This window comes from Benincasa hispida, chromosome 3 (assembly GCF_009727055.1).
Source record: "Benincasa hispida cultivar B227 chromosome 3, ASM972705v1, whole genome shotgun sequence".
Taxonomy (NCBI): Eukaryota; Viridiplantae; Streptophyta; class Magnoliopsida; order Cucurbitales; family Cucurbitaceae; genus Benincasa; species Benincasa hispida.
The window spans coordinates 14941900-15013988 of NC_052351.1; the positions used below are offsets into that span (position 1 = coordinate 14941900).

At 32.0% G+C, this 72089-nt stretch overlaps 5 protein-coding genes across 9 annotated transcripts; 4 read left to right on the plus strand and 1 right to left on the minus strand.

Annotated features, from left to right (window-relative positions):
• Positions 1-14218: 14218 nt before the first annotated feature.
• Positions 14219-20671, plus strand: LOC120073461 (probable serine/threonine-protein kinase PBL7). The gene is made up of 6 exons (XM_039026310.1): positions 14219-15266; positions 17883-17954; positions 18026-18094; positions 18179-18241; positions 19408-19730; positions 20246-20671. Exons 1-6 carry the CDS (start codon positions 14882-14884, stop codon positions 20669-20671), a joined length of 1338 nt encoding a protein of 445 aa, XP_038882238.1. The 5' UTR covers positions 14219-14881.
• On the minus strand, positions 19723-24262 carry LOC120073238 (probable protein phosphatase 2C 60). 4 transcript variants are annotated; one of them, XR_005480705.1, is made up of 6 exons: positions 23706-24262; positions 22937-23420; positions 22445-22812; positions 21759-21995; positions 21167-21547; positions 19723-19740 (listed from the first exon to the last, which is right to left on the minus strand). XR_005480705.1 is itself a non-coding variant. In XM_039025962.1 (5 exons), exons 2-5 carry the CDS (start codon positions 23253-23255, stop codon positions 21278-21280), a joined length of 1194 nt encoding a protein of 397 aa, XP_038881890.1. In that variant the 5' UTR covers positions 23256-23420; positions 23706-24262; the 3' UTR covers positions 20816-21277. The 4 variants fall into 4 exon arrangements, 2 of the variants coding, with proteins under 2 accessions (XP_038881890.1, XP_038881891.1); XR_005480704.1 differs by lacking the exon at positions 19723-19740 and adding an exon at positions 20507-20642; XM_039025962.1 differs by lacking the exon at positions 19723-19740 and having other exon boundaries at positions 20816-21547.
• Positions 24263-43050: 18788 nt separating this feature from the next.
• Positions 43051-46310, plus strand: LOC120073210 (CSC1-like protein At4g35870). Its single transcript, XM_039025918.1, has one exon. It carries the CDS (start codon positions 43427-43429, stop codon positions 45842-45844), a length of 2418 nt encoding a protein of 805 aa, XP_038881846.1. The 5' UTR covers positions 43051-43426; the 3' UTR covers positions 45845-46310.
• Positions 46311-46729: 419 nt separating this feature from the next.
• On the plus strand, positions 46730-48200 carry LOC120073212. The gene is made up of 4 exons (XM_039025920.1): positions 46730-47253; positions 47408-47605; positions 47693-47744; positions 47835-48200. Exons 1-4 carry the CDS (start codon positions 47144-47146, stop codon positions 48021-48023), a joined length of 549 nt encoding a protein of 182 aa, XP_038881848.1. The 5' UTR covers positions 46730-47143; the 3' UTR covers positions 48024-48200.
• Positions 48201-49581: 1381 nt separating this feature from the next.
• LOC120073211 (aspartyl protease family protein 1) lies at positions 49582-52589 on the plus strand. Of its 2 annotated transcripts, none has more exons than XR_005480698.1 (10): positions 49582-49993; positions 50093-50228; positions 50617-50852; positions 50973-51197; positions 51281-51416; positions 51512-51585; positions 51673-51772; positions 51845-52002; positions 52101-52172; positions 52266-52335. XR_005480698.1 is itself a non-coding variant. In XM_039025919.1 (10 exons), exons 1-10 carry the CDS (start codon positions 49695-49697, stop codon positions 52481-52483), a joined length of 1554 nt encoding a protein of 517 aa, XP_038881847.1. In that variant the 5' UTR covers positions 49585-49694; the 3' UTR covers positions 52484-52589. The 2 variants fall into 2 exon arrangements, 1 of the variants encoding a protein (XP_038881847.1); XM_039025919.1 differs by having other exon boundaries at positions 49585-49993; positions 51845-51902; positions 52266-52589.
• Positions 52590-72089: the final 19500 nt, after the last annotated feature.

Below are 72089 nucleotides of genomic sequence, written 5' to 3' on the forward strand. Positions count from 1 at the left end.
GTCTAATGGTTGAGATTGTCTCATTTCAATGAAGGGGCACTTGATCATCCTACGGTGATTTTTTTCCTACCTCACTGAAGCATCGTTGCAAAATAGATGTCACTTAGGGTACACTAGACTATTTTGCTAAAACTTGATTGATTTTCTAAAAGTGGTTTAATGCAAGTAGACTTAATCAAGTTTGTTCTGTTTTCAACAATTTAATTATGGCTACCGCGACCTTAAGTTTATTTGTCGTCGATAACTAACTGGCAAAAATTATGCTAGTTGGAAAAATACAATAAACACGATATTAATCATCGATGATCTCAGATTCATCCTTACGGAAGAGTGTCCTCCCATTCCGGCTCCTACTACTCATCGAAATGTTCAGGAAGCATATGAGCGATGGACACAGACGAACGAGAAGGCCTGAGCGTACATCTTGGGGAGCCTTAATGAAGTTTTGGGCAAGAAGCATGAGCCCATGTCACTGCCGTGGATCATGGAGTCCCTGAGAGGAATGTTCGGACACCCGTTCACACATCTCAAGCATAACGCTCTAAAGTACATATTCAACTCATGGATGCAAAAGGGTTCATCTATTCAGGAACACGCTCTCAATATGATGATCCACTTCAACGTGGCTGAGATGAACAGGTTAGGCATCGATGAGGCCAACCAGGTTAGCATAATTCTGGAATCCTTGCCTGATAGCTTCCTTCACTTTCTTAGCAATGTTGCTTTGAACATAATTGACTACAACCTTACAACTCTACTCAACGAGTTGCAGACTTTCCAATTCTTGTTGAAAATCAAGGAGAAGAAGAGTAAAGCAAATGTTGCTTCATCATCTAAAAAGTTCCACAAAGGTTCGACCTCTGGAACTAAGTCTGCACCTTCTTCCTTCGGTACCAGAAAGTGGAAGAAAAAAAAGGGTGGTAAGGGGAAGGCACCTACTAACCCACAATTTGTTGCTCCAATGAGTAGACAATTAGTGAGGGTTGATAAGGGATAATGTTTCCATTACAACTAGGAGGGGTATTGGAAGAGGAACTGCCCCAAATATTTGGCAGAGAATAAGAAGACTAAACAAGGTAAATGTGATTTACTTATTTTGGAAACTTGTTTAATGGAGAATGATTATTTTTCCTGGATTATTGACTCTGGGCCACTAACCATGTTTGTTCTTCATTTCAGGGAATTAGTTCTTGACGGTAGCTTAGTGCTGGTGAGATGACGATGCGAATTGGAACCGGACACGTCGTCTCAGCTGTGGCAGTGGGAGGTCTCTGGTTAACTTTACAAAACAAATTTCTCATTTTGAATGATGTATTTGTTGTTCCTGATTTAAAAAGGAATTTAGTGTCTATAAAGTATTTGTTGGAATGTAAATATCAACTATTTTTCTCTTATAATAAAGTGTTTATTACTAAGAATGGAGTTGATATTTGTTCTACAAAACTGGAAAATAGTTTGTATGTGCTAAGACCGTTAGCAACAAATGCCCTCCATAATATAGAGATATTTAAAACTGTCGTAACTCAAAATAAACAACTTAGAATTTCTCCTAAGGAAATGTCCAACATTGGCACCTAAGATTAGGACACATTAATCTCAATAGGATTGAAAGGTTGATAAAGAATGGACTTCTAAGCGAGTTAGAAGAAAATTCTCTATCTGTGTGTGAGTCATGCCTTGAAGGCAAAATGACCAAAAGGCCTTTTACTGGAAAAGGTCATAGGGCTAAAGAATCTCTAGAGCTAGTGTATTCAAATCTTTGTGGTCCGATGAATGTAAGAGCCAGGGGAAGTTATGAATATTTCATCACTTTCACTGATGATTATTCTAGATATGGATACGTTTATTTAATGAAAAAGAAGTCTGAGTCTTTTGAAAAGTTCAAAAAATTCAAAGCTGACGTTGAAAACGCATTAAATAGAACAATTAAAACACTTCGATCTGATCGATGTGGAGAGTTTTTAGATTCATCTTTCCAGAACGATTTGATAGAATATGGAATAGTTTCCCAACTCTCAGCACCTGGTACACCTTAGTAGAATAGTGTATCAGAGAAGAGAAATCGAACCCTGTTGGACATGGTTCGGTCTATGATGAGTTATGTTTCCTTACCTGACTCGTTTTGGGGTTATGCAGTGGAGACTGCAGCTTATATCCTTAACTGTGTTCCTTCTAAGAGTGTTATCAGAACACTTTTGGAGTTATGGAATGGTCGTAAAGTTAGTTTATGTCATTTCAGAATCTAAGGTTGCCCAACATACATGCTTGAGGTTAATCCTAAGAAACTGGAACCATGTTCAAGGTTGTGCCTATTTGTAGGCTACCCCAAGGGAACAAGAGGTGGTTATTTCTATGATCCTAATGAAAACAAAGTATTCGTATCGACAAATGCTACTTTTCTTGAGGAGGATCATATAAGGGAGCACAGACCTAAAAGTAAAATCGTGTTGAATGAATTTTCCAAAGAAACTAGTAGGTCAAATCCAATCTGAATTTCATTTTTTAAAATTGAAAAATGATTTAAATAATTAATTAAACAATTTTTAATTAATTAAATAATTTAATATCAAGTATTAAATTAATCAAACACCTAATTTTAAACATGAATCATATTCACGTAATTGAATATTTAAAATATTTTAAACTCTCCAATTACGTTTAATTTCGATAAATCAAAAGTTTAATTATATCGAATTTAATTAAACAAACCCTAAATTGAATTTGAATATTTCATATTCGCTCAGTTCACTAATCCAATATATAATTTTACGAGCTAATAGAGAGACCTTATGAACCTACAAATCATGAGCTTCAACGATTTGAGATTAATTGGCTAAACTCTTTAGACCGAATTAATCAATATTCATTAACTACCAAGACACACCACTATAGCTTGATAGTTGCACTCTCCTCACTAAAGATATTTTTCAGTCAATTTTAACCATAATTAGTAAATCGATCATTCACAAGTTGTTCGTATTTACAGCTATGTCAAAATTATCATTTTACCCCTGTAAATACATCTTGCTCATTAAGCTTTCACTGATCCTGTATAGAACAATTTGGTTTATAGTCCAACTAATAAACTAAGACCCTCTCGATCATGAGAGGGCAGGGCCCCGTTGTTCATGACCAGAAATCAGTACTTAAGAGAACAACCTATCTGCTAACCCTATGTCGCGTAGGAGTGAATTCCATCTTGTTGAACTATGTCCCCAACTATCTATCCGTTCTTATCCTCAAATATGAGGCTTATTTAGTAGTGTTGTTGAACTACTCTCACCTATGCAGATCAAAAGATGATCCCAAATAAACAGGAGTTCATAGTTAGCTCATGATTAAGATCGAGTTATCCTAGATCATTGAATTTGAAATAGTCAGTTTTAACAGTAAACGATCGTTATAAAGAAAGGTGACTATTTCGAGGTCCAGTCTTATGCAAACTCATTGCATAGAATGTCTCCACTCGAATGTCTCCACATGAATGATTTTGGGATCACATCGTTTGTATCAGTATACAAAGTGGGTCGCATTCAATAGTGTCACTAGGATGAGGTACCCAATCTCACCCAATACTTGTAGACCATTTTGGCTATATACTAAAATTTGATCCACTTTTATGTCTCCGCATAAAGTTAAAGTATTCATATTATAGACATGGATTCGTTTATTGGATTTTTATAACGGAATACAATATCAATAACAATTTATTGAATAAAATACTCAATAATACTTTTATTGATAAATAGAATATGTTAAAATTTACGAATTGCGAGTTTTAGGACATTTCCAACATTTATGAATTGACGATGGCCTAAAGGGTGTTGTCATAACCGACGACTAGATCTGGGAAAATATAAGATTTGTGAGACAGGAAAAGATGTTAGAGAGAGATTGAGAGAGAGACCGAAAAAGAGAAGCCTCGCCGGTGATGGATGAGCACAACCGACGGCGGCTGGGTAGAGGTCAGCAAATGAGCGGTGGTCGCGAACAGCTGGGTTTTGCTCCAGACCTCGATGGGAAGGAATGCTGAAACAAAGAAAAAAAGGTGGGTTGGGGGGGGGGGGTGTTCTGGCGCACGCGGAAGAGAGAATATGTATTTACTTAAAAAAATGGATCTTTAATGTCAATTTCGAACGACATTATAGATATGCCTACAATGTCAGTTTAAAACTGACATTAAAGATCCTTTCTTTTTTTTTAAAGAAACCGATATCAAAATCCAAATTTCTTGTAGTGATCAAATTCTTTGGTCTTTTAATCCTTTATTGCTTCACATTCTTAGTTCTTCGACCAATTTAAAATTGAATTTGTTTGTTTGCTAAAAAGATTTCATATATTTTTTTAATAAAACATAGTTGGAATACAGTGATTTGAATATTTGACTTTAAGAGAAGTATAAGGTAGTTATCGTTGAGTTAATGTTGACTAATAATTTATAAAAAAAAAAAAAAGTTATCTTTTTAGTTCCTAAATTTTTAACTATAGGTTCATTTGGTCTCGCAATGGTTTAAATATATTTTTTAGTCCCTAAATTTTGAAAAATAAGTTTAATAATCTTCAATGACACTTTATTTTTTAACGTTGACATGGAAAGTTTAAAAGGTAATAAATAATAAAAGTAATAATAAAAACAAAAATCTCTTTCTCTCTCATCTTGTCCGTCCTCTTCCTCCAAATTTTCATTTGGGCATTTTTTTTTACTATTATTAACTCAATTGGATTTGAATTTGCATCTAAGAAAAATAAACAATTTTTACATTTGTATTAAAATAAACAAATCATCAATCAATTAAATTTTGAATTTTTATTCCAACTTGAGTATAGCTTAACTAATTAAGACACGTATCATTAAACAAATGATAAATATGAATATTCAAATGTTATTCAAACTAAAGAAATGTTGCTAATACTCTGACATATATGTGATTTATTAATGGTTTAGTTAATTGGACAAAAAATTTAAGTTAAATTTAACTCATTAATAAAATCTGAAGATTCGTTAAACAATATTATTACGTCAATAGAAATAAGAAAAGTAAACATTTTAATTTTTTTTAAAAAATAAATAGTAAGATAGACAGAGATTCAAACCTATGATTTTAATATAGTATTTTTTAAAAAATAAATATGGACCATAAAAATATAACTCTACCAAACCTCGGATCTAAAATTAATTAAATGATCCAATACAACGTTAGTGTAATCAAACAATTAAACCTAATTTTTAATTTAAAAAATTAAACTCAAACAGCTATTAGTTCAGTTGAACTGATTCAAATTTCAGAAGGCTTGTATTGTTGTGCTTTGTCGTTTTTTGTTGGGTGGGATTTTTTTTTTTAATTTATAAATTATAAAAATTAGTTATATCTTTCAATTGCAAAAAGAAACAGACAAGAAAAAATATTCGTATAGGATATAATTTAATCGTAAATCAGAACCATGTTGGTTTTAATTTTAAATTAATTGTTAATCAGAAATAAAATTATTATTTACAATGGGAGCCATGTGAGTTACCAAACAACTTTGTTTTTCAAAAAAAAAAAAAAAATGTTTTATTTTTCTTCACCTTCTTTGATTGTTCAATTACCGATTTAGGTATCAAAGTGAATTTAGTTCAGTAGGATTTGCATGCACTCTGATCTAAGAAGTCGGAGGTTCAATCTTCCACCCTACAATATTATATTTAAAAAAATACCAATTTAAATTTGTTTAATATATACATAAAATTTAGGTGAAAAAATCATTTTGAGTTCTATACTATGAAGTTTATTCAATTTAGTCTATATACTTTCAAAAGTCTAATTTCACTTTCAATACTTTTAAAAAAAAATCTTAAATTAAATCCAATTTTAGTTCTAGTACTTTAAAAAAATATTAAATTTTATTTCTAATGTTTGTTTATTGTTAGTTTTTTTTTCCATTTTTTTTTTGTTATTTATTAGTATTTTCACTATAAAATTTGAAAACATATAGATTCACATATTACGTTTCTTTGAATGTCATTATTTTTATTTAGCGAATAATGATAAAAAAAATAACTTTAAACACTAAATTTTAGATTTATTAAAAGTATAGAGGGTAAAATCGAACCTTTAAAAATATATAAACTAAAATTAAACAGATCTCAGAGTATATGAACCAAAATGATATTTTAACCTAAAATTTAAGTGTTGTTTGATAATGATTTTGCTTTGATATTTTTCCATTAAAATCTGTGTTAATATGGTAATAACAATTTTTGAGAAAATTACATTTTTTACTATAAGGTTTGAGCTAAAAAATTTATGTATTTGTTTTAGTACATGCAAGTGGAGTGTGGATATTTGAACATCTCGCTACAAAGAATGGAGTATATGTCTATTTTTGTGGAGTTATATTCACTATGACATAAATTTATGCATTTGCTTTCTTAAGTTTAAGGTTTGACAATTTGCTCTTTGTGTTACATTTTTTAAGTTTAACACAGTAAATTCCATGTATTTTTTTTAGTACGAGTCAAGTATGAAGAGGATTTGAACATTTAACCCCGATCATGCCAATTTTCACTCAGCTATATTCAATATGGAAGAAAAGTTAATGTATTTACGCCTTCGATTTTAAGATTTAACGATTTACCCAGCATATTATATATATCTTTTAGTTTAAAAGTAACCTTGCTAAAATTACTATTACACTGTAATTTTGACAAAAATAAATAATAATAAAAAATCATGTAACATTTATTTTTGAGGAAGCAACATTAAAAACACCTTATAGAGTTACATCACGAGACACAACTAAATTAAACTACATAGGACAAGGAGACAATAGTTCCTTCCATGCTTTCCTCACCAGACAATGTGCTAACCCATTTTGACTACAACAAATATGGGAGAAAGACGCGACCCTACCTTATCGCTCTTTATTTTGGGCCTCGTCAATAAAAAAGAGACTTTAGAGAGATATCAACATCAACGGCATTTGGTAGCTCTGCAACCTCAAAGCAGTCAAACTCAACAATGAGGTACAAAATATTATTGTTTGCTGATAACTTGTAGAAATACAAGTTATTGTACCTTTTTATTTAGAATAATTAAGAAAATCTGGGAGAAAATATATTAACTTGGTATGAAATTCATGTAGATAATCAACTTTGCATCCATGTGTTTACAAAACATATTATCCTAAAAATTATAAAATCTAACGTCATTAAAAGCGGGAATATAATGAAAAGAAGCAAAAATTGACCAAGGAAACAAAAGTTGCAGTTGTGGAAGTATTAAAAGAGATCAGATCGACACCCAATTTTGCACGTAGAGAATCATGCGTTGAGCAGAAAACATGAAGAGAGAAAAAGACAAATGCATGGGCCGTGGATGTTAAATCAAAATGCAAGTTAGTAGTTGATTTGAGACAGTCATGGAAAAACCAATGAACCTGTGACGCGAGTAGTCGGTGCAACAGGGCATGGAATTAAGTGCAAAGGTGTCAGAACATCATTAGAAAGAGGCAAAGCAGCTTCCATTTGATGCTTATAAATAGCACATCCAAAAATTATCTAAAAATGAGACTTTCCATGGAGAGGTTGGCTGAAACTCTGCTCAAACTCTTCGATAATTCTACCATTTTTCCACCTTTCAAGCTTTTGTTTGAAGAATTCTAAGTGGGGATTGAATCTTCCTCTCTAAAACAAGAGAAAACTCCACCACCTCCATTGTAACCTCTATTGAAGCAACCACCATACAAGTCAAAGGAAGCAAGAGATTGTAACTTGCGGCTTGACACTTTCATTCTCTGCTCATTATTACATTTTTCTTGTCATCTTATTTATATTAAGTTATTCGAAATTGAAAAATTTGTGTGCCTGAATATAGATATGATTTCTTCCATATTCATTTCATCCATATCATTTATTACCTTTATCATGAGCAACTAATTCTTCAATGGGTTGAGTAAGTTAAACTAACATTTTTACTAAGTCTTGCATAAATGATGGTTATTCATGTGCACGTAAGTGTACATGGTCAAGTTATAATATTAAAACGGCTTGTAAGAACGAGTATCGTCCTCTGGGATCAAATTAACAATTACTGTTTAGCTATCTCAAATGTGTTAATTTTAGTTAAGAAATTGAGATCGAGTTGATTGTAATGTTATGAAGCGATAAAAGAAGAAATAAAAGTGTATTGAAATCTAAGATCAAAAGTGTTCTAGGATATGAATCTATTATTACTTTATTAGGTCTACTCTAGTAAGTTCATAGAATCAGGTATAAACTTTAAGTATAAGTCTAGAAACTTAATTCAAGATTATTTTCTCTAAACAATAACCTATTCTCATGAAACTTAAATGATAACTAATTCTTCGAAATCAAACTAAGAAACAAGGCATTAATATTTTTCATCAATAACTTTCACTATTAATCTAACTATTTGCATGAAAGATAAATTATGATTTAATGATATAGATCCAGTTAAACATTCAATCTCTCAATTAAACATTCAACCTAATAATCATCGATGGTCAATCAATAAGAATGAAGTACAATATCGTTAAAAAGAAAATAGTTCAACAAACATTCATGAAAAGAATAAATTTTAACCTAAATTCATAACAACTTCATCAAACCCTAAAACAAGCAAGTTTAGCCATTCGTAGCTTGCACATACTTTCATACATGATTTTAAGCATAAGATTTAGAAAAAGAAAAGGAACCGAAGAAGAATTCTCTCGAAGAATTCCTTGATCTCTTAAATCCTCCAAGTTCACCTCGATCGTCACTTTGGGAACTTTAATAGTCTCCAAAATATTCCTAAAATTCTCTAATTTTGTAGTATAAACTCTCTCTTTAGGTCTAAAATTTCATGGTAATTTTTTTTCCTAAATTTCGTACCTTGAGTGTTGAAGAACTTCCAAATATATAGAGGATCAACACTTGGCCACCAAGAACTTACCAAAATTACCCAATTTTCAAATTAAGAAAGCGAGTGCAGGGTTGCGCCCTAAGCATGGAATCGTAACGCAAAGCTGCACTAAAGGTAGTGGATCTGTGCTAAAAAAGATGCAAAATTTGGGGCCTTTTGGGTCTAAGCCACCGAGGGCAACATCGGCCTAGCGCGACCTTAGTTTAGGGATTCTTCCACTTTTCTTACTTTTCTGGATGGTTTTGACCCGATTTTGGCTTGATTTGATTCTTTTGACTTTTAACACTCATTTTTATGATACCTTAAAAATCATTAGTAAACACACTAAATCTAATAAATATAACTCTAAATAAAAGGTAAAATACGCACATTTTAAGTGCGTATCAATAAGTCAAAGCTCATCTTCTTTAATGTATACATATTAATATTGCTTAAATTTAATTGACAGGTTGGTTTAAGTAAAAATAATCAACTACTCGAGAGAGTAAATGATTGTGGAACTCGTGAAACAAGGAAAGAAATGACTATAAAGATGAGTTAACCTTTTTATTTGAAATTAACCCAAGCATGTGTCCTATAAATAGGGTATTGCCACTTAAAAGCATTGGAAGGTGAGTGCTCCATGAGTTAATGACATGAACACTTGACTTATGCATAACTTAAAAAAATGTTATTAAATCTTTCTCAACCCTGTTTTATTCATTGATAATTCTTTCATATTTCACACACACCGTTTCATTGTATTTGCAATTGTAATTACTACCTTCACTTCTACAACCATTCAACGCATCATCAGTCATTACCACTTACATCATCCATTAGCATACACTTACACCACATTTATACTTACTAAAATTAGATTAGTTGTATAAAATGTTCTCAACGCATAATTTTTTGGGTTTTATGCCCTAAAACTCATAGATAGTAAATGTAATATTTGACCGATCATTAATAAAGTGTTATCAATGTTTATTATAATAAATAGTTATTACTTATCTTATATTTATCTTGCTTAAATAAACATAATCCAATAAACTAACATCCTAGACTGTTGTATAAGTCTTGAACTGTATGTGGAGACATACGGGGATCAGCGTTCAAGATACAACCTAAAAGGTCTATAGTATATGGATAAGGCTAGGTACCTTATACGATGACACTATGGATACGACCCATTTTGTATTTGATATAAATGCAATGATCCAACGCATTCCTGTAGGGGACATGCAAGTGGGGATATTCTATGCAATGAGTTTGGATAAGACCGGACCACGAAAAATAACCACTAGATGTAACTCCTTTGACTAGTTAAGTTTCTAATTCACTAGGATGACCTTGGCAACTTAGTTTTAATCCTGGGTAAGTTATGGACTCCTGTTCATGAGGGATTTTCCTTTGATTTGTATGGGTGAGAGTGGTTAGTTCGCTGACTCAATAAGCTTACCATTTTGGGGATAAGACCAAGTGGGGATCTGAGAACATAATTTCACGAGATTGAATTCGCTCTTTCCTGACTTTAGAGTAAGTAGATGAGTGTTCCCTTAAGTGGTGTCTCCAGGACTTGACAAGGGGTCCTACCATCTCACTGGCCCGAGAGGAGTTTCTGTTTGATGGTTGGACCACAAATAGGATGTTCATTAGAGGAGCACTGTACTTAAGGATGTAAAGGTGACCCATGGGTAAAACGGTAATTTGACCCAACTGGTATTACGAGCACTCATGAAGGACTAACTTACTATTATTAGTCAATATCCGTGGACACAGAAATATATCTGCAGTGAGAAGAGGCATCTATGAGTCTATAGTGGAGTGTACCCACAGTTAACAAATATTGATTAACTTGGTGAATGAGTTTAGCCAATTAATCTCATATCGTTGGAGCTTCTGATATGTAGGTTCATTAGGTTCCACTGGTAGCTCATAAAAGGTATTGAGGTAATTAAAGTGATTTGAAATGTTCAAATTTACTAAAGGAAAAATATAATGTATGGTGATACATTATAATATAAAGTTTATATTTTAATTAAATTTTATGATATAAACTGATTTTGAATTTGATTAAAAAATTAATTTAATGGGAGAATTAAGTATTTGGAGGAGTTCAAATATTAAATTTAATATGAATAGAATTCATATCAAAACTATAAGTTAAAATTAATGTGAATTAGATGCACATTAAAACTATAGGTAATATGAGAGAAAAATAATTGAATATGGTTCAGTTATAAGGTTAAATTAAATATGTGATATTTACACATATTTAATTTAATGATTAATTAATTGGAGAATTAATTAATTATTTTATTTAATTTGATTTGATTTAGTTAAATTAATTGAATTAAAACTATAGATTATGAGAGAGGAATGTATTAGAATATGACTCTAATGCACATTTAAATAAATATGAGATATTTAATCATTATTAATTAATTTGATTAATTGATAATTATTTGATTAATTTTAATAAATTAAATTTTTATTTAATTTATTTTTAAATTAAATTTGATTTAATTTATTAATTAAATAAATAATGAATTTAAATAAATTCGTTATAATAAACTCCCAACGTGGGGAATTATATGAGAGTGGGGGAGAATTAGTTTTTTTTCTCTGGCTTTGATCTTTGAAATTTTTTTCTTTAGAAAATTCCCTGCAGCAGATGAATCAAGATCTAGATCGTAGATCCAAAAAGTTGGTGAAGCCCTCAAGAGTTGTCAATAAGAGTAAGGGTTCTAGATTTTATTTCCTCTGTTAATTTGTTATTAAAATTTGAAATTTTTTCCGCTGCACTTGGGATTTTAACCCAGCATAATCAAGATCTCATTGCGTTAAGATCAGATATTAAGTTCAAACACATCTCAGTCGATTATCTCTGTGTTTGACCTTGGACTCACCTATACTCTATTTGGACCTTGGACTTATACTTGCAGCTAATTTAGATTATTCATTAATTAAGGCACGACATAAGGCTATAATTTTTTTAACCATACTGGACACAACATTTGCCAAATAGACATCGGTGAGAAGCTCAACTTTGCTGAGAACCAACCGATGTGGTCACTGAAGCAACACAAGTTAGAAGAAATCATACTCCCAAGCCGGGTTCATAATGTTTAGCTAATATCTATAAGTAGCCAAACCTTAAGACATAACATGGGAGTGGAGACTAAAATGTTATGGATGATTTTAATTCAAAGGGTATAATTGACATATAAGGAAAATAGGAACGACAAAGTCAAGAAGAAAGCATACTACATGTCGAAAATGACAACTTAGAATCAAAATATAATAGGCGTAGGAAATGAGGTTAGGTTAGGTGTTGGTCCATGCCAGTATGGTTGGCCTTGGCCAATGCCAATCTTGAACCTTACCAAACACATGCCCCGGTCTAATATTAGGCCCATAATATGGCATAAGGAAGATGTTTGACTTTGGTCTTCGCCGAGGCCGACCCTAAGCAAACATGAAACATGACACACCCTTTCGGCTCGGTAGGTCATCTACTTATCCTGAGGCAACTCTGAAACCCTAGGGAACCATCTAGGTCGACTTTATTTATAAGTACATCATTATGGTTCCATATGAGATAACTTAAACTTATGGCTTCTTCTATATTAGTGAGCTCTCATCCCTAATTTTGGCATCAAAGCCATTTTTCTTTGTTTTGCCCATTCTTTATTCCCCAAATTATGAATTTGCTATTGTCACATGAAAACTATATGAGTTTTCTCCTGTCCAAAGTTTGGCATCAACACTACATTAACTTTAGTTAAAAATAAAATGATAATGAAAATTAAAAATAATAGATAACAAATTTAAAATATAATTTGAGAAAAAATAAATAAGGAATAAACACAAACATACTAATTAATTGAAAAATAACACAATAAATATCAATCAATATTTTCTAAATTATTATATTGTTGAAAAAATTGAGAGGTTAAATGTTGGAATCTTGATTTAAACACTTTGAAATTTTGATGAGAATTGAATGTTTTTAAATTTTAAATTTTAATATTTATTACTAGACCAAGAACGTAAAAACTTCCAAAAATATATTATTTTATGTAACATACTAAATTTGTTTTTGTTTTAAGATTTTTCTTAAAAAAATTTAAAGCACATATTAATGTATTATAAACTATGTGTCATCTTTAGATGATTTAACTTGTTGAATAATGTCCAAGACTTGTTCACTACGTCGGACGACTGCTTTTTCTATTTGGCTAATCCAACTTGATAATAAGGACAACAAATATTTTGTTATTCTCTAATAGTTACGTTGTATTTTTAAAATAGGACTATTTTCAAATATAAAAAAAATAAATTAAATTATTTATAAGTATAACAAAATTTTATTGTCTATTTGTGATAGATCGCGATAGAATATTAGATAATTTTGTAAAATAAAAATTATGTAAGATATTTTAATAAATTTAAGTAATGATATTTGTTTGATATTCAACTAAATATTTAAATAACCAACACTACTTTGATTGTATGTGATTATATTTACTGGTAACATATCATATATCTTTGTTTTCATTAGAACCCTTCTTTTAGAATTGTTTTTCCAAACACACCGTAACATTTTCTTATTACTTTTTTTTTAAAAAAAAAAATTTAATAATCTAATCAACTCGAACTAGTCCAACTCCAAATGAGTCAAAATGAGAATAGCTTAACTCACGTGGTCATTGTATTATTAATTTCAAGGTTAGTGTTTCGATTCTTTCACTTCGGATATTAAAAAAATAATAAAAAATAAATTAAAAAACTCCAAATGGACCAATCATATGAAAACTAACCCAAACATGAAATTAAAATAACAAAAAATTCTCAAACAACCTACAAAAATAACCGAATTGATAGTTGCCAAAACAAATATACCTCAATTTAGGGGTGTTTAAAAAATCGATGACCCGAAAAAATGGATCAACCCAATCTAATTTGTGCCGTTTGAGTTGGGTTATTAGTTGAATAAATGAAAATTATATGGGTTAGGTTAGTTCATGAATTCACCTCATATGGGTTGGGTTGGTTTGAGTATATAAGATGAATTCATGAACCAACCTGAACTTATTATTAACTTTAAAATATTTTTTTTGTTACTTATAATAAAATTATTTATATATATATATATATTGATTTTAGTTTTATTTAATTTTATTATTCTCCAACAACTCTTAAAAATAGTTTCCTAGCACTTTAAAAATGAAAATAAATTGAAATTGAGTTGTTAATCTTAATTCAATATAGGAAGATAATTAAATAAGATTTTTACATATTTATATTTGACTTCTTTTTAGAATAAAATTTTAAATAAATGACCCAAGTAACCCGAACCAACCCAAACCTAAATATTTTATAGTTAGATTGGGTTAGGTTCATGTTTTAATAAGAGTTATTTAAGTTGAAGAAATTTACAACATGAACAATTGGATTAGGTCTAAAAAAATCTTCAAATCTAATCTAACCCAACCTATGAACACCCCTATCTCAATTGATATAAAAATTGGTACTACCAAGTTTAATGTCAATTGAAATTCTACTTTCACGATAAAGAAACTAAAAAATAACAAATGATTCAATTTTGATTGAAATAAAGTTAAATTATAAATCTCGTCTCTAATGATGGTAATTTAAGCCTAACTTAAAATTTAAAATTTCATAAATATTCATATGGTCCCCTTATAAATAGTTTTCACAAATATTGGAGAATTTTATGAAACTAAGGATATAGCACTAAATTTGTAAATTAATATTTAAACAATCCACACGTACGTACCGTTGATGTAAACTTTTTATTATAGGTCTCTGTTTTGGCTCTCTGTGCCGTCCTGCTACTTTGAAGAACAAGTCTCAATTCTTCTCTTCAATCATTTCTTTACTCTTCCATTTTAAAAATCCACTCTCACTTTTCCCCTAATTTTCCATATACCCTACCTCAATCTCTGTAACTCTCTTCACAAGAAATGGGCTACGTTCCTGCTTCTTCACCGGCGCTTTCTCCGCCGCCGAGCCGGAGTAATCGCTGGGTAGAATTCGTCGTCGGAGTGGCGGTGGTGGTGTCGTTGAGCGCGTTGCTGTTCTGCGTATTTCGCAGGAAAATTGTGCAGAAATTCCGGCAACGGCGGGGGAGAGAGCCGAAGGGAAGCTTGAGGGAAGGGAAATTGAAGCTGAGAAGGTTCGAATTTGAGGAATTGGAGAAGGCGACGAAGAATTTCAGTAGGGAATATTTGTTGGGATCTGGTTCTTTTGCTGATGTTTATAAAGGCGTTTTTGAGAGTGATGAGGAAATTGTTGCCATAAAAAGACCACATGCTGATTCTTATACTTCTCTTGATGAATTTCGAAATGGTAAATTATTTCTCTCCTTATTTAACTAACCTTAGGTTTATATTGACTCGGGAGGATTACAACTCCACTCTTTGTTCGGCTCAACTAATTTTAAAATAATTGATTTTTATCTCTTATGAATCCCTTAAACTTTAAGTCTCTCTTATGTTAATCCAGACCTGTCTTTGTTCTTCGAAATCATTTTTTTTCAAATATTTTTTGTCGAACATTTTTAGAAAAATTTATAGGAAACTAACAATTTAGTTTCTTTAGACTCGTTTGGTAATCATTTGGTTTTTTTTTTTAAATTAAGCATATTTCATCTACATTTCTTATAATAATTTGTATCTTTCTTGAGTACAATGATTAAATTCTTAGTCAAATTCTAATAACACAAACAACTTTTTGAAATTTTTTTTTAGTTCCCAAAATTTGGTTTGGTTTTTTAAATTATTGATGAAAAGTAGATAACAAAATAATAAATTTGGAGGTAAAATTAGTGTCCATAAGCTTAATTAAAAAAAACAAACAAACAAAATGGTTACAAACGGGACCTTAGTTTCTATTATGTAAATCCAAATTGAGCTTACCTAAACTAGTTTTGAATTGTCCGACCCTCATGTATTGTTGAACTAAAACAATAATTTAGTCTTTAAAAATTAGTCGATAAGGGTTAGTCTTACACATCACATTTTTAATAATTTAATCCATCACATTTTTAATAATTTAATCCATGTGAAATTATGAAGTATTAATTTTTTAGTGAATAAACTAAATTTCTATGTAGTAAAGTTTATGGGTTAAAATGTTTTTCATGAATGTTCACACACTAATATTTTGAAAAAAAGCAAAATTATAATAGGTAGGAAAATAAGAAAAAATATCTATCAATATAGCACTATTTAAAAATAATTGCATATATGACAAATGTTGACCAACCGCCTTTCAATTTTTTTTTTTTTTTTTCAAGTTTGCCCTTCTCTATTCCTCCTTTTCTTTCTTTTTCTTTTTCTTTTTTTTTTCCCCCTTTTTCTTCCTTCCCCGTGTTCTCCATTTTTTTCTTTTTCTTTCCCTATTTCTTCTCCTCTCCGGTTGTGTGTTTTCTATTCCCTTTTTCCATTTTCCTTTTCAATTAGCTTCAATTTTTTTCATTACTTAACTTTACTTTTTACCTTTTTTTCATTGTTAATTTTTCTTTTCTATCTTCAATTATTTTCATTGTTAATTTTTTCCATTACTTATTTTTACTTTCCAATTAAAAATTAAATAATTAAAAAATAATTGAGAAAACTAGGTTCAAACCAAGGAACTGAAACAACTATTTTTCTCAATTTCTGAAATTTGATATCTTTTTTAGAAACGAAATGAGAAATGAGAATGTTACAAACATACCCATTCCTTTTTCAGGACTTTAAAAGTATGAAATTTAACATCAATAAACTTAATGAATTTAATTAATAAAGTTAAATCTCAAACTAAAGTGTAACTGGGATGCCTAGAATTTATCACTAGTAGCATGTTATCAGTTATAGAAACTATCAACGATTGCATGTTATTTGATGGTTAAAAGGAATGATGAAAGTTATCTCTAATAGCATGTTATTAGTGATAGAAGCTATCGCCGATAACCATGATATTAGTAATATTAGTGATAGAAAGAACTTATGTGATATCCATATATCAATGATATGATATAAAAGCCAATTTCATTTGATGAAAATTTATCATTGATAGCTACTGCTAAAAGCTATCACCTATCAGTGATAGTCACTACCAAAAGTATAATTGATAGAAGTTATCAGTGATATATGTATATAGAAAGATATGACTTAGGTATATATCAATTAAATTAATGATATTAATGATATTGGTGATATGACTTCTATTAGTGATAGAAGCTATCAATGATAGTCATTTATAGACCTCTCACTAATAGACTTCTATCACTTGTAGCTTTAAATATTAAATTTTGAAAGTTGATAGTTTCCCAAAGTCTATAATTGATAGCTACTAATAGCCTTAAGTGTTAATATTTCAAGTTTGATTCCAATTGATAAAAATGTATTAATGATAGCCACAGATAACTGATAGCAAATTGAAAGCTAATATTTCAAGTGTTACTATTTCAATGTTGTATTAATATTTCTCAAATTGAAAGATTTCACTAATAGCAGCTATTAATGATAGCAATCGATAGTAGCTGTCAGTGGCTATCACCAATAGTTTTCAATTTGAGAAAACCAGAAGAAGAAGGTGAAATGGTGGGTTGCATGTAGGCTTTTTAGTCATGTACCAATATGGCTATCAATGATAGCTGCTATCAATGATATCTGACGCTAATTTTGTACCATATTCTTAATTTATCCTTATGCTATAACTTTTTATTATTTTGGGTTTGCTTGTTATTTGTACAACCAACCCTTTAAATAATTGTCAAAGACTTGAGTTTAAATCTCTATTGTTCTAAAATTTTGGTTATGACGATGAATTGAAAAGGGAAAGAAATGCTTAAACTAGAAGCAAAGGCACAATACCGAAAAAAATAGTGATTTAACATTGTATCGAAGATAAACAAAATGCCAAACTTAAACGACATCGTAAGATTGAACTTCACAACGATTGATTTGCTCATAGCAGAAGTGAAGCTGTTGTCATCAGTAAAGCACAAGAACTTGGTAGCTTTGGTGGGATATTGTGAAGAAATTACAGGTACATCAAAATAATAATCTAAATTGAAGTTTTCAAGAGCAATATTTTAAATGTGAAAATGTGTTGGGCAGGATATGGAGAAGAGAGAATATTGGTTTATGAATATGTACCAAATGGATCACTACTAGATTACATGATTGGTAAATTTTAATTAACATTTTAATGTCATTTTCATATACATATATATATATAAATATGTGTTGTGAGTTGTGGTTTTTCAATAGGTCGTGGAGGAAGAAACTTGACTTGGAGACAGAGAGTTAATATAGCTATTGGAGCAGCCAAAGGTATGCTTATTTCTTACCCAAATTATAAAGACAAATACTTGGGAGAATTGTCCGATATAATACTTGATAGATTGAGGGAGATTTGAACTATGTAACTCTTGATTTCTAGTACATCTATAAGTCCGTTGAGATATGCTCGTTTTGATAAATTTGAAAAAGATTACATACATAATATTTGAGATTGAATCGAGGATTTAGATTAGAAATAGAGAATTTAAAAAGATTGCGTATGTAATTTTCACAGATTATGTAAGATTTGGGGAAGATGTACACAATAATAGTCTGTCCTGATCTTCGTCATGGTCAGAATTTCATCGAGAAAGTAAAAAAAATGATGGTTTGAATATGTCATTAAAAGAAGCTAAAATTTTCTTTTAGTCTTAGTATAGATCTTGGCCGAGATACATTGTGATGAGTCATTAAAATAATTGGTCAAAAATTGGTGTTGTTTGTGAAAGATAAAAAGGCTTGAGAGCTATTTCTCACAATTACCCAAATATTTAAATGCTGGTATCATTAGTTGTTTTTAATGTCTATCTTGACCTTCACCTTAACCTTACTTTTGAATTGACCATTCTTATGAGTTTCATAAATCTTCTTTTAACAAAATAGAATATTATTTTTTAGAAGGAAAGGGTAACTAAAGAAGTTTATTTATACATATGATAATTGGTATCTTATCTGCTCAATTATGGCAGATAGACCGTCTTTTGAAAGAAAATTTGTTGTAATTGATTGATATATGGTTTTTTTTTAATTGCTCAGTTCTGTAATATAGTGATATAAAAAATATATTATATATATCTTTCTGCAATCCATCCAATATTCAACTAGGGTTGGCAACAGAGCCGAAGGAGGGATTCCCAACCAGGGAAACAAGTCCTTGCGGGGACCCATCCTCGATTTTAATCGGGGTCAAGGATTCCATTCTTGTAGTCTGTCAGTCAAACCGGTAATTCTCCCACCTCGATCGGGACGGAGACCCGACCCTGCGAAGATTTGCCAATCCAATATCGAATCACTCGATTTTCTTTTTTATTATAATTAGAGTGAGCCGCACAAAAATAACTACTCGCAAGTGTATAATACAATCAACCTACCATTCTCACATTAATGTTTGCAAAAATCTAGAGAGAAAAATAACTGTTTTTTCGTTTTTGGGGAAGGGATTGGTCATCTACACAAAGGGGCGAAGGCAAGCATAATCCACAGGGACGTAAAGCCAAGCAATATCTTGATCGGAGATGGAATGGAGCCGAAGGTTTGTGATTTCGGGCTGGTGCGATCGGGCCCCGTCGGCGACCGGTCGCATGTGAGCAGCCAGATCAAAGGCACACCAGGCTACTTGGACCCTGCTTACTGCTCTACCTTTCATTTAACTCCTTTTAGTGATGTCTACAGCTTCGGCATTATTCTTCTTCAACTCGTTTCAGCTCGTCCAGTTCTTGCTTCCAATCAATCCCTCCCCAATTCTCACATTGTTCAATGGGTAATCAACTCTGTTAAAATTGCAAAAAGTACCACTGAACTTCGCTCAAAACTACTCTTGGAGTAGAATTTCGGATGAAAAATGAGACTTGAAACGGATATTGCAGTAACCAGAAACAATAGTGCCAGTATTCGAGTTCTAATTTTCGTTTCAAGTCTTGGTTTTCATCCTATATTCTAACATGTAAAGGGTAATATTTCAACTTTTGAAAAGAACAAAGTTCAGAGTACTTCCAGTAATTTAATCTATTTTGTTTGAAAAGTAGTTTCGAGGTTCAATTGCAAATTTAATCCTTATATAATTTGAAGAAAGTTAGAATTTAGTCCGTGTGGATTGATAAAACTTTCATAAATAGGGACTACTTATGATTTTATCAAATCATATGAACTATTTATGAGGTTTTTTATCCAACCGTAGGGATTAAATTCTACCTTACTCCAAGTTTGGACTAAATTTACAATTTAATCTTGTTTCTAAAAGCAAAGTAATGAATGAACTGGTGGGTGAAATTGCAGGCAAGACCCAGCATAGAAAAGGGGAGAGTTGAAGAGATTTTGGATGCAGATCTTCTCATTGAGCCATGCAATTTGGAAGTGATGCTAAAGATGGGGCAACTTGGACTGAAATGCACTTCACAACAACCCAAGTACCGTCCAACCATGGCTCAGGTTTGGCAAGAGCTAGAGGAAGCTCTTCATGGAGCTGACAACTTCAGCAAGAGGAAGCAACTTAAGCAGAAATCCATGGAGTTTGAATATTCTGAAAGCCTTGTGAGCATTGAAGGTATCAAATTTGGGAAGTTTCGCGTCGGGATGGATACTTTTGCATTCGAGAGTGCAAGCTTAAATTGCCTTGAGATTGATAGTGTTTCCATCGACATCGATGAGAGTATCGAACAGCAGCTGTCCATGGCTGCAAATGATGAACAAAATAAGAACTGATTCTTGACGAAGATGTGTAAAATGGACTGAGTCAGGTTCAGTTTGGTTCGGTTTAGTTTTTTGCCTTTCTGTATAGTTGAACTCAGTCAGAACTAGCAAGTTTTAGTGCAGAAAGTTCAGTTTTAAGGAACGGAAGTTTTTCGATTTTCTGGAATAATCCTCTTAACTTCTTCCATATAATTTACAGAGCCCAAAAGCAATGTAATCCAAAATGAATGGGAAGAAACAATGATCTTTCTTGAACAGGATTTATTCTATAGGTTTTACAATTGTGTGTCCTTGAGTTCTAAAGAATGGGGAGAAAGAAGGGAAAAATTTGAAAATATAAAGATGAAATGAAAGAAAGAATCTTCTTGGCTAGAAGAAGAAGAAGGCTACCATTAACTATTAAGCTCTATTTTCCTAGTTCTTTTACTCCTGCTCAAACTGTTGGAAACTACATAGAGTACATGCCATGTTAAATGTTAAATTATGCACTAAAAGAATTTACTGAACCTTCTTGCGTGTAACTTATACGTGATATTCATTGCTGATGGGGCCGTGGCAGTTCTGAAGACCCAGCACAAGGTACTTACATGACAGCTAGAACAAGAGTCGACCAATTCATCAGATTGTGTTAAGTTCTGTAGGTGTGGCGCAATGAGCTAGAGATTTTGTAGGTAAGATAACGCCACACCCTCTCAAAGATGTGGTTGGGCCTCGGACCGAGCTCGCTCTGCTTACAAGATTAGAGTCAAGAAATACAACTATGACAGTGATGTCATCATGAAAATGGCGGCGTACACCACGATCAATATCCTTCAAATCTGAATATCGCATTTCTCGTTTCTTGGCTGCTTCCAGCATAGCAGCTTTCACCAACCTCTTAGCACTTCCCTGCACGAACACAAAAGCAGACAATTCAAATTTGATCTTTTAATTCATCTTTAACTTTTCACCACCACCTTGTATGATCCATAAATGTAAATTCGAACAATCAGAAACCACAAGGAGCAGATATTCTAGTAAATTCAAATGTTGACAAGTCCCTCATCAACAGACATACTTCAATTACAATCATACATTTATGACAAGATAAATATCTTACGTTATGCGGGTGATTTCGAATAATATCTACAGCCTGCTGATTGCTAATGTGCTCCCACAGGCCATCAGAGGCAAATATGATGAATTGATCATGTGCTTGAAGCTCATACACCGAAATTGATGGTTCACAGCTCAATATTGGTCGAGTGAACGGTTCACGAAGCCTAAACTTAGCATACAAGGGTTCCCTGTTGAATTCTGCTCTCTTTAGATACGCATCACCGATAGATCTAGAAACCTGCAATTGAAAGAAAAGAATCTATAATGTGAATAAATAAGTTCTCAAAACACCTCATTCCACTATGCCAGGAAAATTTGTGATAATGAAACATATTACGGTAATGGAAATCGCGCCATCCAGGTATTGCTGCATTGCTGCTAATGAAATAAGGACCCTCTAATGGGGGGAGAGGGATAGAGAGAAAAGATGAAATTGCTATGAATGAAAAACAGAACTCTTTGCCAAAAGACCTACAACTAAGCAAGTAAAAAGTAACTTCTTTTTCTTTCGTCTGCTTTAAAAGAAATTTCTGAGCTCGAGGCTTGACATCTATAGCTCAGTAACCTACAAGAGATTAACAAAGCATAAAACTCATTCATTTGCATGCTTCATTGACAACACATTCACCAGAATGAGAATTATATTCCCTGCTGGTAAGAAATTTCTTAGCCATGTAAATGAGTTACCTGTATTAAGCCCTTTACTCGCCATACATTATGCTTTAAAACTACTATATGTGAGTCATCTGGATGCAGAGAATGCATCTCCCTTCTGACAGATTCTATGCTCACATTATGCTCTGCTGATAGCTGCACGGCAATAACCTCCTCAGTCGACCGCACGAGCCTTCCGAGCACAGCACGGGAATCACCAAGGTTGGCTATGTAAAGGGTGCCACCACAGATCACACCAATCAGGCAGCATGAACCAACAGCTGCAATTTGGGGCTTCATTTGCCATTGTTTAGTCACTAAAGAAATGAACCCTTCCTCTGTAGCTTGAAATGCTTTCTTTATTACATCAGTTGACATTGATTGTTGTTCTGAGGTGAACCCTGCACTTTCAAATGAAATGCTCAGACTCTATTACACTGAAGAACATGAACTCATTTCAATCTTGTACCCCAAGTCCAACAATCATAATCACAAAAAGCTATCCATCTCGATTAAAGTTCTTACTTTTTAGATGCTGGAAAAGATTCTCATATACGTAATTTGATGCTTCAGGCCCACCATGGCCATCATAAACACCAACAAAGGTTCCATATGGCCCGGAGTCGAGCAAGCTCAATGAACCCGATTCGATCTGGCTCTGATCCTCAAGCAAGTTATTGGCCTGGACGACAGCCATTGAAAATTCACCATTCATGTGGTGTCCAATATCCTTGTACCATAGTAAGCCTTCATGACGGCCTGCTGAATCCGAACCGCTGTGTACGATATTGTCCGAGGACGGCACCCAGCAAGCCCTCAGAAAGTTCATCAAGCTGGATAACATCCCTCATTTCATCAGCTCCAGCATCTTAACTCCGCATTCAAAAAGGGTAACCATACCATTCTGACCAAAAACTCCCACCAGCCGGCTATCCCAGCAAACAAATAAGAAGAAAAGAAATCACTCCCAACTCGAAGCAGCAAAACTTCTCAATCTGACAATTGGCTCCTGTGATTGCATATTTCGGTCAACAATCTCAATGAACACAATACAACAGAAACTCATCATCTCTTTACATCAAACTAAGATTCTAAACAGAAAAAGAAAACAAAAATACTCCCATAATCTGTTGACTAAATATCAAAATTAAAAAAAGTGCTACAGCAAACCACACCTTCACTTCCAGCAAACGAACCAGAAAACAACTCATCCTTATGCTCAAATTCCGGAAAAACTAAATGAAAAACACAAACTATAGAAAAAAGAGACGATGAAAAAGTAAAACGAACTCACTCTGCAATTAGGCTATCCAATCAGTTCGGTCAGCTACTGAATGATACCAAATGAAAACGATGGAGATCTAAAAAGGACAGGGCAATACATGTGGGTTCAAAAAGCGGTAGATCCACAGATCCATCAAACAGAAACTGTAGGCAAAAGGGGTTTCAAATTTATCGGCCACCATAAAGAAAAATCTCTCCAAACTCTTTTGCTCCTTCTGACTATGGAAATTGAAGAAGAAGAAGAAGAAGAAGAAGAAAAACCCAGATTCCGTGTGTTCAAAGAAGTGGGTTTGAGAAGAAAAGAAGAATTGAAATGGTTTTGACCTTCGTTCTACCTGGTGTGGCACCTAGAACTCGAACCAAAAGCTATGGCGGAAAAGTAAAAATGCCAAAATGCAAATGGGTTTTCAATGGGCTCCACAAATATAAACCAGAGACACAGAAAGTGGATGCAAACGGGAGGAATAGAATAGAACAATGCCATTGATCATCACCATTATATTATAATTTTGCTTCTACTTTTGAAGTTCTTGTGAGATCAAATGGAGAATTGGGACAGTTGGTCTTGAGAAGATTTCTATGAAATAAAATAATTTTCAAAAGTGGTTTTCCTATTCGTTGGACATATTTTTAAAATATATTAAATGACATTTTTCTATAAATTAAATATAATTTTTTCCCTTTAAAAATAAATTAGTTAAAATTTTATATTTTGAAGTTTATTTAATTTTAATCTTTATACTCATCTTTATCCAATTTTAATTCTAATACTTTTAATAAATCTTAAAAAAAAATTTCAAAATTAATATTTATCAAAATTGAATTAATAATAATAATAATAATAATTTTCGTTCATATAAATACATTATGTGAATATATTTTCAAAATTTATAGTAAAAATGTTAATAAGGTAACATTTTTGTAAAGAAATCAACAATAAACTAGCATGAAGGATTAAATTTAAGATTTATTGAAATTAGAGAGACTAAAATTGAATCAACTTCAAAATGTAGAGATTAAAATGATATTTTAACAAATAAATTAAATATCAGATATAGCCGGTTCAACCCAAAATAATTTTTTCTTAAAGAATAAAGTTTTAAAATAAAATTTTTACCCTTTTTTTTTTACTATGTATAAGTGAGAGATTGAATCTCGTTCTACAAAATTAATAGTAGGAATTCATATCGATTGAATTACATTTATATTGACACTATGAATCGATAATAATAATTTTAAAAAAAATCAACTTCTAGAATGTTAATACTTAACTACGCATTCAAAATTACTTAGGTAGTTTTTTTAATAAAAATAAATAAGATAATTTTAGAAAGAAAATCATTCAATCTTATTTCATTTAATGCCTATTCGCATATAAAATGTCAGAGATTAGGAGTTATATAGTTTGAATTTTTCTATCTTTTATTGTATTAAATAAATTATTTTCACCAATTTAATATAATTTTTTTGGCACGGAATATATACTCTTGATGAGTTAATGTTCTCAAGATCAGTGTAATGTCATCATTTTTAATTCTAAGTCATCAAAACTTTGAAATTTTATCAATAAAATTTAGTCATTAGATTTTAAAATTTATATCTATTTGATTATTTAGGTCTAGTTTGATAATTATTTATTTTTTATTTTTTATTTTTAAAAATTAAATCTATTTTTTCACATTATCTTACAATTGTTTGCATCTTTCATAAGTATTAGAGTTGAATTCTTAGCCATATTTCAAAAACAATAACAAGTTTTTTAAAACTATTTTTTTTAGTTTTCAAATTTTAGCTTGATTTTTTAAAACACAGGTAAAGAATAGATAACAAACCAAAAAATTTAAATTTATAGGTGATACGAGTGTTTGTAGACTTAATTTTCAAAAACTAAAAACAAATAATCAAATAATTATCAAACAGAGCCTTAGCTTTCAAAATTACAAATTTATTATTTAAATTTTCTATTTTTTAAAAAAAATTCATAGTCTACTAATACAAAATTAAAAGTTTAAGGTTTCATCATACATAAATTGTAAATTTATGTCTAATAGATAAATTAAATTTTAAAAGACTTTAAATTTGTTGGAAACTAACAACACAAAAATTGAAAGTTTATGATCTGTTAGACACTTTCAAATGGATTTTTTTTTTAAATAATGTATTTTAATATTCATTGACAAAAATATGATTGTTTTGAAAGTATTGACAAAAATAAAGTTGTGAAATCGTGGATCGGGTCCACGAGTATCGAGTCAGCATATAAATCGTGTATCCGGTCCATGATTTCACAACTCTCTATATTTTTTCCTCTCTCCTAGTCCGACACGCCAACCGCCTCCTGTAGTCCGCCAGTCCACCGTGCTCTCGTTATCTGTCATCGATTCTAGTTTTTTTTTTAATGTTATTGTAATTTGAAAATTTATTTTTTTTTGTTATTGGACTTTGTTATTGTCATTTAAATTTTATTTTTGAATTGTTTATATTCAGTTTATCTTCCAATAAAAGAACTAATGAAATTACATTTTATCTTGAGACACTAAACCCCTTAAATGCGTATGATATAAAAGAAGAAAAACAAAAATAAGTATGGAAGAAAATTATTAATTAAAAATTAAAAAATACAAATCTAAATTGAAAAAAAATATAAAAAAATAAAAATATGGAATCCACGAATTTGGTTGGTGATGAAATTATATTTTATCTTACTATCCTACTTTTGTTAATACTTTTTTTTTCTCATATACACTGTTTTTATCATTACTAGCAAAAAAAAAATATATATTATTCTTCAACTTACCTACCTCAAAGTCTTAAACACATCATTTAACCTTTGAAAATTTTATTCTTTAAATTTTTCATAAGAAAATTTAACGTTAAGTATTAAAAAAAAATAGGTTTTCACTGCTTTTTTCTCAAAGTGAAATTCAAACTATGGTGGACATATTACCTGCAAATTACAATATTGTTAGATACACTATTATATTATTTTCTTGATCATTTAAATTAAACTGAGATTAATAGTGCACATTTTTCATTCTGATAAAGTGGCCTGTAAGAGAAAATTAACCTCAAGTTTCTTTTTTAAAATTATATTATGCAAATTGTGAATTGTAACTTTAAAGGGGATAAAAGTTAAAACAGAAAATAAAAAAGTAGTACAATAATTTCTATTGAACTAAAAAATAAATAAATAAAAATAAAAACACTTTTTGTATTTAGGCTTTAATAGAAATAATAATTTAGTCATAAGTTTAGGTTTAGCAAGTAACAATTTGGTCTTTTATTTTTAAATTTGTGATGATTAGTCCAAAAACACAACTTAGTATATAGAATTAAAATTTGTAATAACTTATCCTACATCATGAAAGTATATTTTATTATGTAATAATTCAATTTATGTAATTTTATATATAAGTTGATTAATTTTTAGGCGACTTATCGAACATAGTAAAAAGTAAGAACTTATATTATACTTAAGTAAAATTTTGCACGATTAGAGACTTAATCATCATAAAGTTCAAACTAATCACTTCATAATTAAAAAAAATGTGAATGTCTAAATGAAAAAGTACAAAAACTATATCACTAATTTTTTTTAAAAAAAACACAAGCTGAGAAAAAATGATAGAAATAGTTTTTTATTAAGAAGATTTTCAAAAATAGAAAATAAGGAAAACTATTTACAAAAGATAGTAACGTTTAATATACTTTGATGTAGGTTGATAAAAGTCTATCAACATCTATTAGTGATAAAAATCGATAGAAGTTTATCATTGATATTATATGATAAATGCTAATAGAAGTCTATATTTTTCAGTATTTTTTTTTGTTATTTCTATAAATACTTTATTATTATTATTATTATTTTTTGTATGTGAAAATTTCTGTTAAAAGAATGAAAAAGAAAAAGAAGATATTGTTGAAGGGAAGGTGGGAAAAAGAGAGGTAATTAAAAAAATGTGGCAATGTTGGTTGAGTTATTGGTGATTAGCTCCCTCTCCTCGTGCTTGTGATGCCCAATCTATCTCTACCTGTGACTTTTGTTTTGTACACGTGTCCCCTCATTCCACACTCTATCTTGCCACGTCTTCCCTTCTTTTCTTTTATCCAACCGCCTTTCTCTCGAGGAAAATACCTTACAGCACTTAATTAAAAATTGATCACTGTCAATTCTTTAAGAAATGATTAAAAATATTTTTTTTATGCAAAGAAAAGAAGTATGAACTTAGTTATAATCTAAATTGCACCCATGTATTACTCTTTTTTTAGTAATATAGAGTGATGCCCTCTAGGGATGTTGGTGGTTGGGTTGGATTAGGTTGAAAAACTTTTTAGACCTAATCTAATTGTTCGGATTGTAAATTTTTTCAACCCAAATAACCTTTATTCAAAATGAACCCAACCCATACAATTTTCATTTATTTAAAATTTTATTATAAAAAGAAGCAAAACATAAATATGTAAAAGTTTAATTTAATTATTTCCATATATTGAATTAAGATTAACCACTCAATTTCAATTTATATAATGAAAATTTTCTTTCTAAAATGTAAAGAAACTATTTTTAAGAGTTGTGGAAGAATAAATTATTTAAAAAATATTAGAATTAAATAAAATTAAAATCAATATATGTATAAATAATTGTGTTATAAGTAAGAAAAAATATATTTTAAAGTTAATAATAAATTCGGGTTGGTTTGGGTTATATTAGGTGAACCCGTGAACCAACCCAACCCATAAAATTTTTATTTATTTGAATCAAACCCAACTCAAACTGCAGGTTGATCGATTTTATCGGGTCATCGGGTTTTGAACACGCCTAATGTACTCTATCATTTTGTAGATAAATAAATAGAAGGAATAAATATTTGGGATTTAATTGTATAGGAGCTAAATAGAAAGAAAAAGGAAGAAGGAAAAAAAATGTAAAAATCTTTCTAAAGTCATTAATTTAAAAAATAAATAAAATAGATAAATATTTGGATGGTAATAATTAACGATGGAATAATTTTGTTAAAATTTATAAATTTGAACGCAAAATTTAGCTATAATAACGCTTTATATATATATATCAATTTCATCTCGTATTAATATTTTATAATACATTTCTATTTCAAATATAAACGTATTTGAGACAACATTTTTTTAAAAATATTTAGAGTGGAAATTTAATAAAAGGTTAAAAATGTAGAAATAAAAAGTTTTGAAGTCGAAATGGTAATTTTTAGTTAAATTTGGAGTCAAAACTGATGAATTTAATGGCTTTTTTTTTTTAAGTACCGGATGAATTTAATAGTTAATGGTCAAAATTGAAGGGATAACATCTACTATCTTTTGAGGTCAAAATGGATTGTTTGTTTATTTATTTAAGGTCGGTTTGATTGATTTGAGAAATAGTATTTTTCAAAAAATTTATTTTTATTTAAACGTTTTTGATAAATATATATATATATTTTAAAATATACTTTAAGAACTATTTTGAGTGATGGTTAAACACTTCAATTTTTTAAAAATCAAACACTTAAAAATGTATTATAAACACATTCTTACTGTTCATGATATTTGGAACGAGAAGGTTCACCTTTAGAGTTTGAGCTTTGGAGAGGGGATGAGTTCCACTTTCTTTTTTGTTAATTCATCGTTGATATCGATTCTCAAGTGCCGCCATGAAAAATGGTGAACTGACAGCAGCGGCGGCCGACAAAGTGATTGATTTGATTCGTTTTTTGTTTGTTAAGAAAATGCATATTTGTTTTCTTGTTAAATCACAAATTAATTCAAAAGCTTAAGTTGATAAATCATGATAACTACATGTTTGGGAGCAATTTTGAAATTATTAAAATTGTTTTTGTCATGCTTAAGATCATTCCAAAACACACTTTTAATCATTCAAAATCAATTCAACATTTAATTTTACTCTTTTAATCACATTTTTTCGTACTATTGAAATTGATTTTGAACGATCAAAAACATTTTTCAAACTATTTTGAAAATGACAAAAGTAATTTTAACTATTTCAAATTATCTCCCTAACATACTATTCATTATATCAATACTCTAACACTCTTTTCACATGTGGGCTATAAAAGGTAGCTCGTATTTGATAGTAATTGTCACACGATCAAATAGAAAGCTTTTTTTTAATATTCAACTTTCAAAAACACAAAAATAAATTACAAACCGTTTACACTTGAATTATTATGCACCTATCTATAAGAAAGTAGAGGAGTAACCTATATATCTAATTAAAAAAAAAAAAAGTGAAAATCTGAATCTTTTTAAGTTTTAGAAAGAAGTTTTATTTATTAGTAAAACCAAGTTATTATTTATTATTTTTCTTTTAATTATAGCATATTTGGATTTGAACTTGCATCTTATTTTACCTTGCTATGTCCTCGTTTTGACATTTATTGAGGTGATCGTAATTTAATTAGATTTAAGTTTCCTTCTTTTATCAATTTCATTTCATACAAGAGGGAGATTGGTGGAGTCAATGACGGATCTGAAAATTTTGTTGACGGAGTATTTTATATAATATAGTAAAAGCAAATATAATAAATGAGACTTAAACCTTGGTCTAGAAAGGATTGGAAAGCAAATTTATCACTGGACTAATTAATTATTTTGATATTATGCCAGTTATATATATATATATATATATNAACCTTGGTCTAGAAAGGATTGGAAAGCAAATTTATCACTGGACTAATTAATTATTTTGATATTATGCCAGTTATATATATATATATATATATATTAGCATAAAGTTGAGAGGAGTTGGAGTCTTCGGACTCATACTAAATCCACTCTTGGGTGGAGCATACTTGTTGTTTGTGTTTGAAAATATCTAATCCAAAAAAACTCGATCAATCATAATTCAATCTTAGTTGTAAATTGTACTAACCTTTGATTAATTAGTTTTAAATGAAACACGTATTTAATCATTCATAATTAATTTACTATTTAGTTTTATATTTGATTATCGATTAATTCAAAAGTTTAAGCTTATAAATAAAAATAGATTTAATCGTATATTATCTAAAAAAAATAATGATAAAAATGATTTTAATTATCTCTACTATACTATAGGACACGGGCTCTTAAAAGTAGGTTGAAAAGTTAAGGAACATTTTGTACATATTTTTAATATTAATTAATTAAGTTTATAAAACATAATTTAATATTTAAAATTTGAATTTGTTTATCATTATTTATTTATTTATAGGTTTTAGTGGCCAACAAATGCAACCTTTTTGTTTGTGTGAATTTTGAACCAAAACCAGAACTAAGGGCACGTTAATCCCGTGCTCGTGCCGCCAACCGAGCCAAAGCCAACCCCCTTTTCCCCATCTCATATGACCAAACCAACACCCAATTAAATATATTTATAATTTAGTAGCACCATTTTTTTAAAAGTATCAATGTATGTTGGAACCTTTCTATTTGTTGAGGGTTATGTGAGGCAATGTTTAAGACTATGAACAGGTTCGAGTTCAAAGGAAAATTGAAGCCTACGTAGAGCTTTGGGCATCCTAAAAAGAAAAGTCAAATCTTCAAGCTTCGAGTCAACCAACTAAGTTCATGGAATTTTCACCAAATATAGCTTTCTACTTGCACCCTACAACTTCAAGGGTCGCATCCAGTTTGACATTGTTGCTATTGCATATATCCTTAACGAATGAGTTTTATAAATAACCACACACCAACGATTTGAAGAAGCAAGCAATTCTCTTTGTGCTTAGCCGAACTAACTGAATGCTTCACGTACTAATTTAAGTATCAAAGTGTATTCGGCTCGACACCATATTGATATGAATATTCTTGCAGGTCCATACTAACGATGAATCCAAACCAGAATAGTGGGTTGGAGGAGCACTTCAAAGCCTGTGTAGATTTTCCTCGCTAATTATACTTAATTTGTATGCATAACCAACTAACACTTCAAACTTTTATAAGATTTGAATACTCTTGGGCTAAGTTTTTTAGGAGTTTTATTTTTATCTATTTCGTGTTTCTAATAATGGTTGCTAACGATAAATGGGAATCAAATGAAAATTAAACTATGTTGATAAAATTTAGGTTTAAGTATTAATTTGTTCTCTAGATTTTAAAGTTAATTCAAATTTTGTCCCTATACTTTTAAATGTTGAACTTTAGTTCTAGTATTTTTAAGAAATCTTAAATTTAGTGATTACTACTTGTTTATTATTATACTTTTCAAAAATTTTAGGTTATTTATTAACATTTTCACTATAATTTTTGAAAATATATTTACCCATTACGTTTTTTTTTATGAAACATTTTATTATTATTTAGTCAATTTTAATAAAAAAATAATTTTGAGGGACTAAATTCACATATTATGAAATATATATAGTTGTATATTTTTTCCGTAAATTTAAAACGATAAGAATGATGTAATATTAGCTCACTTAAGTAGGAAAAAAAATGCAAACATGAAGAGATTTTCGCTAAAAGCATAAGAGTAATATCTATATTCAAAATTCAAATATTCATTTACATAGTTCTAAGTTTAACACTATATTCTAAAAGTAATGATTAAAAATAATAATTTATTTCCTACCTATGCATCAAAATGGCTGTGAATTTGAATACTTATAGATTAAATAATAAATTTGATCGTTCACTATACTCAAATATGATTTTATTAATACCAATATAAGCATAGTTCATTTCACACTAAATTTATATTTTCAAATTCTACATCTAAATTTTTAAGTACTATGTATTTATTAATTTTTAAATAAATTTTTTTTTAGAGAAAATTATATTTTCAGTCTCCGAATTTTGAAGGATAAGTATGTTTGATTTCTTATTTTCAAAAGATACTTTTTTAGTCATCATTTTTTTTAGAATAGATGAATTCGATCCTTGAACTTTCAAAACAAATATTTTTAATTCTTAAATTTTTAAAAATATGTTTAAAAGGTCTCAACTTTTTTTCATTTCATTTTATATAATTATATGACATTTTGAATTAAAAATAAATTTACAGAAGAGGTAATTTGTTAAAATTATTTTTCAAATTTAAAATAAAAATATATATTGTAGGGACCTTTTAATCATATTTTAAAAAATTTAGAGACTAAAAAAAGTAAAGTTAAAAATTTATGGAATAAATATACCTATTATAAAAAATTTTAAAACTAAGAAAACCATTTTCGTTTGGCCACTTACCAGTTATTAAGTTGGTAAGAACAACCCAACATCAATAGTAAATAATATTGAATTTTCACACGAGTAACTTCATATTTTAATTTTTTTTTACATGTGTTTCACATTTCTCAAGAAACTTCATATTTCCCTTTATCTCTATTTTTTATATTTTTCAAGAAACTTCATCTTATTTTTTAAATCTACTTTTCACAAATATCAAAAAACTCAATTTTACAACAGTACACCTCAAACATAAACTTATTAACTATAATATATTAACTCAAACTCATTAATTTCACTTAGTGGCCCCGATCAAACACATATATGACAGGACGAAAGATAATAATTTTTCTATTTTTTATTATCTTTAAAATCATTCCAAAACACATTTTTTAAGTTATTAAAATGTGTTTGGTAACCATTTCATTTTTTATTTTTTATTTTTGAAAATTAAATCTATTTTCATCACATTTCTTACAAGGATTTGCATATTTTTTAAGTATAATGATTGAATTCTTAGTCAAATTTCAAAAATATAAACAACATTTTAAAAGCTATTTTTAAAAATTTTTAAACTTTAATTTGATTTTTTAAAAATTATTGATAAAAAGAAAATAAAAAATAGAGAAGAAAATAGTATTTATAAATTTAATTTTTTTAAAAAAAATAAAAAAAATGTAAATAGTTTACCAAACGGACCTAAATTTGTAAGAAATATGAATGATATTTCAAAAGTAATGCGAACACAATACAGAACACTACAAATGTGTATTATTTAATTTTGGGAAGGCGTTGAATTCCTCGATGTTGAGTCTCTTGTCTTTCCCGCCGTGTCCGCATCGTTGTCCCAGAAATGCTGAGCCATGTTTTGTGGGCTTCCACAATAGAATGTCGGCCCAATATGCGCCTCTAATGTCTCATTCAAATATAAATATAACTATGGGCGACTACAAAAATATTTTTAAAATACCTACAATTTTATTTATTTGTAAAATGCCTAATCTTTTTTTTTAATAAAAATATATTATAGTAAAAACAAAAAGTGAACTAACAAACAAAATCTTATCAAATATAAAATAATACGGTAAATACAATTTTTTTAATTAAACTAAATAAATTCAAATACAGCAATCTCCACTTATTGCAATTTTAAATTCAAAATTACTAATTTTCCTCACTTATCATCAAGCTCATAGATGTATATATACATCTGTCTATAAAAATGATACTAGTATTATTGAGTGTATACAGACATCCTATTAGACATGTGACGTGCATAAAAGCATAAACTTGTATTTACATAAATACATCTATATCCAAATACAACTAACAAAAAAAAAAAACAACTTAAAATTGACCAATGGATAAATAAATAACTGGAAAACTTGTCTTATGGATGAATTACATGAAGTATATATGCATAAATACATGTTACATTATAAATAACATGGAGTATATATGCAAATTTATAATAATATTCAATAAAAATGCAGATGACCTATACAACCTATATGGAGTTACAATGGTGTATACATATGAGAATTTTAGTAATAATTGCATGCAAAAATTAAAATTAACCGACTTCGATGGTTTTGTAGAGCGCGCTCTTCCATTTGATATTTAAAACCAACCTTATCCTCCAATCTCAAACCCTAAAAGAGAAACTCATCAAACCCTTTAATTTGCTTCAATGACTACGATTGCAATTAGAATGTAGAACTTCTACAAGTGTTTGCTAACAATTTGTACATAAGAGATGATGAAATGTGCAAAACACCATGCCTGAAAATTTGCATAAGTTTCGTTTGCTTCGATCTAGTAGAAGGCACAATCGGGATAGGATTGAAGATAAGTAAAGAAGGTAACTTCAGCTACATACACTATACTTTTCTCTCTCATTCCTTCACCATAATCCACTGCCTTTATTTATGTTTTTTGTTGTCATAGATGAAAGAATCTTGTGGTATAGTAAGAGAATGAACATATCATAAACATAAAATTTAAAATGAGAAATCTCGACTCTAAATATAGACCATATAAATAATATTATATTTATAAATATTTGCACTATTCGGTTGGTTTTGGGTTATACGGATTATATATTATTCAAATCTTCCTGAAAATCTCTTATTTCTAACCAGAAAATTGTATTTCTATTGTTATGACATATTTGTAAATAACTTAATATATAAGGGGTATAACTGAAAAAAGAAATCTCCACTCTCACGTCCTACAAATTTGATAGACATTTTTACAATATTATTGATAATTTAGCCATATCTTGACATTGAGTATTTTAAGTAGGCAGTTCCTATAATTTTTCAATAAATATAATATATTTTGTTCAATTAATTACAAAGTTTGTTCTCTCATATCTATCGTATTATGTTTAATAGACCCTTAGTAAATTTAAAATTAAAACAAATATATAGTTAATATATTCAATAATTTTATCCAAATCAGAGTTTTTTTTTTTTTTTTTTTTTTTTTTAAAAAAAAAACGAAATTAAGAAGTTCATCAAGGCTAGGGATTGCTGACATCATAACAAGAACAAGTGTGACACAAGTCAATGAGTTTTCTTTCTTTACTTCTCTTTTCACTCCATATTTTTCTTTATAGATTTTTCTAGAGAGTTCATGTTTTTACCGTGCATTGAGTGGATGAAGCCAACTATTAAGTTTTGATGTATTATTTTGGGCTTTTTTATTTTTGATTAAATTCAGAGAAATTATTCGTGCTTTTATGTGCTTAAAGCACATCATCTGTTGATTACATATCATTTTTAATGGGTCTAAGTTAATGTTATCATAAGAAATATGGACTTTGATGTCGGTTGAAAAAACTAAAAACGGATGTACAATGTCGGTTTTTTAAAAAAAAAAAAACGGATCTTTAATATCGATTTTAAACTGACATTATAAGTGTACCTATAATGTCAGTTTAAAATCGACATTGTAAGTGACTCTTCCTTTTAAATGCCAAATAAGTTTTTTAATCTTCATTTTTTGTTCCTCCTTCCCCATTTTCATTTTCCTCTAAAATCTTGTTTCCATCTTTCCTAATAAAGAAATAAAAGATAGTAAAAAAAAAAAAAAAAAAAAAAAGAAAACAAAATCAAATCCTCTTCCCTTCTTTTGCACGCCGCATGACTCTCCTCCCAATCATCATCTTCTTCTCTATCCAATCCTCAGTCGTCGCACGTTCCAGTCTGCCCAGCCAGTTGTTCGTCGAGTCGTATCTGCCACCGTTAGCGCCGTTGACCAACGCCGACGCTGCTTTCTCAACTGCACATTCGCTGGTCACGATCCTTACTCCGATTGCCTCACCGTCCACCACCTAACGTCGTCGGCAAGCCTTCTCTCTCCCCCCGTTGAACTCTCTCTCAAACCCACACACTAGTAGTTCCGTGTCGCCTGACTTCCTAATCTCTCTTCTTTTCTCTCTCATTCTCACCGATGTAGCCCACAAGCCAGATCTAGCCATTGGATCACATAGATCATTTACTCTTTTAGAAATGTTGAAAATTTTAATTTTGAAATCTGTAGAATTGACGTGGAAATTTTTATGTTTTACTTTTGAAATGTAAGATAGTTGGATGAGGATCCTTCTATCTTCGAGTGGCTTTTATGTTGTGGTCGGATTTTATCTTTTAGCAAATTCAAAATTTTTATTTGGATGTGTTTCTTTAACTTTTAGAGCTTTTATCAAGTCTGAAAAATTCGACATTGTCCTTGAAATTTTAGGCCATATGGAATACTTAGGAACTAGCTTGGAACTCAACACCACAGTTATGTTCTCGTCGTTGTGCTCAGGAAAAACCAAGTGGAGGATAAGAAAGTACTGTTGTTGTTCGATGCTTTTAATAATGAAGGGTGACTAGGTATTGTTGCAACTAGTTTTGCTTATTTGTCTAATGCACTTGTTTGTAATGAGTTGTTGGTTGCTCTCAGGAAATCAGACACGAGGGTTGGGTTCAAAAAGATTTTTGACAAGTTGAGAGAAATTAGAAGCTTTGAGTTTAATGTATGTGGTTATAATATATATATTCATGCTTTTGGATGTTGGGGCTATTTTGATACTTGCCTTTTCAAGAAATAAAGCAAAAGTGCTTCGTTGTGGAGTCTTTTGGTCCGAATTTGTGTACGTAAAACAACCTTATTCACGTGCTCTGTTTGGTAGGAAGGTTAAGGATGCACTTATCGTATGGAGGAACTTAAAGAGTTAGTTCATGAGCATGATGCCTTCATTTTGATGAGATTAATAAACACAAATAAGTGTACATAATGCTTTTTCTTTTCTTATAAACTTTTAGTGAACATGACATTCCTTTGTTCTTGTTAGTGTTTAGAAGCTTTAGGTGTTTCTTATGATAATGTTTTTCCCTTTTTCTTTTGCTTTCAGATTGTAATTATGTCCAATGGAATTCTCGTTTGAGAAAACTAGCAGATGTTACAAGACTTGGCAAGACAGTGCATCATTATTCTTTAGGTAATTTTCATAACTAAGCATATAAAAAGAGTGCAATGGTTTGTCCAAGTAGTTGTAATTTGTTTCTTTAAGCTAAGTTAAATGAAAACTTAAATGGTTTGAAGTCTTGAAAGAATGCAATACTGAGTTTTCTTTATTCAAATAATTAGAATATTTGAAAATTAAATTGCTTACTAACTTAAAACCAATAGATTATATACAAACTCTTTCTATGAATTAGCCTAAGAAAGGGAATAACAATTTCATCTTGATGAGTTGTTAGTGTTGTATTTGGATGTTTTTTTTTCATTCTAAAGAAATTTTTTGGACTTTAATTATGGTGTATACCATAATGACCTTCCTTTGAAAAAAAATTTCTCATTCCAAAGTGATTTAAGTTTATAAACATGTTTATACTTTAATTATGATGTATACCATAATGACCTTCCTTTGAAAAATTATTTGAAGATTTTTTCATTATGTTGGTAATAGATTTTTTTTTTTTTAAATAGAAGAAAGTTGTTATTATTTTAAATAAGATTAGCACGGAATTTCATACCTTAGTTAATGAGTGGAAGTATGACCGTTAATGTTAGTAGTGCTTGAGTATATTTCTTGCCTATAATGAATATACCATATAGAAAAATATTTTGTAGATTAGCTTTTATTGTGTTTTATGGGTGTGGGATGAGTTTGTAATATAATTTTTTTTTTTTTTTTGATGTTATAAGAGGTAGAGGTGATGTTGGTTTTTAGATGAATTTATAACGTGATTCAGTCGAAGAAAATCAAAGTTTTGACATTTGTTATTCATGTATATTGAAATTCAAACTTGCAAACTTAATGGTCGTGTTAACATTATTTTACATCCTCTTTGAAATAATTCAGCATCTCAATTGAATCCAAGCAGGATTAATGCACTCGACCTGCTTGATTATAAGGAAAATACTAATTGTCTAGTAAATTTTCAAGGTGCAGATGGCTTTGACCCGAACAATCTTTTAGTTTGAATGTGATGTTCTATCCCATGTGCTTTAGGTGGAGTATTAAACATGTCTACTATCTTTTTTATCCATAAATTCTTCTTTACTATCAAATACTGATAGTACTCTCACATATGTCAAAGGTTCACGTGTCTTTGTGATACACATGCGTGGTTTGCGTTGTAAGTACATTTGAATTATAATTCTAATTTCTTTGGTAGCAGCCTCAAAAGTCTTCCATCAGTGTTTTCCCCCTGTTCAATGAGTTTTGACACTTACCCATAGTATTTTGATGTCGGATTTGAGTTACCCACTGTTTGCTTGTGTATGAGCATGTTGCACGATTTATTTGTATTATGTATAATTATGAGTTATATTATTATGAATTTGTGAAGTGCTCTGAGTTGATTGGATATGTGTGGATGTTCCTTGTGTTGATTTTAATATGTAAAACATACTGAAATGCTATTATGTGACTTGATTATTGTTAAAGAGCATGTTATCATTTATGTGGTTTAACAAAAAAACATATTTAGAGGAACATTGATGACCTTGTTTTTAGAAAGTGTAAGACGTTGCCTTGTGAGTTTATGTTACAGAGTAAGTCAGGTGGGTATCAGGTGTCTTGGGTGAATTTTGGTTAATTTGAATGTTTGAAATTTGGAATTGTTTAAAATTTAAGTTGGTTCTTAATTAGTTACTTGAGTTGAGAATTTGTAATAGGTCTAAGTTTAGTTTGCTTGAGTTGTCATTGAATACAATTGATTGATTTTTTAACAAGTTTTATTGGATTTGTTTTATGAAGTGTCAAATATTCGTTTTTTGGGAGTTATGGTAATTCTGTTGAGAAGAAGTGGTTATAGAATATTATTGGGAGTGTGTTTATTTGAACAGGTTCAAGGTAAATTTTTGGTTTTATTATGGTAGTGTCGTTATGTGTCGTTATGTTGTCGAAAATTTTCCAAAATATAAGAGTTAGTAAACTTAGCTTCAGGTTAAATTTTGATAACAATTCCTAGTTTAACATTGAAATTTGCGATTACATTTCCATTTTTTTGAAAGGGTATTATTATTAATGCCCTAATACTGGCTATTGTGGAGTTGGTACTTGGAGTAATATTTCTTTTGAATGGTACTCTGCTTAAAATCATTAAAATTGACAAAGGAAAAGATGCACATCTCGTTATTGTGTATATCAAATTATACTCGAAAGAAATTTCTGTATTTACTTTCATTTGAATTATTTCTTCATGCAGCTATGCTGATGACCTTGCTGTGTATGTGAAAGCATTGGAGGTTTGCCTTGTTAGAATTTCTTCTAGTAGTTTGTAAGAGGTACAAACAGTTATGTGCATCTCTAGGAATTTTTCTTCATGCAATGTTATACGAGATAATTTTTTAAATCATATTATATCGGTCTTTTAGTTTGTTGGTTATATTTGTAGTTGTTTGAAGTAATATCGTCGAAGCACTGAGGAATTGTTTCTTGATTTTTTTCATGTTTATGTTCTGCTCCTTTTGAAACCATCTGTTTTTTTTTACTTTTTTTTGGGATAACTCTCTGAAATGTCCACATTTTTTTGATAAAATATTGATATTGGTAATAGTCGTTTAAATTGTTTATAAGTAAAATTTGTTACCCAGTTTCAATAGTTTTTCTTTTGTATTTGTTCAGTAAGAAAAGTTGCAAGGTGCAGTTGCCTTAGTTTTTTAAAATAAACAGGTTAGTGCACATTAGATATTACTTGTATTTTCTGAATACAACCTCTTATTTTGTTGTTTCTAATTAATATATTATTGATTATTTCCTTTCTTGCTTTGTTGTTTCTAATTGGTATTTTATTGTCCATTTCCTAGTTGTTTATAAACCTCTTAGTTTGTTCATTTTTCATTTTTTCTCTTTCTTGCTAGAATGTTCTCCTGCTGTGTTAGTTTGTTTCTCGAAAGAAGATTGCTCATAGTGAACTGATTTCAACATTGATGCATTCTCTACAACAATCCTTAAAGTCAATTCATATGCATATCTAGACATGTGACCCACAAAATTTACTAGAAACCAAATCATTGAGTGGAATTTCTTTACATTGTTGAGTTGAGTTACTAGGTTTGATAAGGAGCGGGAGAAATTATTGGAATTCTATGAAAGAGTCTTGGGAACCAGGATGCTAGTGGATCATCAAATCAACACAGGGACCCAATGCATTCTCCAGATGAGTTGGGAGCTCAATGGAGTCAGTTATAGTGATCCTGCTATTGTGGAAAAATATGCCGGCGAGGCGATAATAGCTCTTAATGTTCCTGTTGTTCCAAACATCCCACTCGAAATTTCGGGGGCATGTGAAAAATGATAATAGATCTCGTCAATAATTCATTTGTGTAGTTTGTGTTCGTAAGTCTATAAGATATATTGTTTATTAGGTTTAAGTCTCATTTTTTAGACTTTAGAGCTCTATATACATATTGATCAATGTAACTTATTGATACATTACTTAGTTAAGCAATTTATCACTTTCTCTAGTTGTGAATTAGTTAATTTTTGTGTTTGTTGAAAGTTGAGTTGTATATACAAAAGCAATTGAGATTTTATTTTGTACATGTACATGTAAAAGAGAAATATTATTTTTTTTTTTAAAAAAATATTATTGATTTGCACGTGCGTAAGCAAAAAAAAACATGTATGTATTTTTTATTTTTTCAATGACAAAACGATGACAGACATTTAATATCAGACGATTACTGACAAAAATTATGTGAAAAACCAACATTGAAGATGATGTTCAATGTCAATTGGACCCCGACATTGAAGATAGTATTCAGTGTTAGTTGAAAACTAATACTGAAGATAACTGACATTGAAATCCTGGTCATCTATAATGTTGGTAAAGACAATCGATATTAAAGATCTTTTATAACACGATCTTTGATGTCAGTTTTCAACCGATATTGTACCTCTGTAATGTCAATTTTAAATCGATATTAAAGCCCAATTTTGTAGTAGTGCATTTAAAAGATAAATTTATAATAGAACATTAATTACATGACTAAATGGAAGTATGAATTCTTGCAGTGACAAATGGGAAAGGTTTACTGAGCAACTCCTGTTTGTGGATCATTTCAAATCCAAGGAATTCTATTAGTCTATATATGATGAATATCTATCACCTATAAAACTTCAATCAAATGTATCTCATTAATACACACAAGTATCTAAATTTCCTATTGACTTTTATGATTAAAACAGAATTAACAACATTTTCGAGAAATCTTATTAAATAAGTTTTTTTTTGCCTTTTTTTTTAATTTAAAAAAAATAGAAAACCAAACCTGTTTGATGACTGATTACTGATTAGTATGCTTTTGTTATAAAATTTAATTTAGTTACCAAGTAATCAAATATAATTATCATTTCATCTCATCTAATTCACATTAGCACATATTAATCTAGCTATAACGATTAATAACCAATTTATAAACTTGTGGGATTACCATATAAGTATCAATTTCAAATTTCAAAGATGAATTATAATTTATCCAAAATTTTGATCACTACAACATATTTAAACTTTATGTTTACCTTTAGTCCGTCCCACCAACATTTTGGAGGCATGTACGAATCAACCTAAACTCTTAATAGTATTCATGCTAACATGATTGCTATTGCTAATTATTATTATTATTATTTAAGAATATAGCTAAATCTTTTGTAAGTTTGAAACCCTATGACTTAAAGCAAACCATCATTTACAAAATTGTAGTTTGAGCAAATTAAAGGAACCTTTAAAAACAATAATGACTTAAAAAGTGGACTTTTTTTCTAGTAATGTTAAAAAGTGGATATTTATCTATCCAATATATTCCATATACATTTGTAAGCCCTTCTTTTTTTTTTTTTTTTTTTTTTTTTTTTTTTTTTTTTTAAATTTTTTAGTACAATTTTGAGATAGGAGATCTAAATAATTTATATTATTTCTAACACATGTGTACGCCACTTGAGTTATATTCGATTTGACATTTTAAGTTAAAAAACACTTTAAAGTAGGGAATATTTTCTCCTAAACTTTAATTTGTAATAGTTTAATTTTTATATTATTAATGGTGTGACAATTTAGTCCAGAACCGTAATATTTAACTTTTTTTTTTATTAAAAAACTATAACCTGTAACAATTTAGTTTTTATACTTTAAAATTTGTAACAATATAGTTCTTATGGTAAAAATATATATAATATTACATTTAATGAAATTTCTTACCTATATTGATTACTAAATTGATTAAGTACAACCAAACATGTTTATAACTATAAAAATTAAGTAGTTGTTAGATAAAGTTATACCTAGTTCTAATGAAATTTTAATGATGAAGATTACAGTGTTACAAATTTAAAAGGGAAAGATTAAATTATTGTATGCTAAAATTCATTGACTAATTTGTCATAAATTTAAAAGTACACCTATTAAATTATTATAAATCAAAATCTAAGGGACTAAATAGTGAAAAAAATTGATCTTTTTAACCCACATTTTATTTTCGAATGAAAACTTAAATTTAGAGAGTTTAAAAATAAAAATTCCAGATTTTTTTAGATAAATATAAAATCCAAATTGGGAAGACCCACGAAGATTTTCCCAAAAAGAAAAAAAAGAGTCTAATTAAAATTTTCTCAAATATATTTAAATTTGATTAAGTTAGCGTTTGACTAAGGTTCCAAATGTTCAGGGGAAAAGATAAAAGAAAATAATAATTTAAAATTTCCCCCAAATAATTAATATTTTCAAATTTCCGATTTCAATCTGGAGACTGGAGAGCCATTCCCAAAATCAAAATCAAAATCAAAATCCGGTACGTGAATCCTTTAATTCCTACTCCAAGTCCAAGGAGAAGATTGTTAATTTTTAATGGCGAAATGGAGATGATTTGATTCAAAGCCCTAAGGCCTTTCGATTTCTTCGAATTCGAGCTGTTTATCGTTCGAATTGAGGTATCGATGCGTTTTTTTCCATTCAATTTGTTGATGCAGACTACTGTTTACACGCGAAGAATCTCAATTTTGATTGCGTAAACCTTCGATTTCCACGTTCAAAGATCCGACGAAGCTCTTACTCGATGATTCCTTTTAATTCCTCTGTGATTCACTCTTCTTCTCCTCCTCCCTTCTCCGATGACGGTGATTTTACTTCCTGGTACGGTAATATTCAATATTTGTTGAATATCTCGATTATTGGCGCCTTCTCTTGCCTCTTCATATTTCTATTTGTGAAGCTTCGAAGCGACCATCGTCGAATTCCTGGTCCTTCTGGATTGGTTACCAAGCTTCTTGCGGTGTGGCATGCGACTTGCCGGGATATTGCGCGCCATTGTGGTGCAGATGCCGCGCAGTTCCTTTTGATCGAAGGTGGGAGCTGTGCGGTTTTACTATCGATTGCGGGTTTGTCGGTTGCAGTGTTGCTTCCGCTTAATCTCTATGCGGGAAAGGCTGTCTTGAATGATCAATTCTCGAAGACGACGATTAATCACATCGAGAAAGGTTCGGTTTTACTTTGGGTGCATTTTGCTTTTGTGGTGGTGGTTGTTGTTTTTGTGCATTTTGGTATTTCTGCCATCGAAAAGAGGTTAAAGATAACGAGATTTAGAGATGGGAATGGGAATTTAAGTGATCCCGCTGCTGATTCGACTGCCATTTTCACTATAATGGTGGAAGGAATTCCTAAAACCTTAGAGGTTGATAGGGCTGCGATATTGGAGTATTTTCAGCATAAGTATCCTGGGAAGATTTATAGAATCATAATGCCTATGAATTTATGTGCTTTGGATGATTTGGCTACAGAATTGGTCAAGGTTAGGGAAGAAATATCACGGTTAGTAGAACGGATGCATTCTCGTCTTGTACCTAATGAAGATGAAGATGAATCTAGAAGCAATTGTTTGAAGGTTTTCTTTGGTTGGATGCGGTATATTTGGAGGAGAGTAAAAGATCTGTGGTGTCAGATAATGGATAAATTTGGTTACACAAATGAGGAGAAGCTAAAACGGCTGCAAGAATTGAGAGCCAACTTGGAGACTGAACTGGCTGCTTACAAGGAAGGGCGTGCACCTGGAGCTGGGGTTGCTTTTGTTATGTTCAAGGATATCTATGCTACCAATAAAGCGGTTATGGATTTCCGAAATGAAAAGAAGAGACGAATTGGGAAGTTCTTTTCTGTCATGGAGTTACGGCTTCAAAGAAACCAATGGAAAGTTGATCGTGCACCCTTGGCGACTGATATTTACTGGAATCATTTGGGATCAACAAAACTGTCATTAAGACTTCGGAGAATATTTGTGAACTCGTGCTTACTCTTAATGCTTTTGTTCTTTAGCTCTCCTCTGGCTGTGATCACGGCTGTAAAGAGTGCTGGGAGAATTATCAATGCTGAAGTGATGGATAATGCCCAGTCATGGTTGGATTGGGTGCAAAGTTCTAGCTGGCTAGGCAGTCTTATTTTTCAGTTCCTGCCCAATGTTATTATCTTTGTGAGTATGTACATAATAATTCCATCAGCTCTTTCTTATCTTTCGAAGTTTGAACGACATCTTACTGTATCTGGGGAGCAGAGAGCTGCACTTTTGAAGATGGTTTGCTTTTTCCTGGTGAACCTCATCCTTCTGAGGGCTCTGGTTGAGTCATCTTTAGAGAGTGCAATCCTTGGGATGGGACAGTGCTATTTGGATAGAGAAGATTGCAAGAGAATTGAGCACTACATGAGTACATCTTTCCTTTCAAGATCATGCCTTTCATCTGTTGCTTTTTTAATCACGAGCACTTTCTTGGGCATATCTTTTGACTTATTGGCTCCAATACCATGGATAAAGAAGAAGATTCGAAGGTTTCAAAAAAACGATATGCTCCAGCTGGTTCCTGAACAAAGTGAGGAGTACCCATTAGAGTATCAGGAAATAGATAGTCTTGAGAGATCATTACTTCCAGATGACTCCCCTAGACTTATTGATATGGATTTTCGGGGACAAGATCTTTCTGTATATCCCGTCAATAGAACCTCAACTGCACCAAAACAGAAGTTTGATTTTGCGCAATACTATGCGTTCAATTTAACAATTTTTGCCCTCACCATGATATATTCTTCGTTTGCTCCACTGGTGGTTCCGATCGGTGCAGCATACTTCGGATATAGATATGTCGTCGATAAGTACAATTTTCTATTTGTTTATAGAGTAAGCGGCTTTCCCGCTGGCAATGATGGGAAGTTGATGGATACAGTTCTCGGGATCATGCGATTCTGTGTTGATCTATTCCTGCTCTCCATGCTCTTGTTTTTCTCGGTAAACGGAGACTCGACGAAGCTGCAAGCGATATTCACACTTGGGTTATTAGTTATGTACAAACTGATGCCTTCTTATGATGATGGGTATCAAAGAATTCTGTTGGAGGGCATTCAAACAGTTGATTCAGTTGTAGATGGAGCCATTGATTATGAGGTCTATTCGCAACCTAAATTCGACTGGGACACATATCAGCAGCCATGATTTCCGCTTCGGCATGCACTCAAACGTACGTTAGTTGAATTGTATCTTGCACTGTAAGTACAATAGCTGAGGAACTTCATTCGTTCTCTGACAATTTACATGTACTGTAAAGTATACACTTTCTGATGCAATTGATTTTTGTTCTCTCCCTCATTTCCACGTGATTTTCGAGCAATCGGGACTGTGACTTATCTCTTGCTGGCTAGACATGCATTCATTTTCAACCCATGATATTGCAAACTTTTTGGATCAGGATCAAGATCCATCGCCAAACCCACTGATAGCTGCACCCGAGAACTGACCTCTTTTTTTGGTCATTTTTTAGATTACCATTTGCTGTTTTTTAGTTGAGATTCTGTCATTTCATATGCTAAAACATTAGCATCTCTGAAAAAGAATGATCAATGTTGAGATTCATATGTTTTAAATACACTTAGTTGTATATTGTTAACTGAATTAGTTTGCACTTGTGAATTTTACGGTTGATTGGTTATGCAAATTGCAGATTGATTTATTAGCACTTTGTAAAATTCTGCACTTCTGCCGATTCTATGAATCATTGACGAATGCTACATATTGGAATTCAAAACAAACACGAGTGACTGGTGGTTACGGACATGTTTGAGGATGATTTTAAAATGGCTAGAACAACTTTTGTTCTTTTCAAAATCATTCTGAAATCTACCTTCTATCGTTCAAAACCAATTTCAATGATATGAAAATCGTATTTAAAAATATAAAACTAAATATTAAATTAATTTTGAGTTATTCGGAGTTTGCTAAGAGTGATTTTAACGATTTCATAATCACTTCCAAGACATATACTTTAAGGATATAAGATTAAAGTAATAATATAAATTTTGATTGGAAAAATTGTAGAAAGTACCACTGAACTATGAAGTTGGACCGGAAGAACTTTTAATTTGAGCAATGTAGTTTCCTTATTCACGTGTAGATAAAGAAGGATGAGGTTGTCATGAAAAAAAGAAACATCACATGTGATTCACGTGTGGACGAAGGACAAACTTGTCATATGAAGAGCACATGCTTTCTTTTCTGTTTTAGTAATTTATTAAAAGTGACTGATTGTAACCATTAAGAGACTACACGTAATAGTTTAAATCAAGAGTTTATATGCCCAGATTTAGGTAGTTTGTTCAATTTTTTCTTTCGTTTTAAGAAAAAGTTAGCTTAGGCTGACTTTGATGCTGACTGTAAACAAAGGATCCAAAGATTTGTGTTTATGGAAAAAAGGCACATGATTTTCGCCAATTGAGAGAAATTTTGGTAAAGTTTTGAATGAAGAAAATGTGGATGAACCAAATAATTTGTAGGGAGAAGAGAAAAACTAGGAAGAAATCAAATAAACTCAGGAAGTCTCAGATGCTCCTACAACTTCTCTTTGCCAAGTAAATTCTCTCTTTCCCTATAACTCTCTAACATGTGGCCTATCTACATACACTCCAATTCTACATGGTATAAATCAAAATTCATGTTCGATTTTGAGTACTAACTTGCCATCTTGTCTTTTCACTTGTGACACTTGCAAAAACAATTCGAAAGAAAGAAGCAAGAAACAAGAAACAAGAAGGAGATGTATCATATAGCAACCAAAAGCAATCTTGTTGATTCAGGTCTTCAAACAGATCAACTCGGTTTCAAAGACAACAATAGCCTCCCTCTTTGTCCCAAGCCACGTCGTCTCGAACCTGTCATCCCGAGTTTCCTCGCCCCTCTCGGATGTGCTCATCACGTTCATAGGTCACTTTCTCATTTTGTTCTTGTTCAACTTTACGAATTAAGCTCCCCCCTCACATTCGCTTAATTTGTTTGTCTTTCTTTCACCAGCCAATCAAGTGGCGATACGAGGAGTGGGATTCTCAATATCATCGCAGGAAAGGTCAGAAAATGGATTCTTTTTTGCGAAATATTGTGAAATCCTCAACAAAAGTGAATTCACGTGATGGACATTGTTCTTTTATGTGTGCAGCATGTTGAAGGGAGAGATTGTTTGTGCTCTGGTTGCTACCCGTCGTGTTATTCGGGTTCTCCGCCGGGAAGAACGGAGAATCCATTGGTTCACGACGTGTATTTTCTTCATCAAATGGAGATTCATTCACCATTTTCAAGGACCAATCTCTCAGATAAGTTCAGCCTGACCTCTGCCTCACCTACATGAACAGAACAAAGAAGCCATTGCAGGAGTGGATAAAGATATATTGGCTGTTTTATCATTTATGTAGATTTTGTTAGTGAGTTTACATTTTTTTTTTTCTTTTGAAGCAAATAGTGAGTTTACTTACTTGTACAATCTTCATTTATTGATTTTTGGGTCTTCATAATTGTAAATACAAAGAGGGTACATGTTTTTTCTTTTGTTCATTTTTCAAATGAGAAAAAGAAGATACATTTTTTTTGTTCTTTATTTTAGCCAAAGTACACCAATTTCTAGCTTCTTCAAAATTAATGGTTGGTTACCAAATTTCTGTTTTATCATTTATGCGTAATTTTCAAAAATAAAAACAAAAACAAAAAAAATACAAATCAGGTCTTAAAATTTATAATTAAAAATTTGATGATTATTTTTAGTAGGATACAAGGATTTAAACATTCAATTTTTAAAAAATAGTACATATTAATCAAGGTGAACATTGTCACTTAAATTTTTGTTATTTATTTATTTTTAACGGAACAAAAACGTTACTTAATTAACAATCAATCCGCTTTATTTGCTTGCTTATTTAAAAAAAAAAAAAATAGCAATTGGATTCATTTTTTAAGAAGACTAAAAATGATTGAAAATAATTTAAAAGGATTAAATTATTTTAAGCAAAAAAAAGTATAGTTCGACTGACATCAAATATGCATTAGCAATCTCGAGTTGGAGGTTCAATCTTTTAAGTCTCCAATTCTACATATTATAAAAAAAAATACTATTTTAAAATAAATTCCCACCTATATATTATTATTAAATGTTGTCTCTCTATAACCGTTAAATTTTCTTTTCAATTTGTCGTGAAAATAGCATCTTTTATATTGCATATATTCGTTATGATATCATATCTTTTTCACACCATATTTTATTCATCGAATATTTGTTGAGCAGTGAGCAATGTACCAAAACAAACAAAAACAAAGAAAGTACCATTCATTTTGTTTTCTTCATTCATGGACTTAATAGTGTCAAGCATATTGTTGGATACCTTTTAAATAGTTTCTTATTAAAATATATCCTAAACTATAAAATTTTAAAATCAAACCTAAAACAAAATGTTGTATTAATAAAGTCCAACGAACAATTGTTTATGAGGTACACTAAGTCTTTGACATCAAATACGACCACAATAGAGAAGGAGGGAAAAATCGAGAGAAATGAGATTATTGAGGCTCTCGATAACGACTTGGACTTCCGACAACGTGATAGACCACTTACAAAACAAGAGAGTAACGAACCACCTATCGGAGTTCTCTACAACATTTCACAGAGTTTCAAAAAGCATCAACTTTCATCTTCCAAATAAGTCGGAAAAACAGAGGGTGGACCTGTTTGGACAACAAAAATTCCTTTACCCACAAAAAAAGAAAAAAAAAAAAGAAAAAAAAAGAAAAAAAGAAAAAACGAAAAAACAAAATTCAAAAAGCGCGCTTCCTTAACTTCCTCAACCGTCGAATAAAACAGAGTGGGTCCCATTTTCACCAACCAATTCGTCCCCTCTTTCAATTAAAAATAACAACAATAATAATAATAATAACTCTCAGAACACTGCCAATTCTTACTTCCACGCCAAGAGAAAACAGAGATCTCGTCTTCTTCATAGAACCCTAATTTCTCTGTAATTCTTCTTCAGTAATGCGTTTCTTCAACTGTCTCTTTCACTTCTTCCTTCTGATTTCCACTTTTCAGAGCTCTCATGGCCGCATCTTTACATTCAAGATGCACCACCGGTTCTCCGAACAAGTCAAGAACTGGTCCGGTGTTTCCGGAAAATTGTCTCTCCCTGATTCTTGGCCGGCTAAAGGAAGCATTGAGTATTATGCTCAACTGGCCTTCCGCGATCGCTTCTTCCGTGCCCAGAGGCTCTCCGAGTTTGATGGACCATTGGCTTTCTCTGATGGGAACTCCAGTTTTCGGATTAGCTCGTTGGGATTGTACGGTAGCCTTTTTGTTTTTATAAATGCTTTATTTGATTGACATTTCTCTTTGTTACATTGTTTGATGTTTTCGTTGTCTTGGATTTTTTTTTTCAGTCTGCATTACACTACCGTACAATTAGGAACCCCCGGAATGAAGTTTATGGTGGCACTTGATACTGGAAGTGATCTGTTTTGGGTGCCTTGTGATTGCAGTAGATGCGCGCCCACGGAGGGCTCTCCTTATGCTTCTGTATGTTTCTTGTGACTTTCTTCTGTATGTTGGAGTAAAATTCGTTGACTCTTCAGAATGCTTTTGAATTCTTAGCTCATTTTGCTATTCCATTCATATGAATTGTCAATCTTCACACTATTCATCTCATCTCGGAATCTTCTTAGTTTCATTGTCTTCTTCGTATTTTCTGATCATCGTTGATGTTGGAGATCTGGATCATACCATTTGTACAATTGTACCTTTTCCATTGAATCGGTGGTTTAAGTTATCTATGAGCAAATGGCATACTAATAAATAAAATAGGAAAAATATATAATTCAATGATGGTCAGTGTATGTTCAGAGTGAGATACCTGTCTTTGAAGGTCGGATCGTCTCTTCATCTTTTCTATTGTGCGATCATGCAGGATTTTGAGTTGAGTGTGTACAGCCCCAAAAAGTCGTCTTCTAGCAAAACTGTTCCTTGCAGTAACAGCTTATGTGCACAGCGTGATCAATGCACAAAGGACTTTGGCAATTGTCCGTATGTTGTCTCCTATGTATCAGCTGAAACATCAACTACTGGAATATTGATTGAGGATCTTCTACACTTAAAAACAGAATATAAGCATTCAGAACCTATCCAGGCATACATCACATTTGGGTCGGTATATGCTAATGCTAAGCTCAACTTGATTAGGCACCTCATTACAGGGCAACTCTATTATGTAAACTGTTCCTATTTGCTCATGTCATCACCCTGCCTTTCACCCGGTCTGTGCAGCTGCGGGCAGGTACAGAGTGGCTCATTTCTTGATGTTGCAGCTCCCAATGGCTTGTTTGGGCTCGGCATGGAGCAGATATCAGTTCCTAGCATATTATCGAGAGAAGGTTTGATGGCAAATTCTTTCTCTATGTGCTTTAGTGACGATGGAGTTGGAAGGATCAATTTTGGAGACGAGGGTAGTCCAGAGCAGGAAGAGACCCCATTTAATCTGAACCAATTGCAGTAAGTGTAGTTTTGGAGTTGCTTTATATCAAGTTATATTGCTATATTCATCAAGTTTCTTGTATTTCATATCTCAATTTCAGCCCAACCTATAATATCACAGTTACTAGCATTCGAGTAGGCACTACTCTGATAGATGCAGATATAACTGCTCTTTTTGACTCTGGGACATCTTTTACATATTTCACTGACCCAGTCTACTCCAAGCTTTCAGCAAGTGTGAGCACTTCAAGTGATGAATATTTGACATCAATTATCCAGCATTAATTGTATAAAGTTTCAATGTAATGGAACTTGTTTACATTCTCTTTTAGTTCCATGCACAAACGAGAGATGGACGCCATCCCCCTAATCCGAGGATACCTTTTGAATATTGTTATAACATGAGGTCATGCGCTGAACCTATATGTATTCTCTTTTTTAATCTCAATCCTACATTTATAAACCTTTATTGTTGAACTCTTTATGAAGGCAGTCCAGATGCAAATGCTTCTCTGACGCCTGCTATTAGTTTAACCATGAAAGGTGGAAGTCCCTTCCCTGTCTATGATCCGATTATTGTCATCTCCACTCAGGTAGTTTGCTGTTTCTGTTGGGTTGTCTGTGCTGTTTACTTAAGCCTAAATGTATTTCCTGCAAATTTTCAGAATGAACTCATTTATTGCCTGGCCGTGGTCAAGAGCGCTGAACTGAATATAATTGGACGTAAGTAGATTATGCTGCAATTGAAGCTATTAAAGCGACTATCATCTTGGTTCAATAGCATTGTTGTTGAAAGCTGGACAAAAAATTACTGGAAATTTTGGTGATTTGCTGTCAGATCATTTAATCCATTTTCTCAGTCCAGCTCTTACCTTTCTGGATACATAGTTACTCATGCTTCTATTATTGACTTTTACGTAGAAAACTTCATGACTGGCTACCGTATTGTATTTGACCGGGAAAAGCTTGTCTTGGGCTGGAAGAAGTTTGATTGTAAGTCATGCTAATGCGCTTTCATCCACTAATGATTTGTCTTTCTTTTCTGTCACATTATCATGGTCAACGAAGTTTGGGCTTTTATCACAGGTTACGACATTGAGGAACAAAATCTATTTCCAATGAAACCAGATGTTACTACCGTTCCTCCTGCTGTTGCTGCTGGAGTAAGTAATTACTCTAGTCCAGGATTGACAAAAGAGACGAGAATTAGTGCTCAAATTTCAACTGAATCAGAATTCAATAGTTGCCATTCTTCTCTTCTGTCTTGCTTCAGATTTTTTATTATATTGCTTTTTTTACTATAGACATTCAATTTCCACCGTTTGCTGACCCATGTATGGACATCTGTGATGTCTTTATATCTAGCCTTATATTAATATAGATAGAGCTCCACTTTAAAATTTTGGATAATAGTACAAGCCACTCTACCAGTGATCAGCATTCCAAATTATGTAGATTTTGTTGATTGATTGATACACCATAAATAAAATGAGAGGTTGTCCAATGTCTTGCCACTTCTATATTCAAGTATCCATATGTTCCTGACTGCTTTTGAAACAAAATAATAGTGTAAAGTGTTGAAGAGCTTTTTTGTTCAACCACCATACGTCAAATTTCATTTCCACCCCTTATCTAAAGGGCAAGATTTTATAACAAGAAATGCAATTTCATTTGGGAAACTTACAAAACCTTGTAAAAGGTCTTTAGTTGAGACATAGATTTAAGGGAGTGATTAGAATGAAGAAACGTAGACTATAATTTCCCTAAAATGATAAAAATTTTCATAGGTCCAAAATTCTTTTGTTCCTTTATATCCACAACTTCCAAAACACTGCACAAAAGCTATTTCTAGGATTTCTTAACTACTCCTTGATAAACCTGAATAATCTAGCTTGATACCTACAACTGTGACCTTAAAGCTTAAGATAAGCCATTCCCATTTACTCACTACGATTAGTTGTTTTAGGCAGACAGACATGTATATATATTGTTCTGTTTCTGTTAACTCATAATCTGAAGTCTTCTAAACAGCGATATAGAAACTGACAGAGACATTTGATACAGCGGACCGAAAAAGCTTTCGTGGTTGTCATGACTGGATGAGGTATTATTGAAATGATATGTTGCATTAATATTCTTTTCTCTCTGCCTCCATTTTTCCTTCCTGCTGCATATTCTATTGCTTATACAAGCTCTATTACATTATTATAATTGAAATGATAAAGCAAGCTTAACTTTGACTAATTCTTCCCCAACTCATTTTAGTACTCTTGACTTTTTATACCTTGATGATTAACACAAATAAATAATCTGGATAATTGTGTTGGACCTCTTCTGATGAATGTTACAGATAATATGAATGCTCCTATTTCCTTGCCAACTCGCACGTCTTTGAAAAATATTGCTAAATCTGCTTTTAAACCAGTTATTGAAATTAGATTTAGCTAAGTTGTGAGTTGAGGAACAATCTAACTGAGATTTTGAAACTTAATTGGTTGGTTCACTGCCGTGGATTAGTATTTTTCCTTTTGTTCTCTTTCCAGTCCTAGTTTTCTCACTCTCTCCCCAATTTTCTAGCTTTTTTATAGAACATTTTACTTTTTTCCGGGCTTTTTGGTCTTTTACTTTCTAGTTGGTCCTTAGTCTCAAACGTTGTTTCAATTTTAAGTTTGATTTCAATCTAGTTTTTAAATTTTAAAATAGTATGCTTTTTGTAATTAAGTTTTGATTTTTTTCACTTTAGTTCTTATATTTCAAGATTTATATTTTTAACCTCAAATTTTTACTAAATAATAATTTTCAATTAATTTGGTGTTAATCCTATTATTAATTTAAAATAATTATGAAGTGAAGTTTTAAAACTAACCTTAATATTGATGGAAAAAATAGTGAAAATTAAGGACTGTTTTCAAATATAGAAAAATGAACTAAAATATTTACAAATATAGCAAAATTTCATTGTTCATCTACGATAGATCACGATAGACTACTATGTCCATTTGTGTTATGATAGACACAAATAGTAGTCTATTGTAGATAGACTGTGATATTTTATTATTATTTGTAAATATTTTTAGTAGTTTTGTCATTTAAAATATTTTTTCTTCTTTTAATCCTTTTAAATTAATTAATAAATGTTAAAACTAAACACCAAAAGTGAGTTTTAGTTTTAAAATAAAAATAATAAGAAGTGTAAATCTTGAAACCTAGGTATCAAATTGAAACAAAATTTAAACATCGAGAATAAAATTATAACATTTTGAAACCTAGGGAATGAATGGAAACTAATCCCAAAATTTAGGGACTAATTTTTTTTTTTTTTAATATGTAGAGTAGAGAATCAAACTTTTGACTTCGAAGTCGGATAGTATAAATTTTTAATTTTATTTATTATATATGCAACTTCCATTGCACTAGCCATCTTTTTAGTTGACTTTGGTGTTTAAAAATGAAGTTTCTGTTTAAGAAAAATCCGACTTCGTATTGTGTATATATTTGTAATTGCATTGCATGGAAGACTTTGATGATAAGGAAATCCAATCCGTTGAAATTTGATAAATATTTCAATAGCGTAACATTGTGTTACATTGCATAGCGTATTATCCTTGTGTTTTATTGCTTCCTTTTCACATTACCAACTAGGCTACTAGACAAAACACCAACCCCACCCCCATCATCATCATTATTATTAATTATAGTTATTTTTAAATATCCATGACTATTAAGTCTTCGTTTTAGCTTATGCATATCTTCTTTCTCCTCTAATCTATATGACAACCACTAGAAATTATTTTTATTATTTTTCGCTTGCCTCAAAATACCCTAGACCAATTTATATTTCTTTCACATATATATATATATATATATATATTAGACTTAGGCCACATTTATCAATTTGTAATGAAAATTAATGTCATCGTAATTGAATTCCATTGATAGATGTATCTAATAGGCCTCAATCGCAAATGTAATTTGATCGCTTTTGATCACATTTATCTAATTTTGAGAATTTTGTCAAATTTATTGTTACCGTTATGGTTACCTTTACTTTTAAGAACCAAATCGTAATGGTAACGGTAACAGTAAATATGTCGTAATTTATAACTTTTTCTCTGAAACAATAAAAATAATGGTAACCATAATAGTAACGGTAACAATACGACGTAATTTTCGAACACAATTCAATTGATCTCCTTATGATCGTCATTTAGATTATATTACTTGATTACGGATTTTCATCTGGGGTCTACCTATCAGGATGAATGAGGAACACTCGTAAACACTAACAAAGGTAAAAAAAAAGGTCCCACTTTCTAAATTACCTTTCATTTATTGCGATACACCTTCCATAAACGTGACCTTAATGTGTATTAATTTTGAGATAGGTTGTGATTAATGATTTTAGCACAAATTTTAGTTTGACAATTTGGGAACTCTAGAGTATGTTTTAAAGTTTTTTATTTATTTATTTATTTATTTATTTATTTTTAAAATAAGAATTAAATGAAAATTGAAGCAAAGGCTAATATGTAAAAATTGGAAGGCTTTCCTGATATCGTTTACAACATTAATATTGTAAATTCAGGAGTCATGAAATTAACTATATAAACGATTGTAAATGGTAACGAAGCTGTTAATCTGCTATATAATTACAAATAATACATATTTTAGGAGTTATATATATATTTAGTCTTTTTTCTAGTTCAATATAATATTTGGGTGTTGGAGAAATGGTAACATTTAGAATTTTGATTGAAAGTATATGCTCCAACCAATTGAATTATATACTCTAGTAGCACAATTTTTAATATTTATGAGTCTATCTTATTAGAATTTTATAGAATATTTTTAGAGAAAAAGAAAAAAAAAAACTTTTCATAAAGTTAGTTATTGAGGCATTAAAGCCTTAAACTATCCATGTACAATTATATCAAAATTTATAGTTTATGGGCTTTTCACCCCCCAAATTTCATTTTTTTTTATTCCTTTTAAAAATAATGTTTTTAAAACAAATTATGAAACAATCCACTAATGACAATTAGTACCATTACCAAAAGCAATTCTCGAAATAAACTCTTATTCAATGTAATGGATTAATATAAAAGTTTGCTTCAAATGATGAGATAGGATTCGTTCAAAGAAATATTTAATCAATTTATTTTATTTTATAGTATTGCAATGAAGCGTTGAAATTGACTAAAGGCCAAAATCATTGAAGAATTAAGGAAGCTTCGATGTAAATTGCTGAATGACCAAGTACATGCCAACTTGTAATAATTAACAATTTAATTGTGCTCTAATTTAATTCGATGTAATTTAATTATTCCAGCCATAATGAAGCTTTTTAAATATAATATATATATATTGTATTTGCTTATGTCAACGGCCTTCACCAACCGCTTCTAACTTCCCTTTTCCGTGCCACGCTTCGCTCGTAAACTCACAACTGTACTTTTTCTAATTTGCAGTTTTGTCCCTTTGTTCTCCGTATTTATCTTTTGGGAATTCGTACAATTACACAAAAATTGGTAAAAAATGTCAAATGATCTGATTTTCAAAAAAATGTCAAATGACTATTTGATGACGTCAAGTTTGAACGAAATTACCAAAATGAACTCACACATGCGGAAAAACCCATCTCCTTCTCTGATGATTCATTTGCAAGCATCCATGGAATAATGGGTCGTCTTCTTCCCCTCTCTCGCTCGTCTTGCTCTAGCTCTGGTTGTGCAGTATTGGTTGGAGCTACAGGATCGTAGAGAAGCTCTCACTTTTGTTCTCTCGCACATTGTTGGTTGGAGTTGGTCACGCATTGTTCGTTGAAGATGCAAGGTCGAGCATCGTTGGTTGGAGCTGCATGGTCGCGGAAACCGTGGCAAATTTTTTTTTCCAAAAGTTGGATCAGTGAAGGAAAAAGAAGAAAATTGTATGTTGGGAAGGAGGAAAAAAAGAAATGGCAAATGTGTAACTTCATGTGTTTGTGATATCAACAAAAAGCCATTTGACATTTTTTTTAGAAAACGGATCATTTGTTATTTTGGACCTTTAAAATAGGTTTTTTTTTGTACAATTTTCCTTTACATTTTAGACCTCCACGTGGAATCATAATATAATGTCTCTAAATCTATTTGATTCACTAACATTTTTGTTTACTTAATTGGTTGAATAATTGAATTATATTCCTCTCGAGTTGAATAATGTGAATGTATGAATTGAAATTCATATGTTATCATCTAATTGATTTCGCTTTGACATCATCCATCATCCTCACTTTCATCCTCACTTTCATCCTCACTTATATACCCATGATCCTTCTCTTATCTAACCCATGTGGGACTTTGGTCGCATTCCTAACAATCCCCCTTGCGTTCCTTTTTAATCTCGTGGTTTCTCGTTCTCGAGGCATCCAACACTATATCTATGGACAATGAATTCCGTCCATATTTAATAGCTGCCTTAACTTCTCCATACGATTCAGACAAAGAATTCAAAAGAATAACTGCTTGATTTTCATCCGACATCTTCTCACCGATGTTATTGAGATCAACTATATCTTCTGAAATTCATCTAGGTTCTCTTCTAAGCCTTTACTAGAGTCCATCTTATATCCAAAAAATTTCTCTTTTAGATATAATTTATTTGGCAAGGACTTAGTCAAATAAAAACTTTCTAATTTCTTCCATAACTCCACTGTAGTAATGACCTCGTCTATTAGCCTAAGCACTCCATTTGACAGAATTATCGTCGAATAGACTATCTCATCCATATCTTTTTTCCGCTTTATAATTATTAGTGAAAAGTCATTTTCGTACCAGAATAGCTCTAATCTTTATCAACATAGAAATAGAAAATAAATTATTAAAGAAATAGATGGAGATATAAAAACAATAATTAAAAAAAAATCTCTTTTTATTTTTGATGTAATTGGGTTTTTTTTTCTCACATTCCTTTATTTGTTTATTATTATTATTATTATTTAAGAAAATGGACATTCTAAATAAGGAATTGTGTCGTTTTCCATATACATTTATTTACCAAAACATATTTATTAATACAATAATAATTAACATAATAAACTTGAATTGTTTTAAATTGTATGTCATTACCAAACTTGTCCCTAAAATCCACATCAATCAATTCTGTATAGAAAAATTAACACTCTCGATATTTTACAATCATTTTTTTTTCTTTCAAAAAAGAATTATTGAATAGTATCAGGTTTAGGATTATCTTTTGGTCCTTTGTACGATATCCAACGATCTTGAAGCAACCATCTTTCAAATGTTCAGGAGCTTTGAAAAAAGTACAAAACTTACTTAAATCTCTCTTTGTATGCTTTCCACCATCTTTGTTGTTTCTCTTGTTAGTAGTCATGCAAACATTCAAGGCAACATCCTTATAACTTTGACTTCGAGTCCCCAAATAGAAGACCATGGTATAGGCCTTGTTGATTGTTGGCAGCTAATCCATAGAAAGAATCTGTTTCGTGATTCTGTCGAAAGAATCGTTCAATCCCATTCAGAATCAAATCACTTTGTTCAAGTTTTTCATAGCAATAAGTTCCTTTGTTATACCACAAGTACACTTTTTGTAAGAACAATAAGGTATAAGTGCTATGGCTGCCAATTCATCCCAAAGTCTCTTGATTCTTGTGCAATAGGTGACCACAGTTTGATCACCTAGTCTCATAGAGTTGATTTTTCGTTGGATCTAGAACTTGACAGACCCTTTACTCACCATATCTCTCCTCAAGCTCTTTTCATAATTCCTTCGAGTTGCTAGTGTAGAGAAAACTGTCTGATATGTCTTTTGAAATGAATCCTAAGATCTAGGCAACGACCATACAATCTTGCTTTTTCCATGAATCAAAATATACAGCATCTTCATTAGATTTTTTCTTTTTTACCATTGACAAAACTGAGTGTCCTTGGCTCCCAAAGCAATTTTCATTGCTCTCTTCCATGTTAAGAAGTTATTTCCATTGAACACATATTGGATTGTGTTTGGTATATTTCTTCAATTTTTGCGATTTCTGTCATGATGGGTTAAAGAGTATTTAGAGAGAACAAAAAAGTAATAATTTTAGAGCAGGATCGCTCCGATACCATGAAGAACATTGGGTTAGGGTTTCAATCGTTAAAAATAGATTATTATAAATTACAAAGGTTGGTTCCTTATAAAATAACAATGAGAAATCTAAAGAAGAAAAAGAATAAATTGCTATCATAAAGATAAGGAAAGAATAAAGGAGAACTAAACCCGGGCTATCATAATGGAAAAACTAACTATAAACAAAACAATCAATAAGGAAAATAAATGGAATGATAAATCTTCATAAATCCTATCCTATATGTTGGATCAACACCAGCACGCAATAGAAGGGAACAAGATATATAAGCATTCTAATTCATTAATTTTGGTTGAAAAGAAACATGCTAAAAACAAAGTATAATGGGTTTCATGAACATACCTTGGCCAGACCAACAAAATCTCCATTTTTAATGGCAAAATCCTCCGAATCCTTGTGTAAACCACCACAAGATCTTCCCTACTCTCCTCTTGGTACTCTAGATTGAGTTGTGGGACTCAAAATAAGCTAGAATCAAAGGAAATATAGAGAAAACTCACTGAACCAACCCATTGAAGAACACATTTTTCATCTGAATTTTTCAGCAAAAAATTCAATCGGTTCATCACTCCTTCTTCACTCCAATCTCTTCAATATATAGCAGACTATCATGCAAAGAGATGTGCAGCATGGGATGCATCTCATGCTTGGAATAAACCAAAGAAGAGGTGGTGGGTTCTTTCTAAGCAACTTTGAAGATGACTTGAAAAACCAATTTTTCAAGTTTTGTGTAATTTTTCAATTTCCAAAAATCCATTTTGATTTTAAAATTATATTTTATTTCTAAAATCAAAATTTATTAATCTTACAAATTAATTTCATAAATTAATTTTCTAATAAAATTAATAAATAATTATTTAAACATTTTAAATAATTCTAATTAATTTAATATCCAATATTAAATTAATTTTTACACAAATTTATCTTCATATATTTAAATTATATTTAAATATATTTTATCCAATTTCGTTTGATTCTAATTTGAACGTTTCAAATTAATTTATCACGCTACTCTAGAGTTAATCCATTTTCGAGCTAGTAGGGGGACCTTATGAACCTACAGATCATGGGCTCCAACGATCTGAGATTAATTGGCTAAACTCATTAGACTGATCTAACCCCCATTCGTTAACTAATGGGTCACTCCACTAAAGCCCATAGTTGAACTCCTCTGACTGTAGATATATTATGTCCACTTGATATAACCATGATTAGTAAGTTAACCCTTTACAGGTTGTTCGTAATAACAACTGGGTCAAATCTCTGTTTTACCCCCGAAATTACCTCTTGTTCCTTAAGTCCTCACTGACCCCCTAATGAACAATTGTTTTGTGATCCAATCACAAAATTGAGTCCCTCTCATGCCAAATGAAAGGGCGGGATCCCTTGTTTAAGCCCCAAAATCAGTACTTAAGGGAACAACCTCTTTACTATCCCTAAAGCAGGTAAGAGTGAATTCCCTCTTGCACCCTATGTCCCCAGCTATCTATTCAGTTTTACCCCTGAAATGGCAGTTATATTGAGCCGGCGCTGTTGAGGCAACCCTCACCTATGCAAATCTAAGGGCAATCCCAGATAAACAGAAGTTCATAGTTAGCTCAGGATTAAGGTCAAGTTACCTAGGTCATCGCTTTGAAATAGTCAGTCTTAAACAGTAAACAACATTATAAAGTAAGAATGGCTTATTTCGTGGTCCGATCTTGTACAAACTCTTTTGCACAAGGACACCCCCACTCCTCATGTCCAACATGAACGAATTAGGATCACTTTGTTTGTAGCACTTTACAACTCCTTGTAACAACTACAGAGCAGGCCGCATCCAATAGTGTTACCAGAATAAGGTACCCAACCTTATCCATGTACTATAGATCATTTTGACTATTTACTCGAGCCTGATCCACCTTTATGTCTCCACATAAAGTTCAAATACTCATCCAATAGTCAAAGGACTTTTAAGTTTATTGGATTTCTATTCAAGCAATAGATCTATTTAATAACACCTTTATTGAATTATCATAATAAACTCCATTGTTTACATACCATGAGTTTTATGACATAAAATCTAATACTATATCCCCTCAAGCTGGAAATGGTATAACCATGGAACCAAAACCAAGCTTAAAGATGAAGCTTTGAAGCTTGGACGAGCTCAATTGATTTGTAAATAGGTATGCAATTTGCTGTGAGAAAATGACAAAAGGGTGGAGATGAACCATTCTTTGAGCTTGTTTCTTACTATATGGCAATCAATATCAAGATGCTTTGTCCTTTCATAAAAGACAGGATTGGAGGCAATATGAATTGCAACCTTGTTGTCACAAAAGAGTTGTATTGGAAGAGAGTAGTTCACATACAAGCCTTGAAGGCTGGAAGTTAACCATTGGAGTTTCGATACAGTAGTGATCATGCTTCGGTATTCTGCTTTTGAAAATGACTTAGAAATAGTTGCTTGTTTCTTTGTTTTCTAGGAAATTAATGAGTTACCAAGTAGAATATAATACCCTACTAAGTTGAAGTAGATCCAAGAAACATGAGCCTATGGTCTAAGCGCGTGAGATCATGGAGACCCTACGGGGAATGTTTGGACAACCGTCTGAACAACTTATATGAGGCTCTTAAATACATATTCAACTCCAAACTGCAAGAAGGTACCTCTGTTCGTGAACATGTGCTAAACATGATGGTTCACTTTAATGTGGCGGAGTTGAATGAGTCTACTGTCGATGAGAGCAGCCAAGTTAGCATAATCCTGCATTCTTTGCTGGAGAGCTTCTTGCACTTTGTTAGTAATGTGATTCTTAACAAAGTGAAGTATAACCTTACAACTCTCCTCAACGAGTTGCAGACATACCAATCTTTACTGAAAAGTAAAGAGAGGCAGAAGGGTGAGACAAATGTTGCTTCATCCTCTAGGACGTTCCTTAGAGGTTCGACCTCAGGAATGAAATCTACACCTTATGCTTCTAACTCTGCAAAGGGAAAGAAGAAGAAGGGTGGTAAGGGTAAAGGGAAGGCACCTGCTAACTCACCGCCTGTCGCCCCAAGGAGGTGTCCATAGGTTGCTAGGGAAAGTGTTTCCATTACAACCAAGATGGACAGTTACAAGATCCCATACTGAGTTGAAGTACATCGACCATCTCTAGATCCATGGCCTTGACCCATTCATCCCGGTCAATATTCTCCATTTCCTTCTTATAAGACAACGGATCCTCAATGTTGCCATCTGCTACCATAGCAAGGATTTTAGTGAAACCCAGATAGTGAGCGGGTGGGTTCGCAACCCTCCCACTATGTTGAGGTTCCCTCAACTCTTGAAGTGGAACCGACCTACTGGATGAACTCCCATCAATAACTCTTATTGATGTAGCAGGCTCTTCAACAACTCTTGTTGAAGTTTCAGTAGTTTCTTATAAGTGTCCATTGTCTTATAAGTGTCCGTTGAGGATCCGTTGTCTTATAAGTGTCCATCTTGGTTGCAATGGAAACACTTTCCCTTAGCAACCTGTGGACGCCTCCTTGAAACAACAGGCGGTGGGTTAGCAGGTGTTTTCCCTTTACCCTTACCACCCTTCTTTTTCTTCCCCTTTGTAGAGTTAGAAGTAGAAGGTGCAGACTTCGTTCCTGAGGTCGAACCTCTATGGAACGTCCTAGAGGATGAAGCAACATTTGCCTCACCCTTCTGCCTCTCCTTACTTTTCAGTAAAGATTGGTATGCTTGCAACTCGTTGAGGAGAGTTGTAAGATTATACTTCACTTTGTTAATAATCACATTACTAACAAAGTGCAGAAAGCTCTCCTGCAAAGAATGCAGGATTATGCTAACTTGGCTGCCCTCATCGATGGTAGACCCATTCAACTCCACAACATTGAAGTAGACCATCATGTTTAGCACATGTTTACGAACAGAGGTGCCTTCTTGCATTTTGGAGTTGAATATGTATTTAAGAGCCTCATGCATAACCTGTCCATCGCTCGTATGACTCATGAACATTTCGAGCAGCATTTGGAGCTGGAATAAGAAGACAAACCTTTGTGAGAGTGAACATAAGATCCTCGATGATTAGGATCATTGTGATCATGTGTTTCCATGTTGCGAAATTATCGCCAGTAAGTTTTTCGGCGCTTAACAAAGCTAACGTGGCTGTTGCCATTTGAAAATGTTGCTGAAAAATACGAACAAAACTTTATCAGATTTTGCTAAACCACTTTTTAAGCCAATCATTTTTGCAACACAGTTTCATACCCTAAGTTACAGACCTCTATTTTGCAATGATGCCCCAGTGAGGCAGGATAAACGCCACTGGTGGGATGATCAGTTGCCCCTTCGCTGGGATGAGACATTCTCAACCATTAGGCATAACCAACTCTTGGAACTGAACCTAACAACCACCATTTTTCGGTCCAGAATCGTTAACTTTTAACTATTCCGTGTAAGTGTAACCCCTCACTTTCGGTGCCAGAGTCTAGCCCTAATACACTTACCGTAGGGAAAAGACAGATTAGGACAAGAAACTAAGTTACCTTATCCTCTTACAGGAGATCAAATAAAGAAACGCGCAAAACTGCCATCCTTTAGGGGGACACTCCTAGGGTGTCTCGAGGCGATGCGCAGTAACGTTATTCAACCTAACGAGGGAGACTGAGGGATATGTTGTCGTACTTCCTTCTCCCACTTACTATGAACACTCTCTCCATCCACCTTGATATTGACCTACCCAAACATCATCCGTTGAGGGGACATGCCAAAGGTGCCGCGAGGCCGAAGATAGATCTCACAATGTGGACTATTTAGGAAAAACGTGAAAGGTTTAAGTGAAGCATCTCATACCCCAAGTACCTCCCACTGAATGTTCTACCTAGGGATTCATTAACCTAGACAATCCGGCTACTGATTTTAGTCTAAGTCATCTTATTAAACTCTGCTCATAAACAACGTTTTTCTATGAAATATGAACAAGTTCAAGTAGTCACATTTAAACACTTTAATGAACTGTCCTTAACTTGCATGCATGCATCAAATCTATCTAATTTACCTTTCCAGGTAAGTTCCCAGGTAGAAGTGTTACGTTTCCATCAACTTAAATACCCCGGCCTAGACAGAATCTGCCTTAGACAAAAGGTCCCTTATAGATAGATTTGCTACACTTTAATCTTTTATTAGCCAATTTAATCCTATTAAACTGATTAAAAGATTAAAGCTTTAGGGTTGATAATCATATTAGAACCGTGATCTTAGGTCTATATGATCCAAGTTTTAAACACTTTAAAACCATGAATTAAACCTAAGTGAGCATGCATGTCTTGCTTATTTCTTTTAGTTCTAATTTCTCTTTAACTTTTAAAAAGAAACAACTAAAACCATTGCGCATAACGAGGCATTATAACAATTATAAAGTAACCTATGTGTCATGCTTCATGCAATGTCCGGTCATTACTATATATGACTTTTATATAATGTGTAACAACTAATCAAACATGCTATCATTCACCCTTATACTATAACAATTATAATATAAAGATGATGCATGTCAATACTTTTTATGCATGCATAAATATAACTCTTATATTATATGATGCATGAGCATGCTCTTACATAATTAAATCATGCTTCTCTAAATTATAACATTTACAATAAAGAGATGATGCATTGACCATTGCATAACCTAAGGTGGGATCTTACTATAATGTCCATACGCAACATGACATATAGAACATACATACATCACATAGTATATAATAAAGATTAATTTGGGACGGGATGACCTTTACAAAAACTGGAATGACCAAAAAAAAATCCTAATCTATTACATTTTTTCAATCGACCCCAACGGTTCCACAAGCGAACGGGTCCCTTCGAAACCGCCAGGAAAGGTTCTCATCGTGTAGCATACTCCTAGTAGTAAGCGATCGTTCAGCGCCGCACTAGACGATAGGAACATAAGTAAACGATCGCGTAGACGACGACGAGGCTGCGAAGCCTGATCGTCTATGCGATCGTGTAGCGCGATGACAGGTAAACGATTTACCTTGAGTTACTAAGTGATTGTTTAGTCAGTTACTAAGAGATGAAGCTTGCTGACCTAAACGATGTCTAGCACATGCTTTAAACGATACACGAACATCTCATCGTCTACACGACATGATACTCAGCGATCGTGTACCCGATCGTCAACCCGATGCGACCAACTCTTGATCGCATTCCCCATCGTTTAACTGATGTGTTCATCAGCGATCGCGTACTCCTTCAACTTTACGATGTGATCAACAGCGATCATGTAGAACATCTTCTGCACGATGTGATCAACCTTATATCGCCTCATTCCTTGAAGAGCCGCAATGCTTGCCCAGAACTTCGACGAATGACTCAAAACTTCAAACAAACTTTGAATACAGACTTGATAACGATTATTAATGCCCAAAAATGCAGAGGCCTTTACAAATAACCACAAATGTAAAAGGATCTAAATCAAACCGAGGCTAATCATCCTGAAAACATCCATTAATCTGGTACATCCATAGCAGATTTAACAATTAAACAGCGTAGAAATGCACCCACCATGAATGTAAATCTCATTTCATTGCAATAGATGAAATCGGAGTATCAGAACCTGGCTCTGATATCAATTGAAGGATCTCATATCTAAGAGTTCCATGAGTGTATTCGGATCGCTCCGATCTCACAGTGACCGAAATACAAAAATATACATTCAACACATATGGTTATGCAAATAAACTCTAATTAACGGCATGCTATGAACAATAAATTAACAAAGGGACAGAGTTCCATACCAGTTGAAGACAATCTTCAATCTTCGAAACTCCAATGCAGTGGAACCCTCCAAATGTTCTACCAACGCCCGACGAAAAACATCGACTGCAGCAGCTCGAACAACGCGAACTCACAACTGCAACGAGGACAACACCACCACTAAAGATCCCCGAGTATTCTCGGAGTGAAAACCAAAAGGGTGGGCTTTGGTAAATTTGGTAGAGGAAGAAGGAACACGAATCATGTAGTCAATAAGCAAGTGAGAGGGAAGAAAATGCTATTGCATAGCAAAAATGCTTATCATTTTGGGGGAGCTACACGATTGTGTAGGATTTGCTGAACGATCGTTTAGGAAAAGGTACATGATCGTTTAGCTCCTCCAAAACCAAAACGATCATTTAGGAAAAGGTACATGATCGTTTAGAGAAGCTATCCGATCGTATAGGAAATAGCATACGATCGTTTAGGCGCGAGGTAGACAATCGTCCAGACAGAGAAGAGCTATCGTATAGTCTCTCGAATCTTTAAACGATCGCTTAGAAATTCCTACCCACAGCGCGCAATTTCTTTCTTTTCTTTGGGATGGACGATTCAAAGAATGAACGAATTTCATTTTTTATTTTTTCATCAGTTAACTAAATAACTGACAGTTTGCCCCACTCAACCCCAATCGTCCAACGTAAAAAAATTTTTGGCATAATTTATCTATAACCAATTAATTATAAATAAATATATCATAATATATTTATATCCTATAGTTTAAATAATCAACAGAGAGCTATATAGATTATTTTCTCCTCTTCTTGATAAAAATCATATTTATATCTAATTTTCTCCAAATATAAATGTAATCCTCATACATTTAGCCAATTATATTAAACAATCCAAATTATATCATATATTAATCGAACTTCCTTTGTCAATTTGATACATATTCAAATTACACCCAAAGTACTGTTCTCGACTTTATCTAAGCTACCCAGGGGACTAATGACCCGTGGCTCGAAGCTCCAACGGTACGTGTTGTTAATTAAACTCTTTAGCGCACGAGATCCACCATTCGTTAACTGTCGACATTCCATTAAAGACCAACAACTGAACTCTTCTTACCATAGATATATTTATGTGTCCATCGGATATAACCAATCATGAGTACGATGACCCTTCACAGATGCTCGTAAGTATAGTTGAGGCAAATTTACCGTTATGCCTCTATAGTTACATCTCACTCATTAAGTACCACCGATTTCTCTAATGAACAATACAACATAGTCCAACTATGTGTGAACACCTCTCGAGCCAAGAGAGATGTGTGGCCGCCACATTTGTTCAAGCTCCGAAATCCAGCCCTTAAGGGAGCCATCTATCTACTTACCCCTACCTCGGGATGAGTAAATTTCATCTTGTGTAGCTGAGTTCCCAGCTCCCAAATCAGACGAGTCCCCAAAATGGTAGGTTTGAATCGGTGACCTGCCACTCGCACCCATACAAATCAAAAGAACCGCCCTCAATGGCTAGAAAGTTCCAACTCTCATCAGGATTGAGGTCATGTTACCTATGATCATCCTAGTGAAGTGAAGTCTCTGTCATGAACCCGGTGTTATTAATAACGAGAAACGTAACACTTCGTGGTCAGGTCTTATACAAACTCTTTGTATAGGATGCCCCCGCTCGCATGTCCCCAACAGGAATGATTAGGATTAGACCATCTGTGATAAGTCATAACACTTGTAACCATTCCATAAAGCGGGGCGCGTCCGTAACGTTACCAGGATAAGGTTTCCCTTCTTTGTCCATATACTATAGTCCATTTTGGTTATCACTCAAGACATGATCCACTTGTATGTTTATTGGTTTATGGATTTTATGTTTATTGGTTTATGGTAAAACAAATAAAAAAAATAACTAAGCAAAAATACAAGATGTGAAGTAAATATCATATATTAACAATACAAGCGTTCGTACATACTGTTTACAAATTACAGGACACAAGACTTTAGGGCATCAACCCCAATAGGTAGAAAGCATACAAAGGAAGATCCAAGTAAGTTTCGTACTTTTTGCAAAGCTCCTGGACATTTTTAAGATGGTTGCTTTAAGATCATTGGATATCCTGACTGGTATAAAGGACTAAAGGATAATTCTAAACCTGAGATCAAGCCATGGAACAAAGTAACAACGAGCAAAGAAGGCAACAGAATTGTAGGCCAAACGTCAGCTACTGATGACGGTAATCTAAACATTTAATTTGATGAGGATTCAGAAAGAAATATTAGCCTTGAAAGTATTGGAAGGATGATGAACACTATACAGTAAGAAATGCAGAAGCCGATGAAAGGAAAATGGAGCATAGATACCAACTTTGTTCACACTACATTTGTAAATTTTTCAGGTATTAATTCTTTCCCTGATAATGAATGGGTTATTGATATTGGAGGAATCAATAATATGACTCCTTGCTTTGAAACCCTGATGAAATCTGAAACACTTAAAAATCCAAGTCCTGTTTACCTATCCAATAATGCCTTTGTCTATGTTACACACAGAGTCAATACAATTGCATGATAATATTGTTTTAAAGAAAGTATTGTTCATACCTAAGTTTAGGTAGGACTTGCTATCTGTTAGTAAGATGACTAAGAATAGTAGTAGAGTAGTCTTTTACCCTCTGGACGTCTATTTCAGGACCAAGAGAATATGTTTATAGCCATTGGGAGACTTGATCAGGACTTATATAAGATTGATGGAAACAATTTTGGGGTTACTAAGGAAAAAAATACAACTTTTTTGAAATAACATGACTATGGATAAACAATTTCAAACTTTGTTTTTTTGGAAATGTTAGAAATTTTGAATGTAATGAGAGTGTTTGTTATGGCTTGCTAGAATGACACACTGTTCTTTTAATCATCTTGCTCATATTAAGGAATTAAACATTCAAACTCCTAAGAATTATGTTTGTAATGGTTGTCCTATGTTTAAGCAGTATAGATTAACTTTCCCGAAAGAATTACAAAAGTTGAAAAATCTTTTGACCAAATACACATTGATTTATGGGGTCCATACAAAGTCAAATCCTAGTTGATGGCTCATTATTTCCTCACAATTGTTGATGACTTCTCTAGGTAGGGTTGACAACAGGGCCAGGGCAGGGAGGAAAGGGTTTTCCGTCCCCGATGGGGGATTTTACCCCCATTCTGGCCATTTGAAGGGGGATTCCCTATCGGGGAAACGGATCCTCGCGAGGACCCATTCCCCATTTTTCCTTTTGTTTTCCCGTGTGGACTTTTTTTTTTAAAAAAAAAAATTCTTTCCTAAAATTCTCTTTGGTTTGGGCTTGGACACTTTAGTTGGATTTAGATTCAACTAAATTTAAAACTAGGCTAAATGTAAAAATTTAAACACCTTATATATATATAGAAAAAATATTTAAAGAGGATACCCTCCCCATTCTCACCCTGTCCCCGGTTGGGGGACCCTAAAGAGGTCCCTGATTTGGCCCCATAGAGACCCGACTCCACGAAAAATTTTGCCAACCCTATCCCTACATGTACATGGACTTATTTGCTCCATGAAAAAACTCAGGTCCAGAAAACTCTCAAAGAATTCTTTACTCTCATCAATACTCAGTTTCACAGATAGATAAAAGTGCTAAAAAGTTATAATGGGATTGAGTTCGTGAACCATGACATGAATTCTCTCTTGAGAAACAATGAAACATTTCATCAAAAGGGTAATCCACATACTCCACGGCAAAATAGAATTGCTAAGAGAAAACATAGACATCTACTGAACTTAGCAAGAGCTTTAAAGACACATGCCTCACTTCGTATTCTATTTTGGGTGAATGCATCCGGACAACTACTTATTTGATCAACTTCAAAGCCTCTACAGTCTTAAAATGGGAAGTTCCCTCAAAGTTTTGGGTGCTTGAGCCATGCAACCAACCTACAATCGAGGATAACAAAACTTGACCCGAGGAAAAATTTGACCCAAGGGTTCATGTGTGTTTTTCTAGGATATCTAGTTAGACAAAACGTATATAAACTTCATGATCTTGACAAGAGAGTTATTTTGACCAGTTATTTGATCTAAAGGATGAGGAGAGAGAGAATTTCCAAATTATTTACTTGTTAATACGACAGATACATTAGCATATGAGAATTATAACATTGATCATGAGCCAGTCTTTGACCATTTAGATTAGAAGCAATTTTACGTTTTGACTTTGACTCAGATGTTAATTTTAACAGTCATGGAATTGATCATGTATGTGACATTGCATCCTTAAGCAGATTCCCTAGAAGACAAACTTGACTCCCATCTCACCTTAATGACTTTGTTATTTCCTCTAAAACACTAACCATACCAAATAAAGTCCTAAATTTAATCACTCATACCATGTCTTTATGGCCAAACTTGACACTGATTCAGGTTCTTCCACAAGACTCGGAATGATCCCAAGGGGATATGAGCCACGAGACTCGAAATGATCCCAAGTGGATAGTAGCTATGAATTAAGAGATTGAAGCTCTTGAAAAACCAAACATGGGTGTTAACCTCATTGCCAAAAGTTAAAAAAGGCTATAAGCTTCAAATGGGTCTTTAAAATTAAAAGAAATTTTGAGGTGAAATTGAGAGGTACAAAACTAGGTTATTAGATAAAGGCTACAACCAGAAAGAAAAGAAGACTACACAGACCTTTTTTCTCCAGTTGTGAAGCTTGTCACTATGAGAATATGAGAATCTTAATTGTTATTGCAACTGTTCAGTAATGACCTACCTTTCATCTAGATATGAACCATAAATTCCTACATGGGCACATTCAGTAAAAACTTTACATGAAGCCACCCCGCACCAACTTGCTCCCAATCAAGTTTATAAATTCAAGAGACCCCTCTATGGATTGAAACAAGCCTCTCAACAATGGAACAATGAACTGATTCATGTGTTGACATCCTATGGATTATCTCATAATCTCAATGACAATTGCCTTTTTGCAAAACATGTTGATGACATCTAGCTTTACCTTCTAGTATATGTAGATGATCAGAAGGCCTTTTTTTGTCAAAGATTTGGGATTGAAAAATAGCCTAGAAATAGCAAGATCTCCCTCGGGAACATTCATATAAAGAAATATGTCAAAGATACGCTTCATGACATGAACTTACATGATGCTAAAGTGAAGAACATTGGGTTAAGGTTTCAATCAAAGCATATTTTCACGATAGATGATTATGAATTACAAAGGATGTTTTCTTATAAAACAACCATAAAAAACCTAAAAAGGAAAAGATAAGGAAAGAATAAAGAAGCCCTAACCACGCCTAACCATAATGAGAAAACTAACTATAAACAAAACAATCAAATGGGGAAAAAAATGGAACGAATAATTCTTCATAAATCTTCTCGTTGTATTTCCTATACAAATAACTTGCCTAAGAAATTGGGCTAAAATGTTGATTGACATTGTTTGTTACAATAAGGTTTTGTAACCCTTTTCAAACTTTTTTTTTTTAATTTCCTTTTCTTCCAATTTTTCTTTCTAAATCTCTCTCTTCTTTCTTTTGTATTCGTTCTTTAGATCATTTTTATGTATTTCATCTCTGGCAATGACAACATTCCCTTCCTTGTTTTTGCTTTTAAACGATAACAAACTAAATTGTTTCTTCTTCCTACGATAATGTGTAACGGCTAGTGGCAACAAATAATTTTTTTTCCAGATGGCAAATGAACCAAGTGTAGAGTATAAGAGTGAGAAAGTGACCGGTAACCAAAGTAAAAAACTTGAAAGTTAGTTAAAACTTGAACAATAGTGCAATGTAAAACAAGAGAGAAAAGAAAAAAAATAATCCATGGTCTGGGTAAAAAAAGGATTATTTAAGCCCGTCAAATTTCATCTATACTATCTAAAAGTGACTGTGGGGGGAAATATTTTGTTTTCCCCTTTCCTCATTTTAGAGATTGGTTATAGAATTATATGTTGTAATTTTACATTTAAATCATTAAATAA

Bases quoted from the DNA above. Each gene is read 5' to 3' on its own strand.
- LOC120073461 (XM_039026310.1), top strand. From the start codon at position 14,882: ATGGGCTACGTTCCTGCTTCTTCACCGGCGCTTTCTCCGCCGCCGAGC. The intron at 15,267-17,882 runs GTAAATTATTTC...TGCTCATAGCAG, and splicing joins TCTTGATGAATTTCGAAATG to AAGTGAAGCTGTTGTCATCA. The intron at 18,242-19,407 runs GTATGCTTATTT...TTTTTGGGGAAG, and splicing joins AGCTATTGGAGCAGCCAAAG to GGATTGGTCATCTACACAAA.
- LOC120073238 (XM_039025962.1), bottom strand. From the start codon at position 23,255: ATGTTATCCAGCTTGATGAACTTTCTGAGGGCTTGCTGGGTGCCGTCC. The intron at 21,996-22,444 runs GTAACTCATTTA...TTTCAATTGCAG, and splicing joins GAGTAAAGGGCTTAATACAG to GTTTCTAGATCTATCGGTGA. The intron at 21,548-21,758 runs GTAAGATATTTA...GTGTTCGTGCAG, and splicing joins TTCGAAATCACCCGCATAAC to GGAAGTGCTAAGAGGTTGGT.
- LOC120073210 (XM_039025918.1), top strand. From the start codon at position 43,427: ATGATTCCTTTTAATTCCTCTGTGATTCACTCTTCTTCTCCTCCTCCC.
- LOC120073212 (XM_039025920.1), top strand. From the start codon at position 47,144: ATGAAGAAAATGTGGATGAACCAAATAATTTGTAGGGAGAAGAGAAAA. The intron at 47,254-47,407 runs GTAAATTCTCTC...ACAATTCGAAAG, and splicing joins CTACAACTTCTCTTTGCCAA to AAAGAAGCAAGAAACAAGAA. The intron at 47,745-47,834 runs GTCAGAAAATGG...TTATGTGTGCAG, and splicing joins TCAATATCATCGCAGGAAAG to CATGTTGAAGGGAGAGATTG.
- LOC120073211 (XM_039025919.1), top strand. From the start codon at position 49,695: ATGCGTTTCTTCAACTGTCTCTTTCACTTCTTCCTTCTGATTTCCACT. The intron at 50,853-50,972 runs GTCGGTATATGC...CGGTCTGTGCAG, and splicing joins CAGGCATACATCACATTTGG to CTGCGGGCAGGTACAGAGTG. The intron at 51,903-52,100 runs GTAAGTAGATTA...ACTTTTACGTAG, and splicing joins TGAACTGAATATAATTGGAC to AAAACTTCATGACTGGCTAC.